We start from the raw sequence: 72,089 nt of genomic DNA, 5'->3' as shown, positions 1-72,089 counted from the left end.
CCATGGCCCGAAAGAACTCGGTCACGGAGTCAAGATGGGGGTTGTGCTTCTCCATCAGACGGTGAGCCCAATCCTGGGGCTCATCCTGAAGGAGGGAGACTATAAACCCCACCTTGACGGTCTCAGTGGTGAACGTGTGGGGTTGTAAGTCAAAGTATAGGGTGCAGGCGTTCCGGAAGGCTCGGAAGCGGCTCCGATCACCACGGAATCGTTCCGGCAGAGGAACGCGGGGTTCAGGAGCTAGGGATGTGGCAACCGCTCCAGATACCGGGTTAGCGGGAGGTCCTGCAGGTGGAGGACTCTGAGCAGGGGGAGTCAGGGGGGCTATTGACTCCATGCGGTCCTCCAGTCGGGCGAAGCGACTGTGGAAGTTCTGAAAAGCCTGGGTCAAGGTGGCCAGGTGCTGACAAATATCCTCTAGGGACGCCGGTCCACTTCCTGGCTCTGTCATGGCCGCAAGGTACTGTTATGATCCGCCAGGTGGTGCCTCAGGCTGCCAACTGACAGACCTACTCAGAGCGTGGGGTCTAAGCCCGGGCTGTGCTTTCACCAGAGCCCCTGATGGTGGGGATGGACTTGAAACAGTCCCGGGCCAGGTCACGACCTCCGAGCAGGCCCGCCAGTGGCTGAGGAGACCCTTGGGGACAGGTACCGGGAGAGCCAGATATGAAGAGGATGGCGGCCCCAGCAGGGTAGTAACGGATCGTGGGCCCGTGAGGGTAAGCGGGGTACAGAATCGGTAGGCGAGAGTAGTCGGGTCACACGCAGGGTCAGCAGGGAAGTCAATCCGTAGAATGGTCAGGGCAATCCGGGTCAAACGCAGGAGCAGGCAGAGTAGTCAGGACAATCCGGGTCAAACGCAGGAGCAGGCAGAATAGTCAGGACAATCCGGGTCAAACGCAGGAGCAGGCAGAATAGTCAGGGTCAATCAGGGTCACAAGATAGGTGCAGGAACTCAGGATCACAGGAAGACCTTGCGGCAATCTGTGACAGTGCAGGGCATCTTTAAATAGTGCGCCCTGCACTGTCATTGGCCGGCTAGGACGCGCCCCCGGCTGTCATTGGACGCCTGAGGCGCGCCCGCGGCGCCTACTGCGCATGCGCGGCGTCCTGTCAGCCGCGGCTCGCCGGGACCTAGTGCCTGTGTCCCGGCGCGATCCGCCGCCACTGCGCATGCGCGAGGGACGGAGCCGCGATCGCGGACCAAGGAGCCGTGGTCCCTGACACATATAATAAAGCTTACCTATAGGTACAAGTGACCAAACGGTGTTTACTAACCCTTCAGTATATAGTATTTTTAGAATAATTCACACTATTTCTTACTCCTTTTTTTTCCTTTTTTTAAATTCACTTTATGTTTCTTTTTAGAAGGTCTGAATCTGATCATCTCGATCAGTGGTCTCCAAACTGTGGCTTGTGGGCCAGATGCGGCCCTTTGCTTGCTTTTATCCGTCCCTTGGGGAATTATTCCTCCCACTGATACAGGCACTATTCCTTCCAAATACAATGATAAGGCACCATTCCTTCCACTAACATTGACTGAAGCACTATTTCTTCCAAAGACAACAATGATGAGACACCATTCCTTCCACTAACATTACCAATGAGGCACTATTCCTTCCAAAGACAACAATGATGAGGCACCATTCCTTCCACTAACATTACCAATGAGGCACTATTCCTTCCAAAGACAACAATGATGAGGCACCATTCCTTCCACTAACATTAACAATGAGGCACTATTCCTTCCAAAGACAACAATGATGAGGCACCATTCCTTCCACTAACATTAACAATGAGGCACTATTCCTTCCAAAGACAACAATGACGAGGCACCATTCCTTCCGCTAACATTAACAATGAGGCACTATTCCTTCCAAAGACAACAATGATGAGGCACCATTCCTTCCACTAACATCGATAATGGGTCACTATTCCTTTCACTGACATCAACGATGGGGCACCATTCCTTCCACTAACATCGATAATGGGTCACTATTCCTTTCACTGACATCAACGATGGGGCACTATTCCTTCCACTAACACCAATGATGATGCATTATTCCTCCCATTGACTCCAACGATCAGGCCCCATTCCTTCCACTGACACAAACCATGGGGCACTATTCCCAATGACACCAGTGATAGAGCACTATTCCCACCACTGATACCAATGATGGGGCACTATTCTTCCAACCAATATTAATAATGCGGTACTATTTCTCCCCCAACTGACCACAGGCACTATGTAATTTTCTTACTTCCACTGACAACCAAGCATGAAACATTGTTTAACTCCAGTGACACAGGACATTTTCTACTCCCACTGGCCACTGTCCGGCCCACCTAAAGTCTGAATGACAGTATTCTGGCCCTTTGCTAAGAAAGTTTGGAGACCCCTGATCTAGATCATCTATTTGTCATCTCTTGTTTGCTGCAGTCAGTCAGCAATCAGCCTAGGCAAAGTCTGATGTCATCGCACTCCCGAGCTAAACACAACACAGACTTGCTGTGTTTATTTTTGCTTTCACAAAATGCGAAAGCATCAGAAGCCCAGTAGCTGATTGCTTCAGCTCCTGGGCTTAGTGCTAGATGTTGGCTGTCCCAAGCAGCCAGCAAATCCAACACTTAATCCCACTGGAACCCGCAGGAGCCACCGATCTCCACCACTATTTTAAAATGGTACAGGAATACTATAAATAATTGCTATTGCAGTACCATTTTAAACAGAGCCAGGTACAGGGACTCGAGTGGTTATATATACAGTGGGGCAAAAAAGTATTTAGTCAGCCACCAATTGTGCAAGTTCTCCCACTTAAAAAGATGAGAGAGGCCTGTAATTGGCATCATAGGTAGACCTCAACTATGAGAGACAAAATGAGAAAACAAATCCAGACAATCACATTGGCTGATTTGGAAAGAATTTATTTGCAAATTATGGTGGAAAATAAGTATTTGGTCAATATCAAAAGTTCATCTCAATACTTTGTTATATATCCTTTGTTGGCAATGACAGAGGTCAAACGTTTCCTGTAAGTCTTCACAAGGTTGGCACACACTGTTGCTGGTATGTTGGCCCATTCCTCCATGCAGATCTCCTCTAGAGCAGTGATGTTTTGGGGCTGTCGCTGGGCAACACGGACTTTCAACTCCCTCCAAAGGTTTTCTATGGGGTTGAGATCTGGAGACTGGCTAGGCCACTCCAGGACCTTGAAATGCTTCTTACGAAGCCACTCCTTCGTTGCCCGGGTGGTATGTTTGGGATCATTGTCATGTTGTAAGACCCAGCCATGTTTCATCTTCAATGCCCTTGCTGATGGAAGGAGGTTTGCACTCAAAATCTCACGATACATGGCCTCATTCATTCTGTCCTGTACATGGATCAGTCTTCCTGGTCGCTTTGTGGAGAAACAGCCCCAAAGCATGATGTTGCCACCCCCATGCTTCACAGTAGGTATGGTGTTCTTTGGATGCAACTCAGCATTCTCTCTCCTCCAAACATGACGAGTTGTATTTCTTCCAAACAGTTTTATTTTGGTTTCATCTGACCATATGACATTCTCCCAATCCTCTTCTGGATCATCCAAATGCTCTCTAGCAAACTTCAGACGGGCCCGGATATGTACTGGCTTAAGCAGGGGGACACGTCTGGCACTGCAGGATCTGAGTCCCTGGCGGCGTAGTGTGTTACTGATGGTAGCCTTTGTTACGTTGGTCCCAGCTCTCTGCAGGTCATTCACTAGGTAACCCTGTGTGGTCCTGGGATTTTTGCTCAACGTTCTTGTGATCATTTTGACCCCACAGGGTGAGATCTTGCGTGGAGCCCCAGATCGAGGGAGATTATCAGTGGTTTTGTATGTCTTCCATTTTCTAATTATTGCTCCCACAGTTGATTTGTTCACACCAAGCTGCTTGCCTATTGCAGATTCAGTCTTCCCAGCCTGGTGCAGGTCTACAATTTTGTTTCTGGTGTCCTTCGACAGCTCTTTGGTCTTCACCATAGTGGAGTTTGGAGTGTGACTGTTTGAGGTTGTGGACAGGTGTCTTTTATACTGATAACAAGTTCAAACAGGTGCCATTGATACAGGTAATGAGTGCAGGACAGAGGAGCCTCTTAAAGAAAAAGATACAGGTATGTGAGAGCCAGAAATCTTGCTTGTTTGTAGGTGACCAAATACTTATTTTCCACCATAATTTGCAAATAAATTCTTTCCAAATCAACCAATGTGATTGTCTGGATTTTTTTTCTCATTTTGTCTCTCATAGTTGAGGTCTACCTATTATGCCAATTACAGGCCTCTCTCATCTTTTTAAGTGGGAGAACTTGCACAATTGGTGGCTGACTAAATACTTTTCTGCCCCGCTGTATTTTCTGTGTCAACAGGCTGTGGGCTTGTTTCAATGGCATCAGTTCAACATTAGTTTAAGATGTTTCTCAGATCATTCAGAATGCATAGATAAGTGCTTTTGACCTGCAATTTACCTCCTCCTGACCTGCATTTTAACTGCTTCCAACATATTTTGCATTTTTTTAGAATTATATAGGAATGCAAAACCCTTTAGAAGTGAGAAAAATGCCATCAGCACAGGCCCCTAAGTTTTAATTTGTGAAATTAAATTCAGAAAGCTACAAAACAGTTAAAAGATTACAAACACAGTAATCAGATAATTTGTAAAAATGTGTCTATTGGCAATATGACCACCAGTTAACATTTTTAATTGGTGTTACAGAAAGCTTAAATAAAACTGCAGATTATTTTTGTTTAATTACTATGGTATATGACCTTCTGTAACGATTAATTAATGACTAATTATTTTTCATAGAAATGTAGAATTTATATTTAGCCCAAGCTTTCAGTAGGTTAAAGGCAGTAGTTAATGAAACCCCCTTAAACTCATGATCAGAGTTAGCATCCTGTTGGGAGTCTGCAAGCAGTTTTAATTAAATCTGCCTTACATAGATTTTTCTTGACCTAAACAATGTCTTACAATCACCTATTATGTTATTCATAGTTCTGAAAGTAATAGAAGATAAAAGAATTTCACTTCCAAAATTTTTGATCAAAATGAAACATTCATAAAAGAAATGATTCCTAATTATAATTTTTTCATTATCATTTAGACACTGAATAAAAAGTTATTTTGCAGAAGAAATACACATACTTCCACAAAAGTGCTCCATCAGCCAGTTTTATTGAACTTTTCCATCAAGTTAATCTTGAATAATTTGTTTATAATTTAGTAACATATAATAATAACTCTATGTTAATATTAGTGTGAAAAAGGCTGTGTTTTGTTTCCTGAAATAATTTATAGTGTGTATCCAATAAAAAGCTGTTAAGTTTAACAGACCCTCCCTCCTGAGCCCAAAGCACTCACAGATCAACTAGTGCTGATCAAATGGCTGGCATCAATACTTTCAATATTTGCTTGCAGGTTTCATTGGCTCAGTGTCCAGGAGAAAATGTATAGGGTTTACAGGATACCCAAGCAGCAACAGAATCCCTCCACTGAAATAACAGTAACCTCAGCTCCTCTCACAAACCAACAGTGTGCCCTTAAGATGAGGTCAGCGATGCTTCAATCTGTGTTTTCAGGCTCAGAATGGTAATGAACTAAGAAAGCTATCTGAAGGTGCTTCGATTTTCTGGCCACCTTTCCATCTTCCAGGATGTAGCATAGGCTCATATACAATTACCTGGGACTGGATTCTGAAGTTGAAGGGACCTTCCCAGGCAGCAGGCCTGAGAGGCAAAAAGACTCCTCACCATGGACTTTACAGTTTGGGTATGTGGACTCACATTCTCTTCAAGCAAAGTGGGGGCTAGGAGAGGGCAAAAACCCTTCTAGAAGGGTTATCCATATATTTATCTGCTTCCCGTGCTTGGTAATAACCCTCCTAGAGATTGCCCAGGGTGAAGTAAATTTTCAGAATCCATAGCATTGCATCTTCATGTTCTATCTACTGGAGAACACTCCCCAATAACGGGCAGAAGAAAACAATCCCCTGGGTTAAAGGGAAATGAACACCAAAAAATATAACAAATCAGAGCTCAGGTCAGCTACAAACCAGGTGCACATTAAATTTAATTACATGACACAACCATTGCAGGATAAAAGTAATAGTTCATAATATGCATATTGCAGTTATACAGGTACATCTGTGTGTTTCTTGTATTTGACCTACCATTTCAGGACTGGGTAACCTCTGACATTTACCTCATTTTTAGCAGCTTTATGTTATCTGAATGTAGTTGTGCCTGCCTGGGGGCATTGGGCGTGGTCCATTTATGTACTTTCTGATTCAGCCATGGAATTTTATTATGCTGCAGCAGCCTCATTTGCTCTTGGCAGAAACCATATACCAAGAACCATAGCTATAGTCTGGGTAGCCATGTCATCAAAATGGGAAATAATTGTGGTAAGAGCAAATAGCCCAATGCTTGGTATAATAATTGTGTGACCCAAAAGCAAACCCATCTCTGAAAGCAAATCACAAACTGTTCCACTGGTTTACTTACGCTTTGTAATGAAATTTGTATGATGCATGAAATTTTGATTTGCTTGTGAGGTAAGTTGCAGCATACGCCATCACTATATTAAAGTACAGTAGATGTAATGCTTCATTCACACTAGTGCAATTTCAGATGCAACTTGAGTTGCACAAAATCACATGACAATGGAAAACACGTTTTTCATAGTGACTGTTCACATCAATGCTACTCAGCATGATGCAATTCTGGAAATGATTCCTTTACTACTTTGGTGCTATTCCAGCACAATTTTAGCCTCATAGAATATGCAAACTACATCAAAATAGCATACAAGTTGAGTCCAAGTCGCACTACGTAATAGCACTGAAAGTTAGAACAAAGTTGGATTGCAACAGTGTAAACCTGAGTTTAAACATGTTACACCGATATTTAGGATTTAACGAGTGAAAAGTAACTGCGTTGAGTGCCGAAAAAATCCAAACAATTTGTGAACCATAAAACAAACAGTGAAACAATAGCTGCACTCAAAAAATACCAATATAAATACCCAATAAGTGATATCCTGTTGTTGTTGTGTTATTTGTAAAAAATATACTAATAGTGAGTCACTTATAGTTTAACCAGTTGCCGTCCGCAGATAGCTGAATGATGGCTACACTGCGGCCGGCTAGTTCTGGGAGGGCGTCATATGATGTCCTCCAAGAACACACTCTGGGGCACGCAACTGGCAATCTCCGTGATCGCTGTGTCCTATGGACACAGCTGATCATGTGATGTGGTAAAAGGCCAATCACAGCGGCTTTTTACCACGTGATCAGCCATGTCCAATGACATGCTGCTCACAGGGAAATGCAATTGCCGGTTCTCGGCTGCACTTTCCTCACGCTGTCAGAACATGGGGAAAGTACTGCCGAGGACCGTCAGTTGTCAGAGCAGGGATTGGCACCGATCATCAGGGCACTGATGATCAGTGCCCTGATGATCGGTGCCCAGCAGTGCCACCCACCAGTTCCACTCACCTGTGCCCAGCAGTGCCGCCCACCAGTGCCCAGCGGTGCCACCCACCAGTGCCCAGCAGTGTCACCCACCTGTGCCCATCAGTGCCACCCACCTGTGTCACCCACCTGTTCCCATCAGTGCCACCCACCTGTGTCACCCAAGTCTGATCATCAGTGCCACCCACCTGTGCCCATCAGTGCCACCCACCTCTGACCATCAGTGCCACCCACCTGTGCCACCCACCAATGCCCATCAGTGCAGACCCGCAGTGCTGCCAGTCAGTGTCCGGCATTTGCGCCAGTCAGTGCCCAGCAGTTGCGCCAGTCAGTGCCCAGTAGTGCCGCCAGTCAGTGCCCAGTAGTGCCACCAGTCAGTGCCCAGCAGTGCCGCAAGTCAGTGCTGACTATCAGTACCCATCATCAGTGCCACCTATCAGTTCCACCTATCAGTGCCGCCTATCTGTGCCACCTCATTAGTGCTGACTATCAGTGCCGACTATCAGTGCCGACTATCAGTGCCCTTCAGTGCTGCCTATCAGTGCCCATCAGTGCTGCCTATCAGTGCAGCCTCATCAATACACATCAGTAAAAGAGAAAAATTACCTGTTTGCAAAATTTTATAATAGAAACAAAGAAACCTTTTTTTTTCAAATTTTTTGCTCTTTTTTGTTTTTAGCGCAAAAAATAAAACCCCCAGCGGCAAGTAAATATCACCAAAAGAAAGCTCTATTTGTGAGAAAAAATGATAAAAAGTTCATATGGGTACAATGTTGCATGACCTCACAATTGTCATTCAAAGTGCGACAGCGCTGAAAGCTGAAAATCGGCCTGGTAAGGAGGGGGGTATAAGTGCCCGGTAGGCAAGTGGTTCAATGTGCTACTACCAAAAATATTATTAAATCAAAATACATGAAACACCAAACAATGAAAAAGTCTTTTGATGACAAAATCCCGATTATGATGAACCTCTGTGTCCACAATAATCCTCCACGTGTGTAGTGAAATAGAAACTCTCGTGTCCACCACCACAAAAAACACACTGATCCTTACCGAATAGTTAGACCCCACATTATAGGTGGTCTAACAGAGCATGATGCTGAACATATCTTGCTTGTAACATCTTAGATGGAAAAGAGGTGTCACAGATTTCTCTCCTCCTCTCTTCCTCCCTTATTATGACCTGCTGTGTGCTCGGTCAAAAAAGATAATACTCCAGATAGTGTGATAATGTACAAATGATTTATTAAAATGAATAAAAAACCACTTACAAATTTCATTGACAAATGAACATGTATTAATGTATTTTTTTACAAATAGCACAACAAGAACTGAGTAGGATTTAACATCGTTGCAAGAGAACCCTTCACCCTCAAACCACCCCCTCCAAACAGGGTTCGGGGGTCCTTCAACCAATAGAAAAAAATAAACAAAGAGAAAATATTTATTTGCACAATCCTAAACACACAGTTGATCCAGAGGGAGGCAAAAACTCAAAAAAGCATGATCCAATTTGCATTACTGGGGGGAAAAAATATTTATTTGTGATAAAGATATTCCATGGATCAACAATCCCTGGTTTTATTACTTATAAATGGTAATATCCAGTTTTCGAGCATTTAGGAATCCATTTAGCTTTTTTAAACAATCTACTAAGCTAGCCAGAACTAATTCTTGAGCCTATTCCACATTTTCACAGCTCTTACTGGTAAGAAGCCTTCCCATACAGTATGTGAAGGTTAAATCTGTATTCTTCCAGATATAAGAGTGCCCCCTTGTCCTCTGTATTGACCTGAAAGTGAATACCTCTACACCAAGTTCGCTATTTGAACCGCCTAAGTATTTAAGCGAGTACATGGTGAACATATTCACCCTTAATCTCCTCTTCTCAAGAGAGAATAAATTCAGTTCCTCTAATCTTTCCTCATAGCTGAGCTCCTCCATGCCTCTTATCAGTTTGGTTGCCCTTCTCTGCACTTTCCCTAGCTCTTCAATATCCATTTTGTGAACTGTTGCCCAAAGTTGAATGCTTATTCCAGATGAGATGTTACTAATGATTTGTACTAGGGCAAAATTTGTCTCCCTCTCTCTGAAGTCTATACCTCTTTTAATAAAAGAACATATTTTGCAATCTTTAGAAACTGCAGCTTGGCATTGCATACTATTATTAAAGTGTTGCTAAACCCACAACAGTAAAATCAGTCTGTATATGCAGTAAAGCATGCTTGTTATACCCACTATGGAACCTAAGGGAGTAATCCTCTGCATTGTGTAAAAAGGATGTTTGATCCTGTCTTCTCTGATCCTCTCCTTCTTCTACTGTCCCCAATCCATCTCCTGATAGAACAGAGCCTTGGGGGCAAGCTTCACATGCTCAGTTTGATGTATATTGCTAAAAAAAATGTATTTTCCTGGTAGAGTGCATGTGATCAGCACAGGGCCAATCAGCACTGTCCAGAGGGTCAGGGGTCCTGCATCCTCATAGGACAATCAGGGGAGAATGAAAACTACTGATACAAGCTTTAACCAGTGCTTGGCCAGACACTGATAGAAGTAACAATACTGCTCTAACTGCAGATGAGAAAAGGTATTTAGCAGTTTATATTTACAAAAATAATTTCATTTCCATGTTCTGTGTACTGTGGGAGACCAGATATAGTGAATGCAGGGTCCTGGGTTTAGTAACCCTTACATTTATGCTCTACCAGAACTCCCAGATCCTTCTCATCCATTGACTTCCCCAGCTGTTCTCATCCTAGTATGTATGGTGTGTGCATGTTTTTAGCCAACCAGTGCATAGCTTTACATTTACCAACAATAAACTTCATTGGCCACATAGTTTCCTAATTAAATAGTGCATTGAGGTTGGTTTGCAAGTTGGAGACAACCTGTAAAAACATTTTTCCACTACATAGCTTTGCGTCATCTGCTAACACTGAAAATATATTTTTAACACCAAACACTATAACATTTATAAATATGTTAAAAAGTATGGTTCCCATCACTGAACCTTGGGGTACACAAGTAATAACCTTACACCATCCAGAGTATGAATCTTTAATCACTTCTCTGTGAATACAGTCTTTTAACTACTTCCCGTCCGGCCCATGTATATAAACAGCCGAACGGGAGCAGTGCAAGGGCGTGTGGCCGTTTATAAATGGCCTCCCCGCTCCCTGCTTGTGCACGCTCCCTGGGAGTGCGCAGCACCGCGATCTGGTGCCTTCTGTGTGCTCCGGACCCAGTGGCACACCGATCATTGTACGGGACCTCTGTGTAAGGTCCTGATCATGTGATCACTGATTGGCCAATCAGTGATCACATGAAGAGTAGTAAGCAAGATGTCACTTCTGACATCATTGATTACTACGTGTGAAATCTATTCACAACAGCCTTGTACCATGTGACAAGCTGTGACCAATCACAGCTCACACAGTAGTTCTCAATGGCTACAAGAATGCAGCCAGAGAGGAGAAATGATTGCTTTTCCAGCCTTTATGGGTGTAAAAGCAATCAGTGTAAAAAAAAAAAAATCTTCATAACCCCCACAAGTAGTACAGTGTCACTATGGTGACACTGTACTGCTAGGGTGACAGTATGTAAATAAAAAAACAAATAATAATATAAAAAAATAAAATAAAAATGTAAAAAAGAATTTTAAAAAATTATAAATTTTGTTATGAACTCATTTGGGTTATTTTTTTTTACTAAAAGATAACTGAATACATTTTGGCTAAGATTTATGAAGGAAGATTATTTGCTAATTTTTATAGGAAAAACACTTTTTTTTCAAAATTTTTGGACTTTTTCATTTATATAGCAAAAAAATAAAATCCCAGTGGTGAATAAATACCACCAAAATAAAGTTTTATCTGTCTCAAAAAAATGCAAAAAAAACTAATATGGGTACAGTGTTGCATGACCGTGCAATTGTCATTCAAAGTGTGATAGCGCTGAAAGCTGAAAATTGGCCTGGACAGGAAGGGGGTGAAAGTGTGTGGACTTGAAGTGGTTAATCAGTTTGCTATCCATTTACAAACTAAATTACATTTTTTAGCCTGTAGACGTGTGTGGGGACCTAGCCTGTAGCCGTGTGTGGTCATGTCCATATTTGGTCAGTGATATCACATGGGATGCCCTGCCCCTTAGTTTACATTCAGCTTTCAGCTAGGTAAATGTCATTTATAGCAAGCAGTGATCAGAGGCAGACGTGTTGGTGGGACAATGTTTTTTTTTCTCAGTTGGTCGACATTGTTCATCGTGATTGGCATGAAGCAACATAGAGTTACATTGGATATACATTGTTGAACATTCTTTTCTTTGTTTTTTTTTTAATTAAGAACGTTATCATTGTGTGTGTTTTTCCCAATAAGGGCCACTTATTTGTATAATTCCTGATACGTCTTCCCCTGAAGACCCCACAATCACCAGGCTATGGTTGTGAGGAAGAGGCAAGAGAGGGATTCATACCAGAACCTCATTAACCGCTTACTGTCTGCCCTATACAGATATACTGCTATAGGATGGCATGGGTGTGCAAAATCACGTTTATATATGTGATTTTGCATTTCAGGGTAGGGGCACGCGATGTGCGCATGCACCCTATCCATGCCGCCATTCGCGGCCATGGTTGTCAATCACCGGGTCCCAATCGGTGATTGCCAAACATCTACGACGAGGGGAAGAACTATTAGTAAACAAAACAGTTCTCCTCCCTGTCAGTTAGTGCACACTGCTTTGCATACAAAGCAGTGTGCTTACAGTGAAGCACAACACACAGCCCCTAGTAAAACAGCACACAGTTAACCCTTTGATCACCCCATATGTTAACTCCTTCCTGCCCAATTCCATTAGTACAGTGTCAGTGCTTTTTATTAGCACTGATCACTGTATTGGTGTCACTGGGGATGTCAGTGACACCAAGTCAGTTCCCCCCCAGTGTCAGAATGCCCACTGCAGTCCGGCTATAAGTCGCTCATCACCGCCATTACTAGTAAACATTAAGAAAAAAAATCCCAGTATATATACCACCATTTGTAAACACTGTAACTTTCATGTAAACCAATTAATTTACACAAATTGGGATTTTTGTTAGCAAAGACATGTCACAGAATGCATTTTGGCCTAAATTTATGATGAAATTCGATTTTTACATTTTTTTTTTACTGGATATGTTTAATAGCAAAAAGTCAAAAATATTGTGTTTTTCTCAAAATTGTAGGTAATTTTTTTATAGCGCAAAAAATTAAAAATGCACAGGCGATCAAATACCACCAAAAGAAAGCTCAATTTGTGGGGAAAACAAGGACGTAAATTTAATTTGGGTGCAGCGTTGCATGACCGCACAATTGTTAGTTAAACTAAATCAGTGCCGTAATGCAAAAAATGGCCTAATCAGGAAGGGGGGTAAGTCCTCTGGAGGGCAAGTGGTTAAGGATAAGTATTTGCTATGGATGAACTGAATCCTCCACCACTTTGTTTACAAACAAAATAAATTAGTGACAAATGGACAATTAACAGCTATTTTTTTTTTCTTTGTAAGTGTTGCTTTTGCTGTAGTGCATTGTGTAGAGGGAAAACGCCACATGCAGGTTCATAGATCCCCAAGCATGTAATTTAACCTGTTCACACCGACAGCACACACATATGTGGCCTCTTGGCAGCTGGGCCTTGACACAGAGGGGTTTATTTACTAAAGCTGGAGAGTCCAAAATCAGACTCCCTTCTGCATAGAAACCAGTCAGCTTCCAGGTTTCATTGCCAAAGCTTCATTGAATAAGCTGAGGTTAAAAGCTGATTGGTTTCTATGCAGAAGGGAGTCTGATTTTGGACTCTCCAGCTTTAGTAAATAAACCCCAGAGTGACCAAAAGTAAACATGTGCTGAGATCGCGGAGCCTGCATGCTCCCGACACATTTACTGGCACATTTACTGGCACCTCACAGAAAGGTCCCAATCACTAATTGCAATCTGGACCTTTCCGATCATGTGACATCAAATCATGGTGGTCACATGACCCTAAACCCCGCCCTGCCTTCTGGCATTACAAACCCCCTAAAGGGCAGGGAGGTGCCAGCACCAAGGGGTTAAAGAAAATGTGCAGTTTTTAATTTTGCCCTTGAAGCCTTATTAACCATCTTCCGTCCGGCCGTTGTATATAAACAGCCGAACGGTGGCAGTGCAGGGTCGGGTGGACACAGTGGAACACCAATCGTCGGACGGGACCTGTCAGGGTTCACCACGGCCCATAGGTCTGCGCATGCACAAATTGCCAAGACACACTAACACGCGGGCAGTTGCGGCCGCGCATGCGCACTCGCGCACACGGGCGCGCGCTTGTCACCAATGACAGCTCAGGGCGCTCTATTTAAAACTGGCTCTTGCAATGCTCAAGTGCCGTATGGTCTTACTCCTGTTATCCTGTTGTATCCTGAGAGATTGCTTGTTGCCGACCCTGCCTGACCCTGATCCGTTGACCATCTCCTGCTCTGATTCCTGGCTTGTCTGACCATTTTTCTGTTTGCTCCTGAACATATTGACCGCATGTTACTGAACCTGGCCTGTGACCATTTTATCCCTCTGCCTGCCACTCTGTACCGTTCTGCCTCCACCGTTACCGGCCCGGCCTGTCTGACTACGCTTAATTCACCTCTTCACATCAGGCTCTCACCCACTACGTGCCACTGGCAAGTACCTCTACCACAGCTGCTTGTACCCAAGGGCCGCGACCTGGTGTCGACCTGCTCCAAGTCCATCCCCACCATCAGGGGCTCCGGTGAACAAGCAGGTCGGAGCTTAGATTCCGCGCCTTGGGGAATTCCAGCCTGTGGGGCGCTAGAGGCTTCTGTCAGTTGGTCCCTGACAGGACCTCTGTACAAGGTCCCAATCATGTGATCACTGATTGGCCAATCAGCGATCACATGCAAAGTAGTAAGCAAGATGTCACTTGTGACATCATTGCTTACTACGTGTGAAATCTGTGAATGATCACAGAGGTCACATGGTACAAGGCTATTCACAACAGCCTTGTGCCATGTGACAAGCTGTGACCAATCACAGCTCACTCAGTAGTTCTCAATGGCTGCAATAATGCAGCTAGAGAGAAGGAGAAATGATTTCTTTTACATCCTTTATGGGTGTAAAAGCAATCAGTGTAAAAAAAAAAAATCTTCATCACCCCCCACAAGTAGTACAGTGTCACCATGGTGACACTGTACTGCTAGGGTGACAATATGTAAAAAAAAAAAATAATATTAAAAAAATTTAAAAAAATGTTTAAAAATTATAATTTTGGTTATAAACTAATTTGGGTTATTTTTTTTTACTAAAAATATAACGGAATAAATTTTGGCCAAGATTTATGATGAAATACTATTTTAATTTACATAGCAAAAAAAATAAAAATCCCAGTGGTGAATAAATACCACCAAAATAAAGCTTTATCTGTCTCAAAAAAATGCTACAAAAAATTAATATGGGTAGTGTTGCATGACTGCGCAATTGTCATTCAAAGTTTGATAGCACTGAAAGCTGAAAAGTGGCCTGGACAGGAAGGGGGTAAAAGTGTCTGGACTAGAAGTGGTTAAAGGAGCTGCTCCCCGCTGAACTGTATTTTTTTTTTTTTATTGGTCCCCCCCTGCCTGTGCCCAGCACCCCCAATGCCCTTTTATTGACAATTACTGGACTATTGACCTTGAAAATGAAGAACATTGATTTTTAACATTCAGAGCCGGTTGATTTCAATGAGTTTCACATTAATGTTTGCAATTCCTGAACCTTTGAATTTCATTGAACCTCCAGAGAATCAAACCCAGGCACATTCATGACATCGCTACTCCTGCAATGTCAGGAACCTTCTCATACATGCCTCTGATGTAGACTTCCAGCATCTGTGCTGACGCATATTATGCAGGCAAGGCCCACTGTGGTAAAAAGATGCCATGCCTGATTAATGATATGCATCCAACACATGTATATGTATAAAGAAGACAACTAAAGAGGCTGAAGGAGATCAACAGCACTGAGGTACACAATAAGGAGGAAAAAAGGAGGAAGTTGTGAAAACAATGTAAAAAAACAAAAATGCTCAGAAATTGTTTATGGTACACAATGCTTTAGCAAACACAAAGTTGTAAAGTTAGGATCTGATCTACTTTAAAGTGGTAGTAAACTCTCATTTCTATTTTTACTTATAATAAAGCTTACCTGTAGGAAAAGTGAATATCTCCTAAACGTGCACCATTTAGGAGATATTCTATAAAGCTGCAGCCAGTGACATCACCGGCACATGCGCTCTAAAGAAACTACATACCCGTGCTGTTCCTTCAGAGCTGTGTGCCATGGCCGAAATTCACGTGCGCATATGCGGGAGTGACGTCCTTGGGGGTTCAGCCATTCAAGCAGGTGCAGTCTGGGAACCTGGAAAGAAGAATGGGTGAAGATGGAAGCCCTGTCAGCGGTAACAGCATGCCATTGGAGGGGTTTGTTTTAAGGTAAGTTTCATATAATGTGCTAGTATACAATGCATACTAGCACATTATGATATTAACTTGCAGGGGGAAACTTTTTTTTTTCTTTTATGAACAAGTTTACTATCGCTTTAAGGGCCAGTTCACATTTTCTACACTGGAAGAAGGCCAGTCACCACCAGGACACACGGAAAACAATTGCATTCTATGTGTCCTATTTACACTGCAACGCAGTACAGAGATGCACTGCAGTCAGTTGCAATAAAATGCAGACATGCTACATTTTATTGCTGCATGCAGGATGGGATTGTATGTGCTGTACAGCAGCATAATGCATTGTGCTGCTGTACAGTGACATGCATGAAGTGTCACTTTGTACAAAATTGAGTAAAAAAAATAGAACTGTGTGATGCACTGAAGCACAGATCACACGACAACCTACCGCCAGCTCACTGCAGCCAGAGCAAACAGCTGCTGCACGCTAAAAAGCTGCACGTGTGCATCAGCTGTCTTGGCCCTTAAACCAAACTCCAGGGTTTTAAAAAAAACTAAAGTTGATCCCAGACACTGCAAGGGTTAAATGCTTATTTACTCCAGGAAAAAAAAATATGTAATACTTGTTCCTCACTCTGGCACTCTCCTCTGCACCCCTTCCCATTCTAATGTAGAATATAGAGCTATAGGTCCTGCATTGTACCTAATGCACTGTACATTGTACAACTGCTGACCAGACTGGATTAGAAAAGAGGCTGTCAGGGATCAAATACACAGATAGAGGACGTCTACCTACCAGAGCAATGAATAAGTTAACTGTTAGGCTAGGTTCACATATGTGCAGGTGGTGCCGCTGCGGATCCACCCAAAAATCCATGCAGCAGCACTACCTGCACTGAAGAATGCGGACCCGCTGGCGGGCGACATTTATTCTAATGGCACACCGCCCACACTGGAAGTCACAACTGTACTGGGAACCGAGGTTCACGTGTGGGCTGCGTTTTCAGAAGAAGTGCAGGGACTTCTTCCCCACATGTCCCGGGGCACGGGAGTCCATTCAAATGAATGGGCTCTTGTGCCCGCAGGAACGCACATATGTGAACCAGGGCTTACACCTTATTCATCTTCCCCTAGAGTTAACCACTGCAGTGCTGGGAAGGAGCACCGCAAGGGTAGTTTTTTTTTTGTAATTCTGGGAGCTGGACTTCAAGGGTTCGTGGAAGAAGAAATGTCTCACCACCCATCATTCATAGCTGTCCATCTATAATTGGTTTTACGATGACATTTTTCAGTGGTACTAACTAACGGGATTGAAATTCTTTATAAACCTCATTAACAGAATTAGAAAACAATTGTGCATATCTGATATATAATTCTTGCCAAAGTGGAAGCTATAAAAGTAAAATGAAATAATATATTTTCCCAGACACAAACTATTATTGTACATCTATTGATCTTCAGTGAATCTTAGCACATAAAATTGAAACTGAGTGAATTCTGCACTAAAGAGAGCTAGAGTCTGATTGTTAATGTAATGTAGGACTTTTAATGAGTACCACTTTAGTGTTATTGTATTGTAGATTGGAGTATTTTATTCAAAACATTAAGAGAATAAATACATAAAAGGTCCATCTACGGATAAGATTTTTTTAGTACTGATTGTTCCTTTATACCAGCAAATTAGAGAACCTGCTAATATTACACACAAAGTACTTCTAGTATTTGATGAAAACCTTGTTTTATTTTTTGGTACTGTTTATAATTATGGATTTTTACTGGACACAAATGTTTCATGATCTTTTAATACAATTCTGAAAAACCTCAATGATTCTTGAAGACATACTATAGCATATTTTCCGTGGGCACAAAGTTTAACATTTTATGCATTTGGCAGCATCACTGTGGGCTTTAAACACAGCTTATGAACTGTCATGTGTTCTACTTCAATAAAGTCAGGGAGATTTACTGATCTGTGCTTGATGTGTGTTCCAAACTCATGTCAAATTCCACAAAACAATGCCCATAGACATAAGCTCTTAAATGATCAGACAAATTTAAAGTGATGTGGTTTGTGGTTTCTTATTTCTCAAAGAGACTCAAGTGGCTGTAATAGTTATTGGCCTATCTCGGAGTTTGGGGTATTTTTGACCACCTTGGATGCTACTTCTTAAAGTGTTACTAAGCCCACAATAGTAAAATCAGTCTGTATATGCAGTAAACCATGCTTGTTATACTTACTGCGGAACCTGAGGGGTTAATCCTCTGCATTGTGTAAAAGTGTTGTTTGATCCTGACTTCTCTGATCCTTCCCTTGTTCCAGTGTTCCCCTCTTATCTCCTGATGAGACATATCTTGTGGAGATACACTGTACATGCTCAATTTGGTGTTTATTGCTAGGGAGGTTTTTTTCTTGGGAAAATGCATGTTATTAGCACAGGGCCAATCAGTACTGTCCAGGCAGAGGTCAGGGGTTCTGCATCCTCCTAGAGAAGAAAGAAAACTCCTCCTACAAGCTTATAACCAGTGCTCAGCTGGACACTGATAGAAGTCACAAGACTGCTCTACCTGCTGATGGGAAAAGGTATTCAGCAGTTTATATTTAGTAAAATAATTGTATTTCCATGTTCTGTGTACTGTGGGAGACCAGATAGAGTGAGCACTTTACATTATAAATCAACCACTTCAATACTTTCACCCTCAGCCCCAACCCCTCCCCCCTGCCCAAGCCAATTTTCAGATTTCAGTGCTGTCACACGTTAATTGACAATTATTCAATCTATTCAACTTAAAGTATTTTCACAAAATTATCCGTTTAAGTTATTTTACACACACTGCATAGGCATATTTGCAATTACACCTCCTGAGTAAGGGAATACCACATGTGTGAGACTTTTTCACACCCTAGCCGCATAGAGGGGCCCATAATCTAAGAAGCACCTTTGGCTTTCAAGGAGCATAAATTGCGCATAAATTACACATCTAATTTCCTGACTGCCTATCACATTTTGTAAGACCCTGGAGCACCAGGACAATAGAAATACCCACAAAAAGTACCACATTTTGGAAAGCAAACACCCCAACATGTATTCTGTGAGGCATAATGAGTCTTTTGAACTTGTCATTTTTTACCACAAGCTTTTGGAAAATGTGAAAAGAAAATCAAAACTTTTTTTAACGCAAAGTTATCAATTTATAAGAGATTTCTAACATACAGCATGGACCTACTATGAATTACGTCCCAAAATACATCCTACTACTCCTCCTAAGTATGGCAATGCCACATGTGTGGGGCTTTTTCATAGCCTACCCACATACAGAGGCCCAACATCCAAGGAGCAAGTTCAGGAGTTCTAGGGGCATACATTACACATCTAATTTTCTAACTGCCTATCACATTTTTGAAAGACCTAGCACACCAGGACAATGTAGTCATCCACAAATGGCCACATTTTGGAGAGCAAACACCCCTACATACAGTATATTCTATGAGGCATAATGTGTCTTTTGAACATGCCATTTTTTGCCACAAATATATGGAAATGTGAAAACATAGTTTTCTCTACTCAGAAAAACTACTATGGAGCCCCTCACATATGCGAGACCTTTGTGTTTTCTTGAATCCCAGAACTAAAGTGGCAGGGTAATAGATCAGTTCAGGTGGCAGGCAAAAAACATAGTCGATTAAGAAGCCAAGTTCAGTTCAGGCAGAATTGTGGTCAATAAGCAGGCCAGGGTCAGTTTAGGTGTCAAGCAGAGGCATCGTCATTAAACAATCCAGGGTCAGTTTAGGCGGCAGAGGCATTGTCGATAAACTAGCCAGGGTTAGTTCAGGTGGCAGGCAAAGGCATGGTCGATAAACAGGCCAGGGTCAGTTCAGGCGGCAGGCGGAAGCATGATCATGAAAACAACCTTATAACCTGCGCTTAGGTATAAACTTATTTTGTGACTGTGTGCACAAAGTTATATTAGTGTACCTCAATAAGTGACTCAAAATTAAACCAAGTGAATATCGAAAAAATTGAATAAATAAATAAATCAAAATAAGGCTGCTGCTACTACATAGGGTACTGACCCTCAGGGTACTGACCCTCATAAAATTAAACAATGATGGCATAAATTCCCAAACATATATATAGTATCTTATTATGCAATGACTCTTCTCAAAGTCCATACACTGTAGATAACCGTGCAATCTTTTAAACCGTGTCTGTGCTGTATTTTTCTTAAACATGCTAAGAAACACACTGTGCTCCCCTCCGTTGACCCCCCTCACTCGCCAACTTGAGTGGACTCTTAGGTTTAGATAAGAGTCTGACACACTTAGTGGGAAGATCCTGGTATAACTGGTACTTGTAGTCCCCCTCGATGTAGATACTGTATACTTGCTATTCGGTGGTTTCCGGTCGATGAAGTGCACGCTGGTACATCTCTTCTGATTTGACAGCTTTTTATGCTTGGTATTTCTTTTAATCATGTGAGTGCAATGCATTTTATTTGATAATTTTAATTAAATGGAATCACGCTATGTGGCCACTTTCTTTATTTCCTATCAGTGCCTAAATCATATGACCGCTGAATTTGATCATCTCCGTGAATAAGGAGTATATCTACATCGAGGAGGACTACAAGTACCAGCTATACCGGGATCTTCTTAATAAGCATATCAGACTCCTATCTAAACCTAAGAGTCCACTCAAGTCGGTGAGAGAAGGGGATCACCGGTGGGAAGCACAGTGTGTTTCTTAGCACGTTTAAGAAGAATACAGCACAGATATGGTTTAAAAGATTGCACTGTTATGCACAGTGTATGGACTTTGAGAAGAGTTATTGCATAATAAGACACTATTTATATGTTTGTGAATTTATGCTTAGGCAGTGCTTCACTACCATCATTGTTTAATTTTATAGAGGCATGGTCATACTGGAGAAATGTGTTCACCATACTTCACTAATATTGTAGTGATGTATGGTAGATATGGAAGCACTCTCATAAATAGAGCCCATGCTGGAAAGGACATTGAGAACAATAGTATTGGGTGGCACCTTTAATTCTGTTACTGGTGCATACACAACATTTTGGGGGCTTTGCGACCTGTTTGGGTAGGAGAGATAATATCAGGAAAGTATCTTTCATGTAGCCTGCTCACTGATTTAGTGCGAATTTGTTCAGGGGCATTGCCATCCAGATATATAAGGGATGTAACAATGTCCTCTTGGTACTTCAGGTAGGATAGGGGTTTTTGTGTTCACCTAGAATACATTACATAGGAATTGTACAGGGCTAACTGAAACAGGTATATGGATACTTTTTTGTACCAATGGATTTATCTACTGGTGGCTAGGTAGGTCTGTAACATTTGATCATTAAAATCCACATCCCCCATGAACTGTTTGTAGTCATGTAAGCACCTTGGATGAGATCATGTCTTGCTGGAAATTTGACCTAGGTGTCATCGTGGAAGGAGGAAAAGACATAGTCATCTCATTTATCTCTCCACTTTAGGGCTAAAATCTCTTCATTCTACAAACTGGCTGACTCGCCCCTTTTAGGTTTTGTGGTAACCAATCTTGTGGGAAGCCCATTTCCCACAGGCCATAGTTTGCTTAAGATAAAGATCGAATAGTGGGAGGCTAGTGTAAAAATTACCCACGCACAGATGGTACTCCTTTTGGAATAATGATGTTACAAGGTCCCACACAGTTCTCCACTAATCGCCATATAGGTAGAGCATCTAGGGGGATCTAGCTGACTGCCCTTTTCTTCATAAAACTGAACGTTATACGTGTATCCTGTGGCCTTGTCTCAAAGCTCAAATAACCTCACCCCAAATTTGGATTGTTGACAGAGAATGTACTGTTTAATGGCCAGCCTTCCAGTGAAATGAATAAGAGACTCGTCAACACAAATTTGACTCCTCAGATTGTCCTCAGAGGGTTGCCTGTGGAACGGAATGCATTAGGGTGGGGCCTAGAAGTAACGTCATCATCCCGCCTTGGGCGAATGTCATTAGCTGTGTACTGTGTTTTTCTGTCTCTGCTCCTGTGAATAAGTAATTGTCTTTTAATAAAGTGTTTTAGAATTTACTACACTGTGTGGGACCCCTCCTCTCCTTTCCTAAGCTTGAGATCGATCTACATACTATTTATGCTCTGCCGTAGGCCCATTATCCATCCTGCTGGAAGAGACTTTGAACAATCCAGTCTGATGATAAATTGCAAGCTCTATTTGACCACTTCTAATGTGGGGTCTTAGGCTCTGGTAAGCCTGTTGTTATGGTGGTGACATTGTGGTTCGTGAAGGAGATTTAAACGGTGGATTTTACAAACAGATCACTGTGGGTTTTTTTTCAAGTGTACTTGTTTTTCACAAAGATTAGTTGCTTTGTTTGATTTATATAGGCACAACAGTGCAACACATTGTTAATATATATGAATTAGAGGAAAGCCATGCAAGATTTAAAAGCACCTTTGGGACACTAGCATGGGCCTAATTTCTTTGTGGAGGACATGATACCCTGCTACCAGTACCTGGCCTACCATTTGAGTGTACTGTGCTGTTGGTGCTCACCACTTCACCAGGATGTACAGCGCTGCTGGTGGTTGCTTGCTCCTCCTCAGATTGACTAATTCTCTTTGTTTGGACCCTCCCAGTTACTGACCCACTGCTCTCAACGAGTTCATATTCAGAATCTGAGTTTGACAGTCATAGTTTCCCTCTACTCTCATCTGTCATGCTCAGAATCTGGAATGCCTCCTGGCTGGTGCACAATATTTTAGACATGGCTTTCAAGTCTTATTGCTGCACTGATGACACTATGACAGATGTTGCACTGCTGACACTGTGACAGATGTTGATTGGGCCCTGGTGACACTATGAAAGATGTTGGTGTACTGGGAAACTGTGGCACATGTTGATGTGCACTGGGACACTATGACAGATGTTGATAATGCACTGGGACACTATGACAGATGTTGATGGTGCGCTGAGACACTATGACAGACGTTGATGTGCACTGGGACACTGGGACTGAAGTTGATTGTACACTGAGGACACTGTAACAGATGTTGACTGTGCACTGGGGCACTATGACAGTTTTTAATCATGCACTACTGACACTATAATAGATATTGTTCCACTGGAACATCAACAGATGTTGTTGGTGCACTGGGACACCAACAGATGTTGGTGCACTGGGACAATGGCAGATGTTGTTGGTACACTGAGACATCGACAGATGTTGATCGTGCACTGGGGACACAACAGATGTTTTTGATTCACTGGGACACTGTGGTAGATGTTGGTGTACTAGGACACCAACAGATGTTGATAGTTCACTGGGACACAGTGACAGATGTTGATGGTCTACTGGGACACTGAAAGATGCTGATGGCCCACTGGGACATAGTGACAGATGTTGATGGTGCACTAGGACATTGTCAGATGTTGATGTTCCACTGGGACCCTGACAGATGTTGATGTTGCACTGGGACACTATGGCAGGTGTTATTGGTGCACTAGGATAATGACAGATATTGATGGTCCACTGGGATACTGTGACGGTCTGACGGATGTTGATGGGACCTTGTAATAGATGTTGATGTGCACTTGAATGCTGTGACAGATGTTGATGTGCACTGGTACACTGTGGCAGATATGGATGGGACACTGTGACAGATGTTGATGTGCACTGGGGACAGATGGCTGCTCTGTGGGTGATCAGAGTGTAAATCAACTGTAAAATGTAGGTAAATTTACTGATCCTGACTTGGCTCTCCTTCTCCTCACTCGCTCTCTCTGTATGTGAAGGAGGAGAGCTGATTAACTGACATGTGTTGTTTACATTTTGTGATGGCAGTGATTGGACACAGCCATCACGTGGGCACAAGGACTTTTGGAGAACCCTATACTGTTCAGTTAGATTAGGCTGCTATGTGTCCCCAAAAGTGGGAGGATGTACAGGCACATCCTCCCATATCAGCGCTTTCCCTGCCCTGTCATTTATATCGAGTGGCCTGGCAGGAGGTGGTTAAACTAAAACCACAATAAGTTGAATGAAAGCTTCTTATAATGCCAGCAACAGGGGTGCCACCCTGGAAACTTAAGAAAAGAGATCCTAAGAGAGAGTCCCAGAGAGTTTAAAGAAACTGCTGTGGAATCTTAAAGAAACTGAATATTTACGGTGGTCTGACTCCTAAAGTGCACTTGTGCCCAAATATCAGTGCAAACTAACTTCATCCCTGCACAGAAGGTAAACTCTGCTTACCAGTAATGTTTATAATGTTTTAAAATAGCTTTGCTTTTCATCAAATCACTTCTTGTATTTTCAGCTGGCAGCTAAATGGAAGCCTTTTCAGTCAGTTGCCTTGCTATAACTGGTGTTGCTGACTTTTTCTACTTGCTATTATGTCAGAAAACTACCTCTCACTCCTCTCTGTCTGTCAGTGCTCAGAAGTGGCTAGGCATAATAAAATGGGATCTACATCCAAATTATCATATATTATATCCTATACTACCTAACAACTGTTAAATGTATACAAACTACTTTACTTCTAAGATCAATTAAAGTGTAATTAATTGAACTATTAAATGTAGAAGTATAATTTACATACTTGCCCCATTGCATTTAAATAATATGTAAATCCAACATGTCATATTCTTGATTTGTGACTGTACAATGGACTTGTGTTAAAAAAGTATCCAGTTCTCTTTGTATTGCTTTCTTTGTGTGAAATGTCTGGTGTTCCTGCCAGTCCCTCTGATATCCTATTACAAACTGACCACACTAGGCATGAGACCATAATGTGGTCAGTTTTCTGGCTGTGCTGGAAGCTAATCCAATGATCAGGCTTGTGCTGACACCCCCTCCCCCTGCACAGCCATTCACTGGAAAGGTTAGATGGCTGCTGTCTCTCCTCCCCCAACACTCTAAAATCCTTATGCAGTTGAGAACAGAGGGTATGTGATATTGCCTTTCATTTCTTTTTTGAATATATTAGTTTGTTTTACAAGGTGAGGGTTCACATATACTTTAATCCTCAATGTGTTTGTTTCAGAAAAAATGAAAAGTAGAAAGTCTTCCTAAAAACAATTAGGGCTACATGGTGGCTCCTTTCCTTCAAGGGTCTCCCTGGAGCCATCCTAATGTGCATGCTCCTAGGACTACAGCTCTACGCAAAGAGACAGTACAGACAGAGCATAGTCTATAAACTAGACTAACATATATAAACATATATAAACTAGTCCAACAGCATTTAGATTGACAGCTGTCAGCTGTAATCTGCCCTTGCATGTGTGATGCAAACAGTGCACGCTCCCTAATGGAAAGTTCATGGAAGTGGCATCAATTCAGGGATCAATACAGCAGCAGTCTTCTCTAAAAAAAAAGCTTTTAAAATGCACGTATTAACCAAGATATAGATGGAAACATTTATCAATAGTTTAAAAATAAGGATTTAATACTACTTTAACAGTGTTATTTCTGGCAGCAAATAAATATGACATGAAATGTAAATATATGTCTTTTTAATTGCAGTTAAAATCGAAATTAACTTTTCTGGAAATGTTTGTATTATAGGACAGTGAACTGTCAACCTTGCAAATAATATAAAATAAGGTAGATATTTTATTTTCTTATCTCATACTTATCCATGGTAACTGTACCAGACCTTGAAAACCTCTCATAGGGACAAAACCATATCTCCCAATCAGTTTATATGGACAAAATGGAGCAAGCCATTTCATGATTTATTTCCATGACATTTTTGCAAAAAGTGAGGGATTTCAACTCAATTTTGCTCTTTTGGTGAAATGCATTGGAGCCAATTGAAAATTTAAGTAAAAGTTGCAAACAAAAAAAGGAAAAAAATACAGAAACAAGAAACATAAAATTAAGCAAATACAACTACCCTGAATACACCCAAAACACCTTCTAATAAATCTTAAAAAGTTGTTTTTTAAAGAGCATTTTACCTACAGTAAGTAGCTCAATGTACAAAACCTAGAGTCTCCAAAACTGGTAATTCTGCAGTAAACTCACTAGAATCGCAATTCATGATTATTTTTGATTACCATCACAGTATTTTTCATTGCAATACTTTGGTTTAGGACATCAAGTAAAATGCCTAAGAATAGGCCTTGTCCTTTTACTATTTTGTGACTGTTCACTTTTTCATTACTGTTTTTCTATATTGTTATTTGGTTTTGGATTGGAATGTTTCCTTTGAGTGCTCTGTGGATTGGATTACTTTGCAGAAAACTCCACTTTTGATGGCAAATGTATATACAATATATAATTGCTATACCAGCCATTTTGTAATTTAATGTTACCTTTCCATTTCAATTCAGAGAAGAGGAAGTGACTGGAATGCATATCAGTATCCACAGAGCAAAGGATGTAAGATTCTGCTTGAAGCTTCGCTAAAAACCTTGCAGGATATATATTTCATCTAGAAAAGATTGTTTTTTTTCTTTAACAAATGTGAAGTCTACTTGTGGTTGAATTGTGTATGCTACAGGCACTGTTACAGCACATAGCCTGCTATTAGATATAACATTTTTATGCATTATTTTATATATCATTATGCTACTTTAATAAGTTTCATTATTCAGCACATCTTGAGCTACACGACATTAACATTGAACTTACATTATAATAAGACATGACAATTATTATGATTACTAAATTTAAAAAGGTTTCTAATTCTGTCAGTTTAATACACAGCACTAGATTCATCTTATGTGTTAATTTCAGAATCACAGGGGGACATTTGCCGTGAGCGTTACCACTGAGATAAAGCTTACCAAACCTGAAGCACTTGTAAGCCTATTCACCTGACTGTCTGACTACTCATGTTATGCCAGGTGCTGGAATATTCATCTTGATGCTTCTTACCATTATCTTACTCCCTTGTCAAATTGCATCTGGGGTTGTAAGTTCAAATGTTCATACAAATTGCGGTAAACTCCAACAAAGCCTTAGAGAAAATATGCCAACAATGTTAGAACAGAATCTGAAGTCAATGTATTCCCCGTACATTAGAAACTAAATACAGTTTTGGAAACCAACTTAGTTAAAATTTAATAATATTTATGGAGGATTAGAAATGTAAACTGTACCTCTGAAGCTGATCCCATTTCCTTCATCACCAACATGGCATGGGTACCTGAATGATCAATTCCTAATAAAATGTTAGTTTAATGTTTTGTAGCTGTGTAGGCATAGCTTGCTAATAGTAATATACATACAAGTATCATCAAGCTGGTACAGCTTTATTTTTAAAGTGCAACATTTTTTAAATCAGTAATGATTCTTATAAACAAGATCATGCACCAGGACTCAGAAAAGATACTTGTAAATGTGAGGATCTAGAAAAGAAAATGGACAAAAGAAGCATGATGGCAGATTCTGAAGTGGAATCAGAGGTTATGGATAAAATTCCAAACCTAGGGTGAGTAGACACACAAGAGTAGGATACAGGACAGGGAGTCAAAAAAGTCAGAGGTCAAACCAAACATTAGAGAAAGTACAAACCTAGACAGTAAATATACAAAGGTAAATGGTTGACCTCATACAAATAGTCTAGGGTTTTAAGGTGCTGCTCTACCTACATTGTCTTCTTTCCTTGTAAAGAAACTCTAAACAGTTAAAACCATCAGGTCTCTGCAGTAGAAGACTATACTCACCACTGAAAAACCTCAACTTTTTTAGAATTGAATTGTCAAATAAAAATCCTTTTATTTTATTGAATTGTGTTGCCTCACTTTCAGTATGCAGCCCTTAAACTCCCTATTTTGGAAATGGCTTTTTTCCTCTGCTGTATTAAAGTGGTTGTAAAGACTCAAGGTGTTTTACCTTTATGCATTCTATGCATGAAGGTAAAAAAACATCTGTGTGCAGCAGTTCCCCCAGACCCCTCAATAGTTACCTGAGCCTCATCCCGATCCAGCGATGTGAACGACAGCCTCAGCTGTCATGGGTATCTGCCGTCTCATTGGCTGAGGCAGCAAGCAGGAGCCATTGGCTCCCACTACTGTCAGTCACAGCTAGTCAGCCAATGAAGAGAGAGAGGGGGGCCAAGCCATGGATGGAGAGGCCAGGAGAGCCTTTGGGGGACCCGAGAAGAGCAGGATCCAGGCTGCTCTGTGCAGAACCACTGCACACAGTAAGTACATGGCATCATATATTTGTTCTCCAAGATGTGTTAAAATTCTTTTTGTACTACCACTCTGGTGGCCTGCTTCACTTACCGGTCTTCCCTTTTAGAGCTACAACTTCTGGAGACCTCCTCAGCATTTGACACTTCTGGAAATGTTGGATGCCTTTGTCTCCCACTGTCGATCATTTTTTCTTCTTCAGAATCCTACATTACTTCTGAGTCCCAAAGTAAACAGGGAGTTGGAAACCAGTGTACAGTGGGGAACACAGTCATTGGACAATGCAGACCACTGCCTGGAGCTTGTTTTGTCCTTTAAAAACTGCCCTGAGGTGTTTTTTTCTGTCACACTGAAGGTTAACAGTAGTGGCTGCTTGAGAGAAAAAATGTGCCATTTTCCACACCCTTCTGCCCTCTCCACCATTCACTGAATTCTAATTAATACATTCACAAAATGCATAGCATTCTTTCAATAAAGGAGGTGATGTTGAATGGCAGTATCTACTCCACTCCATCCACAAAATGTAAAGGATTGCCATTAAGCACAGACTGACATGGGGGAGGGGGGAGCAGACGGACCATTGTGTCCTATGTAGAGAGGCAGGGGGTGGTTTATAGCTGTGAGCCTGCAGAAAATTAGCCAACAGAAATTACTTCACACTCACTCTTTGGACCAACCTGTCAAAGGTCCCCACCCGCCCTTCTGTTTTTTCTCTTCATTTGTTTTGCTTGCTTTGTCATTCACTTTTGTATAGCCTTTGTACATGTACATTTTTTCTGCTTGAATGTAATGTGTTTTGATGAAAACATAGCCCCAAAAAAAAGTTTTGTCTTCTAATTTTCACATTTATTTGTCTGCTCTTGTTTTTTTCTTTGTATGTGCACTGTAGTTTTATTTTTCACCTATAATAGGCATTATTGCCACAGCAAGCAGTGTCCATTGGCTGACTGAGATGGCAGTAAAAAGTATGGTGGAGTGGCCTAGCTTGAAAGTAATTGATGAGGGCTAGAATCAGTGCAAAAAAATGGTGAGCTTATCAGTCCCAATAAAAACAGGGGAATGAAAAACCAGTGGAAAGTCTTTTTAGATATATCAGTTATATTGTAACATTTATTGCAGGTTTTGGCTGCAATAAAATGTTAAGTTCCCAAACCAGAATTAGCGTTTGGGGCAGTATTGGTTCAGGCACAATGTGTTTTTTGTAGAATCGAGCGCTTTTTGGTAAAATCTCAGATTAGCCAAAAAGGGATTGTTTCTTTTTGGTAGTTGTATGTTTTTTTAAAGCTGCGGTTGATATATATATTTGTATAAAATATATATCAGTCCAGTGAAAACTATGGAAGTGTCATTTGTTACCAGGGTGTAAGGTAATTGGGAGGAATTTGTGGTATGGGGGAAAAAAAGACGACCACTACACCAGTCATGCACTGCAGAAGTGGAAAATAGTTCTATGAATGGCAGATAAGGCAGAACAGGGTGGGTGTATGGCACAAGTTTTGTCTGTAGCATTCTCTGCTGTTAACCTCCACACAGCTCCTGCAGACAGCCTCTCAGGACAGTATGTGGAGTCCGTGGAGAAGATACCGTAGGGATGATTTTTAGCAGAAGCAGCTTCTTACAGGACTGGATTCTTATCATTACACAAACTTTATGTATATGGTGTTCAGGGGCGGACTGACAACTCATGGGGCCCCCGGGCAATAGGGGATCATGGGGCCCCTGTGTCCTTGCCCAAACTCAAAAAAGCCTATGAAAAAGAGGGGCATCTCATGGGGCCCCCTACTGACCCCAGGCCCTCGGGCAGTGCCCAAGTTTCCAAATGGTCAGTCTGCCCCTGATGGTGTTGCATCCTCAAAAAATATACTAAACCCTTCACTAAACTTTACACTAGCTAGCTTACCTATGTAATATTAACTCCTTGGTGCAGAGCGTATGCAAATATGTGGCCTCCTGGTGGCTGGGCCTTGGTGCTGAGGGGCCACATATTTGTGTACCCAATGCAAATAAAACATGTGCCGAGAGTGCACATCCTGCGTGCTCCTGGCACATTTACTGGCGTCTCACAGAAAGCTCCCAGTCGCTACCTATGGTCGGGAGCTTTCTGATCATGTGGCTGCCATGACAGCCAATCACGGTGGTCACATGACCCTAAACCCCGCCCTGCCTCTTGGTGTCACAAACCCTTTAAAGGGCCAGGAGACGCCAGCACCAATGGGTTAAGGAAGGAGCTGAAAAATTAATCTTTACCATAATTAACATTGGCCATTCTTCATAGGATTGTTTCTTCTGTGTTCTTTGCCTCCTTGCAACAACTTTGTGAGCTATCAAACCTTTCCTTTTCTCTTTCACTTCTGCTTGTATGGGAGAAGAAGTGCACATTAGTTGCAATCATGTGCATGGTGCTAAGCACATTACACATCCCATATTCTCTAGTCCCTAGTCCATCTTTGGAGTGAAAAAAAGAGAGTGGCTACATTCCTACATAAAGTGGGACTGTGGGGAACAACCATTGCCACTCTCTAACAGGAAGTCAGATCACAGCAACAAAACAGAAGAAATCTGAGGATTTTGAGGAGGCTTAGAGCAACATAAGGTTACTTTTTTTGAGTTAAGAAAGCATACCTGAATTGCTTTTTTTTAAACCAGAGTCACTTCAAGCTGCGTTCAATCATATGCAAAGAAAATAACCAAAAACATTTTTATGCATGTACATACTGTCAGTGCTCGTTCACATATATGCGGATTGGATGCAGTTTGAACCACATCTAATCCACATGACATGTGAAAAACATTGCTTCCTATGGTGCCTGTTCACATATGTTCGGTGCACTGGTGGTGCGGATTCAGTGCGGATTCAGTGCAGTTTTAAAAAGAGTCATTTCGGATTTCTGAGCAGTGCATTCAGGTGCAGATTACAGGCTATTGATTTCTATAAGAACCGTTTCTAAATCGCATATGTGTGAACAAGATAAGATCCTGAGCTAATCCTGTCCTGAACCTGATGTAAACCTGACATGAACCTATGAACAGCTGCTGTATTCAATTAGCTGTGACACCTGAGCTTCAATTCGCACCGCGTATATGTGAATCAGCTCTAAATGAACAATATGCTAAGTGAAAACTTTTTACTTCTTTAGTAAATCAACCCAGAAACCTGAATTTTAAGAAGGAGCAGTAAAGCACAACCAATATGTAGTACTGCAAAGCAAAAAGCACAGCAAGAGTATGAAATATATAAATAAGACTGCCTTAATGTACATATAAAAATTGCAAATTCTACATGGAAATGAGGTCAATAAGGATATTTACATGAAGAATATACAGTACATTTCTTTTGTATGAGAAAACTGGACAGAAATGCTTGCGGAGATTTCTGTAGGCCGTTTAAGCATGCGTCAACAATATAGAGAATACGTTGCCTTTCCAATTTAATTGCTAATAATACCTTCCAAATTAGCATGTAACAATAAATCAAACCACCAGTACCTGACATCAGTCTAATAAACAGGAAATGCTGCATGATCAGATTTTCTTTTCATCCTATTTCAGTGGTGAAAGCCAAATGTATGAGCTGAGCAGTAATGTGCTGTTTACCTTCCCGTTATTTCCAAGTCTTCATTACTATCATGTCTTGCTGTTCAATAATTCAGCTTAGCAATATTGTTTCCAATGCAAAAAAGTACAGTGTCATCATTTTACTTTCTTCCCTAAAATGTATTTTTTTCATACCAGAAGCTATTCTTTACTCTAATTAAAGCAGTAACTCTAACTGGAGGAAGTTTGTCCTTATAATGAGTTCCCTGGTGACACAAAACATTTTTTAAGACTGAAATCAGCAACTGTTCTCTTCAGTCACATGGCGAGATGATTGGAAAGAGTCCATAACAAGATAAATGTAAATCACCCTAAAAATGCAAGTGCTAAACAATAAGTGGGACTGATTAGATTGCAGGGGCTCTGAAGTGTGATTGATCAATACATAATAAAACTAGTAACATGTTCACAGCGGAATACCTAAATGACATTGCTGGAACTGAATCAATGTACTGATCTATGAACATAGTTCTGTTTATGTGTGACTGAGGGAAAAATACACTTCAGAGAAAGAAATGTATTCTGCATGTATGTGTAGAAATTAGTCACCGGTTGTTTAGTAGGACTGGAGCAATCATTCAAAAACACGTTCTTTTATTGTGAGTGTGTGTATTGTTGTGTTGGTAGAAAACCGAACTGCTATTTGGGGGTTTGATTGCTGCATAATTGTATATTATACAGCAAACAATCACATGCTATTTTTTTATTGGTACATTGAGGGTGTTGTCTTAAAAAGGTTCCAAATGATTTAAAAATAAGCTAACCAGAATTACAAAGAAGCAACACAATAAGACAAAACAACAGGGTTTATTTACGAAAGCTGGAGAGTACAAATTTAGGCTCACTTCTGCCTAGAAACCAATTAACTTCTAACCTCAGCTTGTTCAATTAAACTTTGGCAATAAAACCTGGACGGGGAAGTGAGCCTTATTTTACACTCTCCAGGTTTAGTAAATAAACCCCAGCAAGTGGTAGAAAAATCTTGTTCAAATATTTTATTAATTTTATAGGGGATGGAAACATAGGCAAGGGACAATCCATAGACATATGAATAGGACAATTAGTGAAAACAGGTATGATGTCCATATAAAGGTGGGGAGAAAAGCACAAAAATATAAAATGCAACAGCTTGGATGGTAGAAGGAAGACAAAACTGGATGTAGAGATATATACTCATATATAGGCATAGTACATTGTGGTTACAGGGGGGCTCTCTCCAAAATCACGTGGGGGTGTCAGGAAAAGAGAAGAGAAAAACAAGTGTGAAGGGGTCAGGGTGGAAGGGGGAGTAAAGTAGAAGTGGGGAGTAGGAAAGGGAAGAGTTGGAGAGGGAATAAAGGAATGGGAGAAGAACGTGTGACTCCTAGGATGTCGTAGAAGAGTTTGAGACATATTATAATGAAGAACAGTTTAATAAAGACACAGGGCAATGAGGTTGGATAAATCAAGGAAGAAGGGAATCATCAAAGTTTGGCAGGAGGAAATGGTCGAAAAATCTTGTCATGATCTTTGAGTAAAGCCAGCAATACATGGATCAAAATTAGGCCAGTTCAGCAAGGACCAGCTGAATTTTGATCCATGTATGGGCAGGTTGGTTATACAGAAATTGATCTAGATCAACTTCTGTACAACCAGCCTGTTGGATTTTCCCTGTTTGATCAGTGCCACAGTGTATTCTGATGGTGGAGAAGTCACCCTGCTGGCAGAATCAAGTCATTTTTTTTCTTTTTATCATTCAAACCGCTGGCTAAACAAAAACAACTCTGTGTGCTGCTAATTTTTTGAAAAAGATAAAGGGTTCTTTTTATCCCAGTGACATCACAAATGTCAAAATATTTCTGTCTCATAATCAAAATTCTATATTTTGCTACAGATTACTACATTGCATTACCTAGTCTATAAACAAAATCTTATAACTGAACTCTGGGTGGATATAAAAGGAGCAATTAATTTAGCTCTGTAATTATTAACCTCCCTGGAGGTATTCCCGAGTGTAGCTCGGGGTAAAGTTTCAGAACCACAAGCGGTAACCCCGAACTACACTCGGGAATACCTTGCAGCATTGCTCCAGGATCTCTTCTTTACTTACCTTGTCCTGCGCTCCCGCGATGTCCCTCCTGCAGTGTCCCCGGAAATGTCCTCCGGCTGATGCCGGCATCTGTCTTCTGGGTTCCGTCCCCTGCGATGTCAGGACATACAGGAATGGAACTGGCGGGAAATTTGAAAATTTTAAAAGTGATATTCACTAAATTCACTAAAATCACATAGTAAAACATTACTGTATAAAGCCATTTCACATACATTTTGTCCCTAGTGCTATGTCCTGTGCTCTGCCTGCATTTTTACTGTTCTTTCTGCCTGGAAACTGAGAAACGTCCATGGCGTCCAAAAAGCATCCCTTTAGGTCAAAAGCAGTTTTAAACCAGCTAGAATACAGCGATAGTAAATTAGAACCACTTGCAGAACTGAGTGATAACGATTCGTGGGGAAATTCGTCATCAGACACGGAAAACGATTTTGCGACTTTGCTGAGTGATGTGCGAACTTGGCGCTCTATTTCAAATTTCAGTGTTTTTTGGTTTGATTATATTATTGAATTACATTTATTATTATTATATTATTATTTTTAATGATTATGTATTAAATTATAATTTATGATTTCGTGTTTCACATTTTAACATACCCGGGATGTTTACTAGACCCTTGTTCGGACAGATTTCAGTGAGTTATTCCTAAAAATTACAGGCCTACAATAAAAAAACTACATATTTCCATGCAAAAAAAATTTACCACCTTGAGCACAGAAATATGGACATAATCAGACCACTAGGGAGGATAATACATCATTAAATGTAATTTTAAAACTAAGTATGTGAATTTGACCAGGTATCAGCCTCTTGCAGTCCTCAATATTGACCTGGAGTGTGAAAGGAACCAGCAGTACAAGAAGCCAAACAGTTCTTATGCTTTCAAGAAGTATGCTGGTAGGAAAAAAAAAGCAGTGACAGAGAGATGAGCTCATCATTGTGTTACTTCTTTTTTCACTGTCCAGGTGTAGGCAGAGGTGGCATCAGGAGAACCTGGCCTCAGAGAAAGTAGATTAGATGATTCTGGCCACTAGGTATGAGTTTAAGGTTTGATCCAAACATGCGCCTTTATGTCTTGTATGGATTTGTTGAGGGAACACAGAAAGAAATGTCAGGTCCCCCCAAAAAATCCACACCAGATCCTTATCAGATCATGCACCTTTACTGGTCAAGAAAGGGGGCAACAGGCATCTGTGTTCCCTCCTGAACAATATCAGGCTGCAAGCTCACAAAAAGAGGGGTTCTTTGCCAAGGAGCAACACATATTGATGAGGACAAGAGCCTCTTCCCCACAACCCTGGCTCATTGATTGTGGAGGTCTGGAGGTGGGGGGCTTATTGGAATTTGGAAGCCCCCTTTAAAAGTAAGGGGGCACCCAGATAGCATCCTCTTCCCTATTTGAATGAGTAAGGGGTACATAGGAGCCTTAATCATTCACAAAAATCGAAAGTATAAATAAAACACACAGTTTTAGGCAAGTCCTTTTACAAAAAAATGTCATATGATGTACATCCATCTTCCATCACATCATCCAGCCATACATATCCATAGAAATCATGATGCCCAACACCCGCCGATCCACTGTATGAAAAACACTTACAGCTCTAGCAGATGACAGCTATGTTTGTGTGTGTATTTGCACTTCAAATTTTTAATGATTAGGGGTACCAAATACTACTCAAATTGGGAGTATCTGAGTGCCTTTTTATTGCCAGCCAACAGCTGACCCCCTTAACAATTTTTCGCTTACAGACCAGAGTTCCCCTCGCTCTTAACTACAGATGGGAAATGCATTCATTTTTAAAAGTAACCTGATGATAGGTATTTAATGTGCTACCAACCTTATTACTTCCCACTTGTGCGAGTATATACAGGTGAAACTCGAAAAATTAGAATATCGTGCAAAAGTTCATTTATTTCAGTAATGCAACTTAAAAGGTGAAACTAATATATGAGATAGACTCATTACATGCAAAGCAAGATAGTTCAAGCCGTGATTTGTCATAATTGTGATGATTATGACTTACAACTCATGAAAACCCCAAATACACAATCTCAGAAAATTAGAATATTACATGCAATGAATAAAACAAGGATTGTACATAGAACAATATCAGACCTTGGAAAAGTATAAGCATGCATATGTACTCAGTACTTGGTTTGGGCCCCTTTTGCAGCAATTACTGCCTCAATGCTCGTGTCATGGAAGCTATCAGCCTGTGGCACTGCTGAGGTGTTATGGAAGACCAGGATGCTTCAATAGCGGCCTTCAGCTCTTCTGCATTGTTCGGTCTCATGTCTCTCATCTTTCTCTTGGCAATGCCCCATAGATTCTCTATGGGGTTCAGGTCAGGCGAGTTTGCTGGCCAATCAAGCACAGTAATCCTACAGTCATTGAACCAAGTTTTGGTGCTTTTGGCAGTGTGGGCAGGTGCCAAGTCCTGCTGGAAAATGAAGTCAGCATCCCCATAAAGCTCGTCTGCAGAAGGAAGCATGAAGTGCTCCAAAATCTCCTGGTAGACGGCTGCATTGACCCTGGACTTAATGAAGCACAGTGGACCAACACCAGCAGATGACCTGGCCCCCCAAATCAACACAGACTGTGGAAACTTCACACTGGACTTCAAGCATCTTGCAGTGTGTGCCTCTCCATTCTTCCTCCATACTCTGGGTCCTTGGTTTCCAAATGAGATGCAAAAGTTGCTCTCATCAGAAAAGAGGACTTTGGACCACTGAGCAACAGACCAGGTCTGTTTTTCTTTAGCCCAGGTAAGATGCTTCTGACGTTGTTTGTTGTACAGGAGCGGCTTGACAAGAGGAATACGACATTTGAAGCCCATGTCCAGGATCCATCTGTGTGTGGTGGCTCTTGATGCACTGACTCCAGCCTCAGTCCACTCCTTGTGAAAGTCCTGAACACTTTTGAATGGCCTTTTCCTGACAATCCTCTCCAGGCTGCGGTCCTCCCTGCTGCTTGTGCACCTTTTTCTTCCACACTTTTCCCTTCCACATAACTTCCTATTAATGTGCTTTGATACAACACTTTGGGAACATCCAACTTCTTTTGCAATTACCTTTTGAGGCTTTTCCACCTTATGGAGGGTGTCAATGATAGTTTTCTGAACAACTGTCAGGTCAGCAGTCTTTCCCATGATTGTGATTCCTCTGAACCAGACTGAGAGACCATTTAAAGGCTCAGGAACCCTTTGCAGGTGTTATGGCTTAATTAGCTGATTAGAGTAGGACATTTTGAGCCTAGAATATTGCACCTTTTCACAATATTCTAATTTTCTGAGATTGTGGATTTGGGGCTTTCGTGAGCTGTAATCCATAATCATCACAATTATGACAAATCATGGCTTGAACTATCTTGCTTTGCCAGTAATGAGTCTATCTCATATATTAGTTTCACCTTTTAAGTTGCATTACTGAAATAAATGAACTTTTGCATGATATTCTAATTTTTCGAGTTTCACCTGTATTTTACTGTGTTTGATTATCTGGTTTTATTTTGCTTTTGACATTTACCTGATGTTTGTGAGCAGTTAAGCTTTGTGTCTGTCTAGAGTTTGCAATGCTTTTAACAATGTAGTCATGATAAGGAACTTTGGGGTGTTAATGCGTTAGCCTATAGTTTTGCTTTGTTTTAGTACTGTTTAAATAAAATAAATATTTTAAGATTTAAGTCTTTTACTTTTCCGTAATATTTGTATGTGCATAGGAAAAATGCAGATAGTTACATATCCATGTGTGAAGGCTGAGCTGTACATTCCTCTTTTTGAATCAGCTGGGAGCTGTCATTTTGCCAGCAATTTAAACACATTTTTTTCTTGTAAATGTCAGTTTTGCTGTAGTAAGTTGCATACATCACAGAAATATTGCACTGCACAGGCAGTGTAGGTCATCCCCCAGACATGTTAGTTACAGGAATTTAGCATTTTTTATGTTTCATTTCAAATATTACTAAATCCACTGCTCCATGGCAAATGGGATTTTTAAAAACTTTTTTTGATTTCCTACATGTTCCCCAGGACAGTGCTCAGCCCCCCATGCCAGTTGTTTGACAATCCCTTTCCCATTACTATAGATTAGAAAATGGACATTGGTGTTTTTTTAACATTCAGCTTCCATTCACTTCAATAGGGTTTGGATTTAGCATCCCAACTTTAGTAAGGTTTGCGGAACTAACCTCCAACCAATCCTTGGTGCATTTGGCTGGAGAAATCTCTGAACTGAAGCTGAATTTTGCAGTTGGGGTTTGTATTTTATTTTTTAACTGGCTATTCATTTTTATTTTGTTTATTCTGTTCTGTTAGTCTAAAATAAAATCATAGGAAGATTCAAAGGATGAAACCACATTGCATGGCAGGCACACAGACACCTGGCATTCCGTAAAATGTGAAGGAGACTGTACGCCTGGAAAATATGCAGGATCTCTCTGACAACAAGATCCAGTATATACAGTATGTGGATATATTTTGGACATGTCCATGTGAATAAGCACTTACTGAATGATATTTAGGGGTTGTTTTACTAAAATAGACTACTACTTTGAAAAGTGCAGTTGCACACTGTAAGGCCCCATTCACACCTGAGCTGGTTTGTAGCTGACAGCTCCACAAACGCTTGAGGAGAAAAAAATCTATTATTCTCAATGGAGATGATTCACAAGTCGCCTGAAGCTAAAACAAGTTCTGGAGCTTTTTTGAAGCTCAAATCTGGCAGATTTGCTCATTTTTGAGCATTTTTAATTCCATAGAAATAAATGGAAACACACGATGCGCATTTTGTTGCTCGTTTCTGCTCAAGTGAAAAAATGTTTTAAAAAAATAATAATACTAATAATAATAATAAACTCCCTAACACTCAATAAATAAATAAATAATATTAATAGAAACACCATAATGCAAAGTAAATAAATTATCAGTAATAATAATAATTATTATTTTTACTATGATAAATTATTATTGTTGTTATTAATATTATTATTACTAATAATTTATTTATTTTGTGTTATCATTAGGATATTTATTATTTTTATTATTATTATTTTATTTTATTTTTTTATTGTTAGGGTGTTAAGGTTAGGGGGTAAATATTTATTTATTTATTATGGCATATTATTCATTTATTGTATCTATTATTTATTTTTGGTTGTTTTTATTTGTGTATTAATTTATTAGTAATAGTAGTAACTACTACTACGTAACCCCAACCCCTAATTCTATCCCTAACCTAACCGTAACTCTAACCCCTTATCCTAACAAAAAAAAAATAATAATAAATGAATAATAATTAAAAAAAAGAAATAAAAGCTGATAGAAAAGCTAAAAAACACCTAGCAACAAATGATGCAACACATGATATTTTTCTCTATTTGCTTTCTCTATTGCGTGCAACTGCACTTTGCAGAGTAAATTAACCTCTGGGCATCTTATTTTTTCATCTTTCAATGCATTTTAGTGCTGCTTATCTCCTGCAGCCTTTTTTTAGCCACTGCCTATCAACATGTACTCATTTCAGCAACGACTGCATGCCATTTCTCAAGGGAAATTTCCTGATAGTGATAATAGTGGATCACGTCTGCCTCAGGGACAGAGAGTTTTCACCCTACAACAGGCGCCTGAGCAAAGATCTTCATGGAATAATCAACAGGTGTTATTTTAATGAAAGCAGTTGTTTGGCACCTTTCCTTTCAGTTTCAATCTCTAAAGCTTGGCATACATTATACAATTTTTTTGTTCAGTTTCCTTTAGATTTACCTTCAACTATTCTGCAAGGGCTTGCCTGATTGCATACAAGTTGAAAGTGTTTAGGTTTGACCCCATATTATATGCTTTTGGCAAATCTAAAGGAAAATTGTGCAACAAAATTGTATACTGTATGGCCAGCCAAAGGGCTTGTTCATGCTAGCAGTTCGGCTAGGTTCACGTATGTGCGGGTGGTGCGACTGCGGATCTGCACGAAAATCCGTGCAGCGGCACCACCCGCACAGAGGAATGCGGACCTGCGGGCGGCTGCCATTAGTTCTAATGGCACGCCGCCCAAACTGGAAAACGCAGCCATACTGAGAACTGAGGTTCCCGCGTGGGCTGCATTTTCACAAGAAGTACAGGGACTTCTTCCCTGCGTGTCACGGGGCACAGGAGTCCATTCAAATGAATGGGCTCTCGTGCCTGTGCAAAACGCAGACAGCACAGCCCCATATATGTGAACCTGGGGTTGGAGGACAGTAAGTTATCCCTACACTTGAGAGCAGTTTAAATCTATTTAAAGATATATTGCATGTCCAAGTGATCTTTTCTTAAAGACATATTTCCTTGAAAGCAGAACTTCTAAAAAGGGAAGTTCCACTTTTCCTCCTCCACCACCATTCTCTCCCACATTTGTATTTTTTTTTATGGGAGGGGGGTACCTAATTCTGGCAGATATCCACTCCCACTTTTGTTCTGCTTGCCCAGGCAAGCCGAGCAGAAATTTGGCCCCCCTTCCTGCCTGCAACCTTCTGGGACATGTCAGACTGCCCAGGAGGCTGCTGGTTCATTCAGAAGGTGTAGTGTAACGCAAGCATGGGTAGTGGAGAGCCACCTGTGAAGCTTCCCACAAGCAAGATGGCAGAGCATGGGACCCAAAGACTAGTGAAGCACTGACCCAGCTGATGACAGTGCTGGATCCCTGGGCTGGTAAGTGTATTTTTTATTATAAGTCAGCGGCTGCAGTATTTGTAGTTGCTGACTTTTATTTTTTTTTACTGACTGGAGCTCCTCTGAAAGCAAATATGTAAATACTATCATAACCATTAGCCTTTATATACAATTACAGCAAGCAAGAATAATTCATGTGGGTGCCAAGCTTCGCTATGTGACTAATGCTAGTCAGAGGGCAATGTCATAATCATGTCAAATATTACGCCTATTGCAAAAGAAATATCAGGCAAGAAAATGTATAAGATGGCTGATAATTGTACGCCCCTGTTCTTATCTTCTTATTAAAATGGTTGTCATGGGGCACTAAAAACATCACGTTGATGTAAATCTGAAGGAAACCGTGCTAGTTTTACTGCCAATTTACTCCTCACATTTTGACAGAAAATGTATGAGACAGGTCTCCTTCAACAACTTTTTTACATGCAAATTTAATCTTCTTCTACAGTAAATATTTAAATATCAGCAATGTCAAATTATACTGCAATTACTCTGACAGCCCAATGCTATGTGCAACCTTCTAAGTGACATTGTGAATGCACTGAACCATAACTTTTACCTAATGTAAATCTTTCTTTTTTATTAGGGCCCCATTTTAATAACACCTGCCTTTTTTTAGCAAATGAATCCTTTCCAACCTTGCCCAAAATTTCTGCTTTTCAATAAGGTCTTCAGTGTATATTCCTTGAGAACATGGAGCAAGCTTGCTAATCCTATCTCTTGTAATGACAGCTAAGAGCCAGCAAAGAGGTATGCATCACATCTGACAAGCAAAACACTTAATGTGCTACATAGAATATTATATAAATGTCAAGCAATTTATTGTAAAATGAATGTCAGACATCTTCTGCAAGCTGTACTGATGCAGCTGGGTTTCCAGCTTCGTTTGGCATGATCAGGTTTGTACAGTTGTGTTCAAAATAATAGCAGTGTTTTGAAAAAAGTAAATAAAGCTCAAAATCCTTCTAATAGCTTTTATTTCCATACACACAAATGCATTGGGAACACTACACATTCTATTCCAAATCAAAACATAAAAAAAAATATATCAAATTGGTGTTGTTCCTCTAAAAAAATTGAAGAAAATTGAATATTAGACTGTTCAAAAAAATAGCTGTGTTTTTATTCTTCTTTTCAAACTCAAACATTCACTATATAAACTGAAAAATGTTTGAAGATTTTGCTTTCCTTTGAATCACTTAATTAATATTTAGTTGTATAAGCACTGTTTCTGAGAACTGCTATTCATCTGTGTTGCATGGAGTCAACCAACTTCTGGCACCTGTGAACAGGTATTCCAGCCCAGGATGATTGGACTACATTCTACAGTTCTTCTCTATTTCTTGGTTTTGCCTCAGAAACTGCATTTTTGATGTCACCCCACACGTTTTCTATTGGATTAAGATCCGGGGATTGGGCTGGCCACTCCATAACGTCAATCTTGTTGGTCTGGAACCAAGATGTTGCAGATTTACTGGTGTGTTTGGGGCCGTTGTCTTGTTGGGACACCCATTTCAAGGGCATTTCCTCTTCAGCATAAGGCAGCATGACCTCTTCAAGTATTCTGATGTATTCAAACTGATCCATGATCCCTGGTATGCGATAAATAGGCCCAACACCGTAGTATGAGAAACATCCCCATATCATGATGCTTGCACCACCATGCTTCACTGGCTTCACAGTGTACTGTGGCTTGAATTCAGTGTTTGGGGGTCGTCTGACAAACTGTCTCCGGCCACTAGACCCAAAAAGAACAATCTTACTTTCATCAGTCCACAAAATGTTGTCCATTTCTCTTTAGGCCAGTCAATCTGCTCTTTGGCAAATTGTAACCTCTTCAGCACATGTCTTTTTTTCAACAGTGGGACTTTGCGGGGGCTTCTTGCAGATAGCTTGGCTTCACATAGGCGTCTTCTAATTGTAACAGTACTCACAGGTAACTTTAGCCCTTCTTTCATCTTCCTGGAGCTGATTGTTGGCTAAGTCCTTGCCATTTTGGCTATTCTTCTATCCATTCGAATGGTAGTTTTTCGCTTTCTTCTACATCTTTCAGGTTTTGGTTGCCATTTTAAAGCATTTGCGATCATTTTAGCTGAGCAGCCTATTATTTTGTGCACTTCTTTATATGTTTTCCCCTCTCCAATCAACTTTTTAATCAAGGTACGCTGTTCTTTTGAACAATGTCTGGAACCACACATTTTCCTCAGAATTTCAGAAAGAAATGCACTGTAACCAGTATGTACAACATTTGCTGCCTTCCTTCCTTAAATAAGGGCAATAATTGCCACCTGTTTTTCAAAGAATGAATGACCTCACTAATAAAACTCCACACTGCTAATATTTTGAACATGCCCCTTTCAATTAGTGATTCAATTACACAGAATCAGCAGCATGCATGTCATGACTGTTGGGTCTGTTGGATTTCTATTACTCTACTACACCTGCTAGTAAATTATTTGCCATGTAGAAATATCATTTCTACCAAAAACAGTGATTGATCAGGTTAGTGATGTCTGACTGCTATTATTTTGAACACAACTGTACCTATTGAAAAATACAAAACATTGGCCAGTTTGGGGAAGTATTTTCATAAACAAATGTAAATGTTATCAATTTATATGCAAATAAAAGTGAAATATAAATTATTTGGAACATGTACTATATACTGCTTTTTTGCTCCAGATATGCACATTGTTTAGTGTGTCCTGTTTCAATAGCTGCTTTATGCATTGACAAACCTCCTTAGACCCAGTCTGTTTAAACAGTATAGTCGGTTGCTGACTTGGCACTAGCCAGAGTCAGCTTTACTCTCAATAGGACACTAAAGTTGAATCCAACACAATTTTGCTTCAGATAATTGCAGTACAGAGGATGTTTTCCATCTGTTTAAAGTATAAGAAAACAATGACTTTTTTAAGCCCTGTCTCTGATAAAAACCAACAGAGAGGGTCTAGCTAGGACTGAACTCAGTTTCAACAAAACGGGGGGGGGGGGGGGGGGACAGAAGGAGGTATTAATGTGGAGTTCCACTCAATCTGTCAAAAAATAAAAGTCAACAGCTACAAAAACTGTAGTTGCTGACATTTGAAAAACACACAATCACCTGTCCCACGGTCCCGCGGTGTGTCCCCTGCATCTACCTGCCATCTTCTCTCCCTGGGCACCAGCATCTTCAGTGTGGGCACCCGGGTGTGACAGCTTGCAGCTTCACAGTCGGTTACCCACTGCGCATGCGCGAGTAGCGCTGCACTTCCTGAATGGTCCTGTAGTCTTCTTAGACCTGTCACATGTCCCAAAAGACTACAGGGAGGGAGGAAGGGAGGACACCTTCCACTTCCGATTGCCTAGGTGATCAGAGCAGAAGTGGGAGCGGGTTCCTGTCAAATTCAGGTACCCGCTCCCCCCTGCCCCCCAAAGGTGCCAATCATATACACTATATTGCCAAACGTATTGGTACACCCCTCCAAATCATTGGATTCAGGTGTTCCAATCACCTCCATGGCCACAGGTGTATAAAATCAAGGACCTAGGCATGCAGACTGCTTCTGCAAACATTTGTGAAAGAATGGGTCGCTCTCAGGAGCTCAGTGAATTCAAGCGTGGGACCATGATAGGTTGCCAATTGTGCAATAAGTCCATCCGTGATATTTCCTTGCTACTAAATATTCCACAGTCAACTGTTAGTGGGATTATAACAAAATGGAAGCAACTGGGAATAACAACAACCCTGCCACGAAGTGGACTCTAGAGCAGTGGAGACGTGTTTTCTGGGGTGACCAATCATGCTTCTTTGTCTGAAAATCCGATGGATGTGTCTGGGTTTGGTGGTTGCCAGGAGAACAGTACTTGCCTAACTGCATTGTGCCAAGCGTAAAGTTTCGTGGAGGGAGGGATTATGGTGTGGAATTGTTTTTCAGGGATTGTTAAGGTGTCAGCATACCAAGACATTTTGGACAATTTCATGCTCCCAATTTTGTGGGAACAGTTTGGGGATGGCCCATTCCTGTTCCAACATGACCGCACCAGTGCACAAAGCAAGGTCCATAAAGACATGGATGAGCAAGTTTGGGGTGGAGGAACTTGACTGGCCTGCACAGAGTCCTGACCTCAACCTCATAGAACACCTTTGGGATGAATTAGAGCGGAGACTGCGAGCCAGGCCTTTCTTATCCGACATCAGTACCTGACCTCACAAATGTACTTCTGGAAGAATGGTCAAATATTCCCATAGACACACTCCTAAACCTTGTGGACAGCCTTCCCAGAAGAGTTAAAGCTGTTATAGCTGCAAAGGGTGGGCCAACTCAATATTGAACCCAAAAGACAAAGACTGGGATGCTATTAAAGTTCATGTGCATGTGAAGGCAGGCATCCCAATACTTTTACAATATAGTATATAAATATACAGTATATATACAGTCAGGTCCATAAATATTGGGACATCGACACAATTCTAACATGTTTGGCTCTATACACCACCACATTGGATTTGAAATTAAACAAACAAGATGTGCTTTAACTGCAGACTGTCAGCTTTAATGTGAGGGTATTTACATCCAAATCAGGTAAACGGTGTAGGAATTACAACAGTTTGCATATGTGCCTCCCACTTGTTAAGAGACCAAAAGTAAGGGGACAGAATAATAATCATAAATAAAATTTTCACTTTTTAATACTTGGTTGCAAATCCTTTGCAGTCAATTACAGCCTGAAGTCTGGAACGCATAGACATCACCAGACACTGGGTTTCATCCCTGGTGATGCTCTGCCAGGCCTCTACTGCAACTCTCTTCAGTTCCTGCTTGTTCTTGGGGCATTTTCCTTTCAGTTTTGTCTTCAGCAAGTGAAATGCATGCTCAATCGGATTCAGGTCAGGTGATTGACTTGGCCATTGCATAACATTCCACTTCTTTCCCTCTTTGGTTGCTTTTGCAGTATGCTTTGGGTCATTGTCCATCTGCACTGTGAAGCGGCGTCCAATGAGTTCTGAAGCATTTGGCTGAATATGAGCAGATAATATTGCCTGAAACACTTCAGAATTCATCCTGCTGCTTTTGTCAGCAGTCACATCATCAATAAATACAAGAGAATCAGTTCCATTGGCAGCCATACATGCCCACGCCATAACACTACCACCACCATGCTTCACTGATGAGGTGGTATGCTTAGGATCATGAGCAGTTCCTTTCCTTCTCCATACTCTTCTCTTCCCATCACTCTGATACCAGTTGATCTTGGTCTCACCTGTCCATAGGATGTTGTTCCAGAACTGTGAAGGCTTTTTTAGATGTCATTTGGCAAACTCTAATCTGGCCTTCCTGTTTTTGAGGCTCACCAATGGTTTACATCTTGTGGTGAACCCTCTGTATTCACTCTGGTGAAGTCTTCTTTTGATTGTTGACTTTGACACACATACACCTACCTCCTGGAGAGTGTTCTTGATCTGGCCAACTGTTGTGAAGGGTGTTTTCTTCACCAGGGAAATAATTCTTCAGTCATTCACCACAGTTGTTTTCCGTGGTCTTCCGGGTCTTTTGGTGTTGCTGAGCTCACCGGTGCGTTCCTTCTTTTTAAGAATGTTCCAAACAGTTGTTTTGGCCACGCTTAATGTTTTTGCTATCTCTCTGATGGGTTTGTTTTGGGGTTTTTTTTCAGCCTAATGATGGCTTGCTTCACTGATAGTGACAGCTCTTTGGATCTCATCTTGAGAGTTGACAGCAACAGATTCCAAATGCAAATAGCACACTTGAAATGAACTCTGGACCTTTTATCTGCTCGTTGTAATTGGGATAATGAGGGAATAACACACACCTGGCCATGGAACAGCTGAGAAGCCAATTGTCCCATTACTTTTGGTCCCTTAAGAAGTGGGAGGCACCTATGCAAACTGTTGTAATTCCTACACAGTTCACCTGATTTGGATGTAAATACCCTCAAATTAAAGCTGACAGTCTGCAGTTAAAGCACAAAAGCACATCTTGTTTGTTTCATTTCAAATCCATTGTGGTGGTGTATAGAGCCAAAAATGTTAGAATTGTGTCGATGTCCCAATATTTATGGACCTGACTGTATATATATACAGTATAAATATATGTCCAAAAACATTCCATGAAATCTAAAATGATCTTGATACTTGAAACAGACCTTGAAGGCATCAAGTGAATTCTTCATAGATGGAAATATATACATAATCCCATAGAGGTAGAAGTGGAAAGGTCTCATCATTCTGAAGACATTCCGGGGGATTCTGACCTTAGAAAGCTATGCTTTCAACCTGTAAAGTGGAGCTCTTGTTAGCAGACTAGGGTAGAAGACATGGATGAATTTCTTAGGCCTCTGATGGCCAGCAAAATTCCTGGTGCTTTGCATGAGCTGTCAGCCAAATCAGCTTAGTACTTGGTGGATAGATCTGCTAAATTGCATTTTAAAGAATTAGTCAACCACAAAAAAAAAAGAAAAATTGGGCCCCTGCAGGATAATATCATATCAAAATATCTGCTCCTACTTAAATGAATAACAGTTGTTAATCAGAAATACAATTAAATAAAGTGCTGCACACCCCACACATGCATTATTATTGTGCTCATATGAAAAAAATATTAATAATCAAGAACCATAGAATGCAATAAATGAAAAGTCCACCTATAACCTCTCTTCTCCAGAACCTCTCCCATCCTCTGGAACTCCCTATTTCAGTCTGTCCAGCTATCTTCTACTCGGTCCACATTTAGGCGATCCCTGGAAGCTAACAACTGAATCATTGATTTCTCCCATCACTTCATCCCCCCACAGTTATTACCTTTTATGATACTTGCCCACCCTTATTAGATTGTAAGCTCCCAGGAGTAGGGCTCTCCTAACCAATTGCATTGCTGATGTGTTGTCTCCCTTTATATTGTGAAGTGCTGTGCAAACTGTTGACGCTATGTAAATACTGTATTATAATGATGATAATAATAACAACCAACTGATCATTCAGTGTAACAAACATATTGTGAATACAAAGTCCTTAAATTTTGTCCTTTTTCATTTTTTTTTTTTTTGTGACCAAATATGTCTCAAATAATCCGGTGCTTTTACCTCCAAAACTCTTTCAATTCTACAACAAATAGCACTTGGTAAACTAAAATACACCTCCTCCCAGGACAATCCTGTGCTCTCACTCAAGCTGTGCACTTAGCAGACTCCAGTGACCCTTTTAGCATAATAAGTGGGTCCTCAATTACTCAGGTTTTATGCTTTCCTCCCAGGAAACCTTCCAGATTGCCTCTTTCCAATATACTGGATCTCTTGCAAGCCATTAATCCCCCAGGTTCATATTAGCCACCCTGAATGAATGAAAGAATAAGGTGCCATAGTGCAGTCATTTTTATTTAAAAAATAAATTAAGAACATCCCCAAAGTGCATTCACATTAAAACTCCACTTATATGCAGCATTTAAGATGATTACTATACCACATCAATCCAAGATGGCCACCGGTGACTCAACTCCCTGTTTACTTCTGGTGTGCATTCCACAGACTGGAAGTGGTATAGGTGGATATGATGACACAGTGATTCCCGATGAGTTTAATCCAAATGACATTTACCTTTCCTTTAAAAATCCCAATACACAGAACTTAACAAATACACAATATTCCCCTTTCCCCCTATTACACTTCAAAACCTGTGCGCACTGAACAACTCCATTGAGTTCCACTCTCCAGTTCATGAGAGTGGGAGTTGTCCAGGCTTCAAGATATTTTTGGCTGTGTGGTAGGGTGAGATGCATCATCCCAGTTAAGTCAATTAGGATTGGTTTCCTGAGAGAGCAAAGGATCTTGAACAGGTACAAACCTGCTCACATGCCAAGCTGATCCATCCTCTGGCCTATACATTACTGGTTCTAATTGGCTGTGGATTTGCACAAGATTGGATAGGCTGGGGTTAAACTTTGACTTGGTTGGTGGATTTGACCTGGTACCTCTCTACTCTAGCTTGTAGGGTTTGGGGTTCTGCTACTTTTTTGGTGGCTTCAAACTTGTTAGTGGTGTTCATAGATCACAACCTATCATCAGTTCAGCAGGTGATCCCCTAGTGGCCCCATGCGGAGCTAATTAGTATTTCTTTAATCACTGGATCATGAGGAGATGTGGTGACCAGGTCCTGTGGTGTGACCATAAAGACTGGTGAATTGGATATCTTAAATGGCTGCTCTTCTTCTTGGCCTTATTGGCCCTCTTCTGGATTGAGTACAACACTGGACAAATCTCCTACTTGTCTTAAACCCAAAACCAAAGATTCTTGTATATTGCAGCTTACCAACCCTTAGATGTAGTGGCTGCATTAGTTTTCTTTTTTAGGCTTTTTTTTTCCAGTTTTCACCTGATGACCTGACCAGTAACACATTGCCTGTATTAGCATGCCTGAATTCTGGATGAAGGAGCAAAGAGGCACTTTTGGACAGCAGCATTGTCAGTCTGGGGAGAGGGGAGCATTAGATGTACTAGCAGATTTAAATATGCTAACAAATTGAAGCAAAGCTCCAGCTCACACTGCAGTTACAGCAACAGTTTTTTGGGTTTTTTTGGGGGGTGAGATGAAGGTTTTACATGAATAAATAAAAGCTGATCATTTTAAACACCTTGTCAGTGGTAAATGGTTTGTCTCAACACTCATAACTGATAGTATTTCAGGAGAGCTTCTACTGTTGAAAAACAACAAATTCCTGGCCAGATCACCAGGTTATATGTTTTTGGAATTAATACCACTTTCATTTTCCTGGCCTATAGTGAATGTCAAAGTTGTACTGAAGCAGCTTATCTGACCATGAATGTATACAAAGAAGATGGTGACCAAAACCTGACCCTGACAGCAAGAAAGGCCTTGGTGACCAGTTCTCAGTGTAAACTTTCTACCATAGAGAAAGTGATGCCATCATTCACAAGCCTATATACAGCGACAGGAGCTGCAGCAAGAGGGTGTTGCTCTCCCTGTTGAATTTGTGATAAATTGCACCTAAAGTAACAGTGGAAGCATCATATGAGACAAACGTTGGTGCATTTGGTGAAAAACGGTTGACGCAGGTGCTATATGGTGTTTCAAGGCATGTAAAGGCATGCAAAGGTGTTGTGATTTCAGCAGAGTCAGCTACAAACGTTAAACAATAGTTTGTGAATCCCAGATGCAAATTCAAGTTCTGCTTTAACTTTTGGCTCAGATAATTCATGTATAGCATCACTGTTGGATTGTAAGGATTGTATACCCAGTGATGAGAGTCTGTGGACTACAAAATCAACCTCAGTTTGTGCAAAAACACATTTATGTTTGTACTGGTGGGGCAGGAAATGGGGTGGTGGGGTCTGTACTGAGGCCTATCTAGTGGTGTTGTATGTACTGAAGGGTCTCTACCGGGAGTGTTCTGTACTAAAAGGCCTGTACGGGGGGGGTTCTGTGCTGAAGGAAAGTGTGTCTATACTGAGGGGCTAGGCTGGGAGGGTGGGGACTTAGGAGATGGGCCTGTGCTGGGGTAGGGGGGAGGTCAGTCTGTGCTGGGGGGACAGTTTATACTGAAGGAGTAGGTTGGAAGGGGTATTTAGTGAAGATCTGTACATTCACAGAGTCCTGTGAATGAATAAACTACTGTTTATTGAGCGCTCTATGTAGTTCATTGATTCCTCCTGGCATTGTGTAACAGCCCGCCTGTACAAGATATGGGCAGACAGCTTACACTGACAGTCTACAGGAGCCCTGCATTGCAACCACAATCTTCTGATCGCAGATTAAATGCTTTCCAGGCTCCTACAAAAAAAAATGTAAATGCACATTTTTTTCCAGCAAAAAAATGTGCATTTATTATTTTTTTTGCAAGGTGAACTTATTCTTTAAAACAGAAATGCCTTAACATTTTCTTAAAACAGCAATACACAGAACCTAACATACACACAACAATAATGAAGTAGCAGAATGAAGTAGCTATAGGAGGAATGAATTAAGTAAGGGTTCAGTGCAGGTGAAGGTTTGGAATCTGGAGGTCTTGTAGTGTGAGCTCCAAGAACCATAAGACCAGATTGTTGAGATTTCAAGATGATTAATGAACTAGTCTCAGGATGGTCTGAGATGGCACATGAATTGTTGCACAGGATGTTTGTAACTTGGGAGATAGAGAAGTGTTGGTTACACAAGGGTGGCCTACGTGGTCGACTGCTGCAGGTTTTTCTGTTGTCAAATGCACCGTGGGCTGGTGTACAGGATTTAAGGTGTCTTTGTTCTGGCTTAGGATGAATTGCAGAGTCTATTTTACAGGATCATCAGAGGCTGTCAGAATAGTACAGTAAGGGACCATTTGTTCCAAAAGTCTGAGCTAAGCCACAGCTGCCACTTTCTTTCTTTTTTTGGAGCACCTTCTGCTGAGATTCTGCCTTCACATGTATTTGTGCAGCTTGTGCTTCTGCATGAGCAACCTGTGCTTTAACAGCAAATTCCTTCTCAATGCAATAGACTTCAGTTTTTGCTGCTTTTACTTCAGAGCAAGCTGTTATGAGATGACTACTTAGTGATGATCGATGATCGATGATTGCCATGAGGGACATCTTAGTGATCTAGAGGAACTCTTAGAATGTTTGGAGGATGTAACATAGCATGATACAGTGGAACTAAAAGCTGCAATACTTTCCTTTTTTATCTGACAACTATGAGCTCCCTCACTGGTGTTGGCATCTTCACCCCTGCTTCTTCTGGATGCCAGTCTTGATTGGCCAGTGCAGGATGACATTACTCCCGTGTGCAGGATTGCAGTTATTGCAGGATCTGTCCTGGAACATAAACTGAGCTGTGCATGCGCAGCTCTGTGTAGATGCCAATGAAGACTTTGAGCAGTCAAGTAGGTTTATTTTATTGGAAAAGAGACATTGCATGTCAGTTCTTTAGACACTATACTTTAGTTATGTTTTAAGCTATTTAGTTCTTGAAAAAACACCTCTGTATTAATACCCTGTAATTAAAATACAAACAAATTTAAATAAAAAGTACTATAAAATAAAACTATATTTGTCAGACAGTCTCTTATAGATTTTATAAGCTCTTTTTAGCTTTGCAAGTGCATCCTTTGACTACTATACATCATTGCATGTTTCATGGGCAACAGGAAGCAGGTACAATACCTAGGACTTTCATACACTTCAAGCAGAGATGGAAGTGAGATGTTGAGAATTTAGCTAGTGTTTTCAGAGTTAGGTACATTCTGTGCAATATATACAGTGGGGATCGAAAGTTTGGGCACCCCAGCTAAAAATTTGTATTAATCTGCATAAAGAAGCCAAGGAAAGATGATAAAATCTCCAAAAGGCATCAAATTACAGATTAGACATTCTTATAATATGTCAACAAAAGTTAGATTTTATTTCCATCATTTACACTTTCAAAATAACAGAAAACAAAAAAATGTCATCTGCAAAAGTTTGGGCACCCTGCAGAGTTAATATCTTGTACTGCCCCCTTTGGCAAGTATCACAGCTTGTAAACGCTTTTTGTAGCCAGCCTAGAGTCTTTCAATTTTTGTTTGAGGTATCTTTGCCCATTCTTCCTTACAAAAGTCTTCCAGTTCTTTGAGATTTCTGGGCTGTCTGTCACGCACTGCTCTTTTAAGGTCTATCCATAGATTTTCAATTATGTTGAGGTCAGGAGATTGTGAAAGCCATGGCAAAACCTTCAGTTTACGCCTCTTGATGTAATCCCCTGTGGATTTCGAGGTGTGTTTAGGATCATTATCTATTTGTAGAAGCCATCCTCTCTTTAACTTCAGCTTTTTCACAGATGGCATCGAGTTACCATCCAAAATTTGCTGAAATTTTATTGAATCCATTTTTCCTTCTACTCGTGAGATGTTCCCTGTGCCACTGGCTGCAACACAATCCCAAAGCATGATTGATCCAACCCCATGCTTAACAGTTGGACAGAGGTTCTTTTCATTAAATTCTGTGCCCCTTCTACTCCAAACGTACCTTTGCTCATTCCGGCCAAAAAGTTCAATTTTAACCTCATCGGTCCACAGAACTTGTTTCCAAAATGCATCAGGCTTGTCTATATGTTCATTTGCAAAGTTCAAACGATAATTTTTGTGGTGAGGACATAGAAGAGGTTTTCTTCTGATGACTCTTTCATGAAGACCATATTTGTACAAGTATCTCTTTATAGTGGAATAGTGTACCACAACTCCAGTGTCTGCCAGATCTTTCTGGAGGGATCGTGTAGTCAAACGTGGGTTTTGAATTGTTTTTCTCACAATCCTGCGAGCTGTTCTGTCTGATATTTTTCTTGGTATTCCAGATCTTACTTTAACTTCCACTGTTCCTGATGGCTGCCATTTCTTAATTACATTCCGAACAGAGGATATTGACATCTGAAAAAGCTTTGCTATCTTCTTATAGCCTTCTCCAGCTTTGTGAGCGTCAACTATTTTCAGTTTCAGTTTTCTAGACAACTGCTTAGAAGAACCCATGGTGCTGATTGTTGGGGCAAGGTCAGATGAGTCTGGGCATTTAAAACCTTTGAGATTGACATCACCTGGTCTTCCCAGATGATGATTGAGATCAATCCATGACACTGGCAGGTCTCAGCTTTGCAAAGGGGGCAGTGCATGCTATAAATTCTGCAGGGTGCCCAAACCTTTGCAGATGCCATTTTTTTGTTTTCTGTTATTTTGAAAGTGTAAATGATGGAAATAAAATCTAACTTTTGTTGACATATTATAAGAATGTCTAATCTGTAATTTGATGCCTTTTGGAGATTTTTCCATCTTTCCTTGGCTTCTTTATGCACATTAATACAAATTTTTAGCTGGGGTGCCCAAACTTTCGATCCCCACTGTAAAGGTTACAGAGTTAATTTATCAAAATTTTTAAAGCTCAACTCCAGTATAAAAAAAACAAAAACAGTTCCCAGAAAAAGTTAAAATAAAAATATGCTCTTGCTGCAATGCTCACCCTATCTGCAACACTGTCCTGTCTAGATGGTGCTGCTCTTCTGGCCAGTATCATTCAACCCACTTCCTATGAGCCCAAGGTATCAAGGGCCTGCCCCTTTTGGGAGGCATGTCATCAAGCCATCCTGAACTCAGAGGAGAATACTGCAGCAGAGAGAGGGGGAGCTGAATTCAGGAAGAGGGGAGCTCAAGTTGGTAGACTGGAGGGAACTGCAGTTGAAGGGGTGGTGGTGGAAGAGTTGAAGCTGGGCTTCAAATTAAAAATGGCTTGTGTCATTACAGTATCTACTTTTGATGGGCCCCAGTTCCTTCTGCCATATGTGCTTTTAGTACAAGCTAGTTTAGTGGCTGGCAGAAGAGGGTGGTATAAACGTGTCAAAAAGAAAGTTCACCAAAGAGGAATCCTGCCAGCTGTGGAATTGTGTCATGTCTGTATGAATTAAAAACAGCTGAAGAAACCAAAATCCTATGATATTTGAAAGGCTAAACTCCCCTTTACACAGTTGAAATTATATGAACACTATACCGTTAGCAAATTGTCCCACTAGATCATACTATGTAAGTATAACATTTCATAAATAGGCATTGTAATAAAGTCTGATACCTGGGCATTTTTACAGAGGGGGATATTTAGTCCAAAAGGATAGTAACAAAAGCGATAACTTGGTCATAGGAGTCAAACACTGTAGGTCCTACATACTGTGGGATTGACTCTCATAGCTCCTGTACAACCCTTATGTGTTTCAGCACCAACTGTGGCATTCTCCACACATAAAAGATGAAGAAATATAACAGAGACAGAAATTGGAAACCCTTCATAATGGTCACAGTAGGTGTTGGAACCCAGGAATCTCCCAAGTTCTCAAGAGAGATAGGAAACTGTAATGTGCTTTAACATGCCAAACTGTATTCAGTGGACAGGAACCTGGAGAAGTTTTTTCTTGTGTTTTTTTTAAACAATCATATTTTTGTTATAATTACAGTACAATACCTCATAATAAATGTAGCCACTTTGTATTAAGGTTGTGCTAAATCCATATGAATGAGCGTGCTTAGTTTGTACTGCATGGTAGATACCAATTGCTTGATTTATTTTTAATGCAGAATTCTACTGTATCCTGTATGTCCACAAGTAACAGAGATGGCTTTTCATCTAATTCCAGATCCCTGGGAGAAACAACGAGTAATTAAGTATGAGTGTGTGAGTAGCTGTGTTACAAGCAGAATGAATGAACGTGAACAGTGAGGAGGAATAATTATACAGAAAGGGAGGGGTCCTATGGGATCTTGCTTTTCAGATACCTGGCATGGAAATTTGTCAAGATTACATTCAGCCGTGTGCTTACCCATTTATTAGTGAGCCAATTAACAGCACCAGTAACAATCCAGAAAGTGGCCTTTACATAATACATTGAAATACTACTGCAACGGTTAATTCTGCTGGGGAATCAACTCAATATTAAAGGCAAAATGTGAGCAATTCATTACTTGGAAGAAATTGAAGCTATGGCATTTACAAAAATTTCTTGAAATGGTTTGTCATGGTGGGAAATAAAATGTCCAGTTTTAACTGTTCATTAAAGTATCTCTTATAAAAGCATGCTGATGATTGACCTGTTATGGTTTATACAATACTGCCTCCAGTTAGAGCTTTTAGAAAGCCCTAAACTGAGCTTGAAACCATGCAAAAAAACTTCTAAGAATGGCACTGCAATATTATAAACATTAATAATATTTTAAAGCAGATCTAAACCCACATATTCTTTACAGCCAAGAACAGTGTCATCCTACCCTCTGTTTGATCTGTATTTGCCATGATGCTGCCATGATGCAAAGCTATGACATCAGCTATTTGATAGCATGACTGTTTGGTTGAGAGAACAAGGAACTGTAACAGTTATTATTCACAGCATGCCTTGAATGTATATGTTTTGGTAAACCACTTAATTAATAGGTTTAGTTTCACTTTAAATTTGGCTCTTTAAATCTTTAGGTAACACACAATGGGTTAGTTCCTCTTTGCTCTAATTCTTGTTAGAGTGTAACCTGTGTAAGGATCTGCTGCCTTCTACTGTTAGCTGTTAATATCGCAATGTGATATAAATTATGTATTAGCGCTTTCTGTCTCTAGGTGGCTGGTTTTGAAAAACCCCAGAAGGAGTAAGTGGAGAGAAAGAGATATGCAAAAAACTTGGTCTCATTCCAGCATCCTAGTTTTGATTGTAATGTATTCTCCCTGTCTGTTTTAGGGTAAGGGACTACAGCATCCTGACATCCTGCCGCCATTGGCGGCCATCTTTACACACATGGTCAGTTTTTTTTATTTATTAATTTCTTGTATGATTTGCACCTTTGTTGGAATATAATTACCCCATTGAATGCAGTATCACGCTATGTGGCAATATTCTTTGTTTTTTTGCTAGTCTCACCACTCACAGAGGCCAGTTTAGAGGTGTCCTGAGATCGTGATACCACTGGAGGGGTCCTCAAAGACACAGGCGCAGGAACCTGACCATACCTGGAAGTGATTGTCCTGGCTGACCTGATGAGACGATTATGATCTCAAATACATATTCATAGAGCACTTCTGGTGAGTGCGCAATTCATTTATCTCTGATGATTCTATCACACTATCGATTAGAAGGAGCTGCTTTCCTTGAATTTAGATCTGATAGGACTTAAGAGTCTACATTTTTAATTTATTGACTTTAACCACTCACACGTGGTAACATATCATTGTCTGCACCCATTTTGTGCTTATATTACTATTTTTCTTATACACAGCACTGCACTATTCTCTGTATATTATTCTCCCTGTCTGTCCACCTGCAAGGTGATTTATGTAGCCAGACTCAGGACGGAGGCCAAACCTGATTTAAGCCAGCCAAACCTGCATTCTCATGTTTCTTATATTGCACTTGTAACACGTGCTCCAAGCTCTTGGTTTGTCTGCACTGCCTGCTGGTTTGGATTCCCTCTTTGATGACCTTGGATTGGATATCAACTACTATCTGAACTCTGCCTGTCTTTTGACTATGGATTTGACCCTGACAATTTTAAACCTTGCATGCCTTGTACCTGGACTGTCAATGAACCACTGTGCCTGTCTGCCAACCATAAGTACCTGTTTGCTGTGCTCAGTTTATGGCTGCTCCAGTGTGGTAGCCATGCACCATAGCATTGTGTATAAGTCCTGGGGGCAACCAAGTACCGGTACACCTCTTTTCCTTATGGGAAAGGGGGCTGTGTTAGGTGAAGAACAAAGAAGCAAGCTATAGTGTCTGACCACTTGCGCTAGGGGACAAATGACAGTGTCAGTCTTTTTCTTCATGGGGATTTACTGGTGCCACATCCTGTATTGTGAAGACACTGAAAAAATAAATCCCTAACAAAAGAAAAATGATTGTATATAGGACTTTTAAGGTCCTACGCCATAATTATAAAAATTCACATTTTATGTATAAAAAATAATTTAAAATATATTAAAATCACCAAAACTTGACACAAAAGTTAATTATTATAAAGCTGACGTTTCATATCTTGCCTGTAATTGATAATAATAACCCCAGTTGTCTATGGGAGATGATTTATATAGGCATTTACAAAGCAAATGCCCCCCCCCCCCCCGCTTCCCGTTCATGCATCTTAACTACTAGGTAAGAAATGAAGAGGGAGAGATCCCCATTAGAAGATCATCGGACTTTGAGAAAGTGCCACCCTTCAATTCTATGTGACACCAACCATTGCTTGAACACCATTTTTGGTGTTAGATCAAAAATGGGTCAAAGTGTTCTCACACCTACTGAAAGGCAGGTGCACTTGTGTTTTCGAGGTAGGGGATGCATGCTGACAGCTACCTTGCCTAGGGTTTACCAGGCTAGAGAGAATGCAAACAAAAAGTAACCATCTAATGCTGAACTTGTTAAATACACAGTTTCAGCACTATGGAGAGCTCCAGCCAACACTTTAGTGCTCACAAAAGCTGATGGGTGCTGTTCACAAATTGCATATTTGCTGCATTATAATTAGACTGAACGCGATTACTGATTGTGCTGTGAAAGTTGGTGACAGACTGGTTTATAAATGCACCATCATTGTTTATAAATACACCCTTATGTATTTTGCAGTATTTACAAGGGTGCAAAATCTTGAACTGACAATGAACTGAAAAAAAAATGTGCATTTTAAATAACAGGTACAGGATACAGTTTCCTAAGAAAGTCAATCTAGAATTAGAAAAGGAACAGAAAAGCAATAAGGGATAATAGAAAAACTAGAAAATTAGGTGTCTATATATAAAAAATTGTTTTGTGAATGTCTTAGCATTCGTGTAAAAGTCACTAATAATAACTGTAATGTGTAAAATAAATGTGAAATGTCAGTTACTATGTGTTGCCTTTCCCAGGGTGACTGTAACATTCTCTAACATTCAATCTTAAAAGAAAAAGACTTAAGAACATTGAACAAGAAGAATTAAAGGACATTTGATCAACAGAGAAAAAAGCCTAACACTATAGGCCAAAATCATTTGACCAAAATAAGAAATTATATGAGCAATTCTTCTGCACCAAGTACAAGGTTTATGGAGATTCCTGTGTTCACCACTGACTGTGTAATTAATCTGAGCTTCTATACAGAATTGATAGAGACGGAACTTTGTTGTTTATCTTAGGTAATCTGTTGCCCATCTATGAAAGTTTAATAAACGTATCGTATCAATTCTGTATTGGCAATATTACATCCTTTCAATGATGGTGTTCCTGCTGGGGCGATTCAACACTCTGTTTGTCCTGGAGACCATTGTCAGAAAATCTAAAATTTGTGTTCAGAGCAAAACATGAGAGCTAATCTTCCAACTAGGACAATTACAGTATTCTGATGACAGCTGTCTTAAGATGGGAATTTTCCTAACAGAGGGGAAATTTGTTTTCATTTCCTATAGTGTCTTCAGGGCATGAAGTAAAGGAAAATCTCCGCAGCAGAACACAGACGGCAAGAAATAACTTGGTAGGGGAATCAACCCTTCCTTACTCTATCTAAAAACTAAAGAAAAAATGTTTGGGGTTTAAACATAATTTATAGTGACACTACATGATTTCCTTACTTTCCAAAAATAATCTATACACATTTATTACTTAATTCAGAGGAGGCTGATAGCAATAGAGGATGCTTTTTGGAGATACATACTGTACTTGAAAAGAATTTGACTCACAGATAATGAAAATGTGTCACAGAATTCTAGGAAGTAAATATGTGGGTATCACCACATCATCACAGTAAGTTTACAAATGTCATGATCATTTAGATTACTAGAAATAGGCTAGAAATAACTGAAATACCATGTGGAAATTAATATATGATTTTACATTTTTACCATAGATACACTTTAAAGTGGAGTTCCAGCTGAAAAAAAATAAATAAATGTCAGCAGCTACAAAATCTGTATTTCAGATTTCAACAGCAGTCTTCTCTCCCTGGTGCCAGCATCTTTAGTGTGGGCCCACTGTGCATGCACAAGAAGCACTGTACTTTGTGAATGGCCCCATAGTCTTCTGGGACACGTGACTCAGAAGACTATGGGGAGGGAGGGGGGAGGATAACTTATGCTTCAGATCGCCTAGCTACCTGTCAAATTTGGGTACTCGCTCCCCAAAGGTGCCAATCCTTAATGGGTAGAGGGGGACAAAGCATTAAAGGGGAACTTCTCGCTTTAAAGATTGCCGAGAAATGTAAAAAAAATGAAAGCGCATTGAAGATTGTAAAGCATTTATCATGTTATGAATGCATTGTTGTCTTTTTGCTTTGAATAATTTTCTCCCCTCATCACTATGTAGATGGCAGATGATCTGTATAGTTAGTCCCAACCGCCTTCAATGTTTCTGTTCAGAGCACATGTAATTGCCGGCACTATTAAAGCTTTCTATGATCTGCAAGATATAATTTACATTAAGTCATTATTTGCTAATTCCAATGAGATTGTAAGTCTATCTCACCACAACTATAGATGTTATAGAGATCACACTTTCAGTGCTTAGATTGGACAGGCAAAGCAACATTCATGAAAAACACAAAACACAAGTTTCAAGCCAAGTATTTGCTGCAATAGGAGGTCATTTAAACAGTAACAGCTGGGTCCCACAGTTTGTCTAAAAGCAAGTCAGATCATGATCAGAACTTCAATCTCTATGTAAAATAAAGGAAAAAAGACTAAACACATCATTTTTGATTGTTTTGTCAAAGTTGGAATGGGTGCACTAGCTTCCAGGTCCCGTGCCAAGCTGCTGCCTGCTGCATTAAAAATACAGGACATCAATTGCTGCACATGGGTGCCATTCAGGAACTGCTTTACATTTTCTCAGTGAATGCACAGCATTCTCTGATTGGACAAGGAGGATAGGTGGGACACTGATGTTGCAATCTTCTCCTCATTCACATCATCCAATCAAATAACACTTTGCATTTATTAAGAAAATGGAAAGTGTTCTGCAAATGGCACCTATACCTGTACAATGTAGTAGCATTGCTTACAGCAGTGATTTCCAGCTTCCAGTAGGACTCCACATATATGGCATTGTGATGGAATGCTTGTCACCCCAACTGGGTGATTCCATCAAAGAACCTCTTCCTTACCACTGGGACACAGGACCAAGGTATTATAGCTGGGCATTGCTCCCAAGACTGGATGAGACTAGCTTAGATGCCAAACTGGAACTTCTTTATTTAACAGAAAACACAGGTTTTTATACACTTTAGAAATAGGGGCAGTGCCCATAAGAACAATAACCACAAATAGCATGCATTGTGATAAACATCCCACATCAATTAGGTAAGAGCTTGATCACATTATCCTGAACAATGAAAGTGGTAAACAGTACAACCAACAGCTAACAGTGATCCAATTAACAATAAGCTAATAAACAGCCAAGCACCAAGACAATGTTTTCATTAATCCGGGAGCCCAGACTGACTGGAAATAAGCCCACACACTAAATACACAAACTCCATTAAACATGCTGTCTTTCACGTGTTTGCTTTAACTTGTATAATCTGCCCATCCTAAGACAAAACTCATACAATATTCCCAGTTTGAAAAATTGGAATTATTTTATCTTCTTAGATTTATTGAGGGAGATTGTTGATAAATATTTCTGTCCTAAATGGAGGAGCTTCTCTGACCCAGTCCACATGAGGGCCACCAGATTTCCTCTGACCATTAACCTGTACAAGATTAATATTACATCTTTCCATCCACTCCAGAAGCCTCACTCTCAGCGTTCATCACGTTGTTGTCCATCATTAGAAAATGATCTGCTCTCTCCATGGGCCTTAATCAGTGGGTAGAAGGCTACCCTCTAGTCCCCTCCAAAAGCCCCTGTCCTGGTTTGGTCTGTCACAGGCATATACATAGTTATGTTGGCCCAAGCTGGACCAATAAAAATTGCCATAGCTGGAATTCCACTTTTAGGTGAAAGGGGTGATCCAGGAGGGAAAGGAATAAAAAGGACTGAAGTAGGAAAAGGCCAGGAGGGGAGAGTGGGGTGAGGCGGGTCAGAGCTAGAAGAATGAGTATAGAGGAAAAGTAGTGACGAGGATGAGAGGTTTGGGTGATAAAAGGCAAAAGGGGAAGAGAGAGTTATCCTCCTACCCTGGGGGTTTGCAAAAAGGAACAACTCAGGAAAAAGCACTCACTGAAGAGTTCGAGGAAGAGGAGATAATCCAGTAGAACCATATTTTCCAATATGCCTCGTGGTTGTCTGGGGGTCTGTATTTTTAGAACTAATTTTCAGTGGAGGAAAAGAGCAGTCTGCTCTGAGTGCACATCAAAAAATGGAAAATGTATTCCATTATCCTACTATAATGCTTTAGTGCAGCATATGATAATTTAACCATACCATTTGTGTTTTGGAAGTAAAAGACTAACGAAACAAAATGGTTATGACTGTAGGTTCCTTTAAATGTATAATTTTCACAAAACTGAAGTGCTTAGACATAATGAAAAGAAGTGCAATTCCGGTTTCAACCACTAGAAAATAATTTACAAAATGATCTGCAAGTCATCAGCAATGTCTGCTTCTTCAATCCTTTGCATACTGAAAATACATTGAAATTTTCTTGCACAAAATTTAAATAGACACAATACCCACAAAATACATTTTTAATGTGTCCTTATTTGAGAAGATGTCTGATGGGTCATTCTGCTTATCTCTAATACACAATGAAGTAAATACATTGTTTTCATGTTCAAAATCCTTTCTGTAAGGATGTTGAACAGTGGCATTATTAAATTCTAAGCAAAATCAGTTTTTAAACCATAGGCATTACACTGTAATAACAATTTGATGAATACCAACATTTTGCTGTGTATGCTAACAGTATGATGCATCCATTCATTATCATAAGCCACATACAGTAATGAGTACATTGATCACCTTAGTTGCATATGCCATACGGGCTCTTGATGCTCCTTAAACACCATCAACATGAAATAGTACACCATTTATGTTTCAGTGCTGGCTGATAAACATAAAACACACAAAATCAAGGCCAATACTACTTACAATCCTCCATAAACCTATTCTTCTACTGTATATTTATTGAACCTGATCTCAATGCATGTATAATGTAACTATGTTCTCTCACTCTTATTTTCAAAAGATCAAACAAAGCAAAATTCTAAGTCATTACAGATGTTAGGAGCTAATTAACCTTATTACATTTTTTCTCCCTGTGGCTGAAAGAAAAATTCACAGTCTAGTTCAGAGAAAAATATTCAGTGATTTTTAATGTAAAACATCACAGGAACAGTGCAGGTGATAGCAGTTAACATTGCATTAAATAGAACAATAGTATAGCAAGGAGAGATCAAATTATAGCATTAGATTTAGCAAATGTGTCCCAGATTCATCATTGTTATGGAAAGTAATAATAAAAGATCTTCTGTCTCCAGGAGAAAAATTATTTGAGGATTAACAAAGGTATGTGTGGGCAGCATAAGGACAAGGTTACGTGCTATACAAACAAAGATGCACAAAGCTTCCCAGCATTCAGGACATGAAAACTATATACCGTATTTTCCGGCGTATAAGACGACTTTTTGACCCTTGAAAATCTTCTCAAAAGTCGGGGGTGCCGGTATACGTCAGGGCGGCACTTTTTAGGGGGGCGGCACGGTGCCGCCGCCGTCCCCCCCTTCCGACGGAAGGGACACTAAGTACAGGGGTGGGCAGAGGGCTGCTGTCTCTTACCTGGCTCCCACGATGATCCAGTCCAGGAAGCGCTGCACCTTCAGTCACTCCGGCCACTCCCTCACTCCTGCCGCTCGGCTCCGCCTTCTCACCGGTGATTGGCCACCAGAACTGTAGCTCAGGAAAGGAACACAGTGTCATTGGTGTCAGTGGGAGGAATAGTGCCTCATCATTGGTGTCAGTGGGAGGAATAGTGCCCCATCATTGGTATCAGGGGGAGGAATAGTGCCCCATCATTGGTGTCAGTGGGAAGAATAGTGCCCCATCATTGGTGTCAGAGCGAGGAATCGTGCCCCATCATTGGTGTCAGAGCGAGGAATCGTGCCCCATCATTGGAATACCATATTGAAATCAAATCTGATGTTTTTTAATTTTTATTTGGTGTGCGTTGGAAGAGGGGTAGTCTTATACGGCGAGTATAGCCCAAACCCTATATTTTAACAGGAAAAGTAGGGGGTCGTCTTATACGCCGGAAAATACAGTATATATTTGTATTGTATACAGTGGGCACCAGATTTTGATAGTAGAGCATCAAAGGAGAACTTCACTCTTTCAATCAACATTAACTATCCTTATGCTGCTAGTATCACACTGTTCAACAAATTTTTATTTTTGCCAGTTTTGGAAACAAAAGGATCCATTTCTTAATGAATTTCACAATCTGAGTTCAAATATAACAATGAAATTTGTCAATTGGCTCTAGTTTTTCTGTAAACGGAAAGTTTTCTACTATAGGCGTAATGACTACATAATGCACAATAATTATATAGATAGATGTCTTTCCACAAATATAAAGCAAGTGATATTGACTACATAACAAAGCCTAAATGGCATAATATATTGCATAGGATTACCAAGAAAAATTATAGCCATAAGCTAAGTTGAATCATTTTAATACTTAGGATTGTCACTAGTTTTGTCTTCAGTTTGTGTCGGTTTTGCTTCTCTTGGCTTTTCTCTTGTATTCGAGGAAAGGGCTATCTCTTACAACTGCACATGACTACACGCTTCAGGTTCTTCCTCACTTGACTCAACCACGAAGGATTCTGGTGCTTTAGGAATTGGTAGCCCCTCTCCATGAGGAACTGGACGTATTGCCGATGGAATATTTGGATAGTGCACAGATAACTTTTTCTTCTTAATTAGCCTTTACAATTGGAGGCACCATACAAAAGTAACAATTACTAACATGATCTGTTGGCTCTCTCCAAATCATTGGCACAGCGAAAGGCATAGATGCCTTTTTTCCATTCAACCATTGCTCCAGTGCCGTCCCACAAGAATTGCAACATATATGTGGTGCCCAGCTCTTGTCCTGGTCTCCTATCTTGCAGCCAAAATACAAGTTGTAGGCTTTCTTAATCATTCCTGTTATCCTCCTTTTTTGTGAGATAAAAGTTATTTCACCGCAGATATAGCAGAAATTATCTGCTTTATTCACACAAGTTTGAGGCATTACTGAGTAGCCTATATAAGCATAAAACGAAATGTAAAGAAGCTGTCGAACTACAATCAGCTACAGATACTGCAGCTTTTATGCAGTGAAGTGATGCAATTAAAGGCTAATATTGCATCATCTCAGTATACATGCAATTTTCTATTGGTCACCAGTATCAATTGCGCAATATGCAGCTGAAGTTGCATCATAATTTTGAATGGCTTACGTCATTAGATGGGTGAATATATCATGGAAACTAGAGCCAATCAACATTTTTTAGGGTCATTTTCGTTTTCAGCACCCCAAAATTATGTAAGATTAGCTAATTTTATGCCCAAAACTTTTTACCTGTTGAACAGTGTCATTAACAGGGGCGGACTGACAACTCATGGGGCCCCCAGGCAATAGGGGATGATGGGGCCCCTATGTCCTTGCCCAAACTCAAAAAAGCCTATGAAAAAGGTACCAGGGGCATCTCATGGGGCCCCCTACTGACCCCAGGCCCTCGGGCAGTGCCCGAATTTCCAAATGGTCAGTCCGCCCCTGATCATTAAATAGGTAGGAAAGTATGTAATATTAATTTGTCCTAAACTTTATATATATATTTTATGTTATATATTTTAATATTATATATTTCTCCTACAATTTGTGCTATTCCTGGGTTCTTAGTTTTCTCAGCTAAGCACACCCTCCTGTCTGCATGCCTCAGCTAAGGACAGATGGATTCCAGGAAATAAATGCTACATGAATTCTCTGTCCTTACTCAAAATGGTCACTGCCAGAAAGGCTAGGGTTGTTTCTCAAAGTGATTGGCGATGGGCGAGTTGGGTTTAAATATTAAAAATTGATTTAAATCGATTTAAATCGTGTTTTTTGTTTGTGGTGCTCAGATATGGTGTAGTTCGGCTTTAAGGACTCATCTCCTTATTTAAAGGGCTTTTGTTGCCCATTTTTATTAGAATAAAGCCCATAAAGCACACCAGGGTTTCCCTTGCAAGAGTTCTTCAGCATTTCTCTGTCAAAAAATGTACCTCAATCTCCTGGCTTCTACTTGCAGCACCATTGCTCTGGCCTCACACTTCAGGCCCATTTGTCTGTATGCTCCATACAGTTTTTCCACATAAGCTCTGTGGATACACCTAGCAGCTCCTTGCTGCACTGGCTCCCACTTGTCTCATTGGTGGAGCCCTCCTGATTCCTGGGAAGAGTCCTCCTCTTCCTGCCATGGTGGAGCCTTGAACACCAGTCACCTCTCTAAGCAGAGGTGTGCACAGTCTATTGTATTAGGGTGTCTCAAACACGCATGCACATGTGTGTCTGTATATATTGTGAGAAATTAGCTCAGGTTGTGCGTGACTCCCTAGATGAGTTCACAGCATGGTTAAAAGTCACAGAAGAGAGCAGGATCTTGGTGAAACACAAACAGGGTTTATTTATAAAGTCTGAGTACACAAAATACAGACACTAAAACAGCAGAATAAAACAAAAACAGAAAATAAATCCTTGCCACATTGAGCAGCTAATTCCAAACACTGGATCCTAACTAACTGTCCTGGAGTAACCTACTGCTGCCCAGGCACTATAATGTCAGACAGACAGACAGACAGACTTAAGCTCGCCACACAGGCACATTGCTGCTCCCCTGTCTGATACTGGGAGATCTGGTTCCAGGGTGGAGCATCCTCCCTAAGCAGACTGGATGTTTTATAGAGCCCAGAGTACTGATCTGCTTCAACTGGAATCATTACCCCTCAGTAAACCAAGCAAGCTCACTACATAGCACAAAAAGAAAAACAGTCTGTAAACAGCTTTAACCTGGGAAAAATATATCTCCTATCCAGGACACAACCAGTAGTTTTTTTCTGGCTTCATGTCACAATATATGTAAGACTATATGAAACCTCCAGACTCCAGGACCCAATATGGGTGATACAAAACCCATTTCACATTTCATTGCATAGCATTGTCACTATCTATATATGTATGTGTATATATATATATATATATATATATATATATATATATACACATATATATACAGTACTTCAAGATGCTGATTTGTTTGTGAATTGGCGGTTATTCAATGGATCGGATAAACAAGAGCTGTGCACTAATGTCTTGAAAGAAATTAGCAAACTGGATCTAAACAGGATAGAAAATGAAAAGGAAATACTAGTGAGAAAATATGTAAAAACTCTCCAGAAAAGTGGAGAAAATGAGAAAAAGAGAGATAACATGCCAATGCAAGAAATCCATCTAGTGTAGTAGATTGTGCACAAATGATTACAAGTATGAGACTTCTAAACTGAATACTCACTTCTATGATGTTGCAACCTGCACCTGTGAGGTGATTAGTAAACTTGGGTTTGAAGTTTGAATATGTCTCTGCACAAAATACAGTCACTGTCGATTCTCAGTGGTTTGGTCTGGAGAATCCTAAACTGTGTGACAATCCTGGTGTGAAGTATGGTTTGACCTGAAAAAAGAAACAGAGGGTTAAGTACACAGAGGTGCCTTTTTGGTAAAGTACAGTAACACAATAAAAGTACATATATATTATGATATAATGTTGCATAACATTGTGCATTATCAAAAGTGCTGTGAATCGTATATTAAACTCCAAAATGTATCAATGTAAAACAAAAATGATGATCGTCATAATAGAAATCTACATAATAAAAAATCATTGTGAAAAAAGGTAGACTAGTGTTCGTGTGGCAATAAGATTTTTTTTTTTAATCAGGGAAATTGTAGTGTAGAGACCATTATATGATATTTGTCATATAGGAGTCTGAGATCACCAGCAAGCCTCTCATAAAAGCAAATAGTCTTTATTTGAAAATGCAAACAGTCTAAAAACAAAATTATCCGCTTCAGGAAATTAACACAGTTAATACTCTGATTCAAAGGCACAAAACAAGATAATGTCACACCTCAACCATACCAGTCTCACACTTGGGTTTTGGGGTTTCTCATCTACTTTAGGGGTTCCAAATAGGAAGCTTTTTCAGTCAGTAACAATGGCTCAATCCCAAGCTTAGTTCACCCTGCTCATTCAGGAGTGATCATCTCGCTCTCTCACTGCCCGGTGTCGACTGATTCCTCTTCCTTTTTTGGACTCACATACAGATTGGTTAGACCCTTTAGGACCAAAGACTATGTAATAAGTAATTTTATGTAGTTTGCGCACCCCCATATATTTACCACAAGATATACAGTATAATCAACAAAGACTGCTGATTAAATAATATCACATTAGTGTGTCTTTTATGTAACTTAGAGGCATAGTAAAGTTCAAAGTCAATGTATTCACTTAACTTTAGAAGAGCTTTATTCCAATTTGACACTAAATTGGGACACACACAGCAGAAAATAAAAACAGTGTAACATTAGGATAAGATTAAGTCAGTCTGACAAAGGCACAGATTAGCAGAACTGCAACCTTATCAAAGACTAATCAAAATTTCACTAAAGCTGGACAAATTTTGATCCATCTGTGGGCAGGCTGGTTGTCTGAAGATAGGTAGAAGTCTATATATTGACATCAGTACAACAAGCCTGCTGGGGTTTTTTTTGCCCAATCATTGTGGTGTGCAGGTAGGGAGTGCAGGAATCCTTCCCCACTAGTAGACTGTGTTGATGGGGGAATCAAGCAATTTTAATATATGGTCTGCCTAAAAGTTCAGATTTCATTGCATTTTTGATGAGCTGAATGTACCTAGTTTCATTTTAGGGTGGTTTCACTGAACTTTATTAAAATTTCTTAGCTGAATCTGGCTTCTTTGTTTTGTTTGTAAACAAATAGGCAGGGAATCCCTTCATAGGACTTTTTTCATAAAGGATTGAGTAAGGGCGTGGTGTGTTTATTTACATATGGTTTTCTGTGAATAAACACAGAAAACCATATGTAAATAAACTGACCACTCATTTATGGGGGGAGGGGGAAGTCAGATATTTGGGAGCCCCTCCTATTCTAAAGGACTTTCCCGTATTGTGATAAGCCCCTCACTAACATACCTCCAAAACACTGGCAACATATCCACCCCATGTTGAGGGCATGTGGCCTGGTATGGTACTGTGAGTGGGGTGGGGGCACTTGTTTTCTTTTTGTGATGTGTCCCTCTTAACCAGTTCCCATCCTTAATTGGTATCAAAATTTTCATCCGGCAAAGGGGCTTTCATGTATGAGTGATCTGAGCTGCTCTGCAGTCACCTAATCACTTTTACAGGGAGAGGAAGGAGGCAAAAAGAAAAACAGATCACTACATAAAGAGTACCTGTCACTGTCCATGCTATCAGAAGGGATTTATTTAAATAAAATAATTAACAACATGTTTTAAAAATTTGATCTGCTCCCATCCCCTATGCTCCCGTGCAAATTCAAAAGGCATGCATAGGTCCCACACATATGAAAATGGTAATTGCACCCTACTGTAAAGTATAACCATGAACGTCAAATGAGAGCAATAATTATTGCACCAGAACTTTCATTTGACTCTAAGCAGGTAACCTGTAATGGCTTTTAAAGTGTCACCTGTGGACATATTTAGGTACTGAATATTTCCTTTAGTTTTGGATAGAGAAGAATTATAATCCCTCATGGGTTATTCTTTTGCTGTCTATGTACCATTGTAGAAACTTCACAGAAATTTAATGTCCCAGAGACACAACAGGAATTAATAGGAGGATTTCCCTCTTAAGCTTCCTTCAGACAGGCACTTGAGCCTCTACAAAGCAAATTCCAGTGTATTTATATTTTTCTATTTTTTTTTATACACTTTTACTCTATACTTGTGTTTATGCAAGTACTGGCATATACCTAAGTACAGTTGTGCACAGCAATTTATTTCTATTGGCAGCTGTACACAGTACCTGGGCTTCCTGGGTGGGAGAAACATGCCAGAATTTAGGTTGTACGGCTTAGGCACCCATGTGCAAGAAGCCTTAGGCAGTTGTTCCTAGAACAGGTGTCTTCTTTGGAATATTACCTTTATCTCCTGTTTAGGAACAACTCTAAATTTTTGGAATTTCCCTCACTTTCTTTTTCTATGATAGCAGTCACTAGTATTAATAGAGGGGTAGTTCTCCCCAATGGAGACACAGACAGCAAAATAAATTTGACAGGGTCTAACCCTTCCCTGTTCTATTCAAATTAAAAAAAGAAAAGGTTTTGCCTAGAGATGCACTTTAATATCCTGCAGGTCTTTTTAGCTATGCTTCCTGAAAACTAGGACTCCTAACTGTCTCATCAATGGTGGTCTGCATACACTCTGGTAGGTAGACCTATCTGCCTCATCAGTTGTAGCCAAAAATATACTTAAGTAGGTTTATGTGCAGAAAAGGAATATTGGCATGTTTTGCACGAGTAACCATAAACAAATCACATCACCTTTAACATTGTGATTGAAACATTAAGAATATGTTTATTGTTTAAAACTTTGTTTGGAAAAATTATAGGGGGTGTGGCTTACTGTGAGCTGGACATGTTGGGCTGAGCTCCAGACTGGTGTGGGGCACTATCCGCTTATCTGAGGGGATCTTACTGCTGCTATACCCCATGCCTAGGTGCCAAAAATTGGCCTAGGTCATGCAGGGATCCTTTGACCTCAGATATCTAGTCCTTCTTTTACTCACCAGCTGCCACAGTTCCCACCTGTACTGTGTCCAAGATGGTGCCTTCTCATTCTACACATAGGACTGGCTTTTATTCTGGTAAGGAGTGCAAGCTGCTCTCCAAGTGTGTCCCAAAGAGTGATCCTCACAGGGCTGATTCTGCCATTCCTACACCTGCTCTCTGCCACTGCAAGTACTCAGGGACATACAAAGTAGGCTGACCTGTCTGCCTACCAAGTCAGAGCTGGAACAGTGGACCATAGAGATTGAAGCTTCTCTGAAGGGAGAGGTGAAGCTATTAAGTTGCAATCTGCAGTCCATGAAGCTAAAATAATTGCTCTGGACTCTGCTTAGGCCACCCTGGATTCTCACATTTATACCCTGTAAACTGTTATTAAGCATATCTATGGGAGACTTCCTCATCTGCAGCTGTGCGTTGAGGATAGAGAGAATAGGAGCAGGAGAAATAACATCTGCCTTCAAGGCATACCACTGCTATGGATTTGAGGCAGACAGTAGTGGGTATCTTAAATAGGTACCTGGATGGAGACCCTGAGATGAATTTGTCCCCTGAAAGTGTCCACATAGACAAAATGCACTTTGGGTGGGGCAGTGGCCTGTAATGTAATTAAGCCCGCCAGTGACAATGGCGAGGAATTAAATGCTTTTATGTACTCTGTGATTTTTTTCTGAGTGGATCCATTGGTGGCAATAGTGGGATCAGTTCAAATGTTTTTAAAGTGTAATCTGCAGAAGCTGACAATTAGATGATGATGCAGTCTTCTCCCCATCTTTGATGATTCATGTATGGTCACATCAACAAGCACTATTTGACTAATGGTGTATTCCATTAGAGTCAATTCATTCCAGTGAGTGAAAAGTGTTTGCACATGAGCACGGTGGAGAGGAGCACTAGTATATGTATTTATTCTCTCACAAGGGTGAAATAAGGACACATACACAAGAATTTATTTATCATTTATTTTACTGGACAATTTATTTTTTTGGACAATTCTTTGTGGATTATTTATATAGTGCAAGTGCTGTTTTGTTTAGGTTTGTTTATTTTGATTCAACACTGCTTGGTATTTGAACACAGCAGCGCAATATTTTGAAAATTGTTTACACGGGTGCGGGTGTTTCACATGAGGAATGTTTTTAATTGGAATCCCCAATTACTGAGGAAGAAAAGTATCAGGCTATGACGGGGATGAAGCCCGATCGGCGTCCCAAGGCCTGACTGTTTTTCACTCTGGTATTACCGCACCTTCTTGAAATTGTTGGTACCACATGGTTGGCCTATGACTTTCTCCTTAATGATGCAATGCTACTCAAGAATGCCTTGCACGCTCATGTGTCTTTAATTCCCAAGGAAGTGGAGGATGCGTTAATTTGTGCAAAGTATCGCTCAATTTCCCTGTTAGAAATCGCCTTAAAAATCTTTACAAAAATACTGGCTTAAGCATAGGGAGGTGAAACAATGGGTGCACCTGGAACAGGATACGGCCTCAATTTTATTGTTGACCCTGCCGTGGCAATTTTGAACAGGTCTCAGGAGGCTAGGTACTAACTCTTGACCAGATGGTACAGAGTACCTACAATACTGAACAAAATTTTTCCAGTGGTGTCACCGCTGTTAGTGGTGCGGTGAAGAGCGTGGAATATTATATCATATTTTTTGGCAGTGCCAGTTTTCCTGCCCTTTTTGTTGGAGTGTCCAGAAGGTGATCTTTGAGCTCATGGATTTTAGGCTTGAAGGACACCCTGAGACCTTCTTACTACATCTGTCCTCGATGTCTAAGTGTCCGTAGAGAAAGTCTTAGTTGGTCCACCTGATTAGTGCAGCTAGGATTTGTATAGCTCAAAAGTGGCATGGGCCATTAGAAACAATCCTTCTATATCTGGAATCTATACGCCTTCTGCACACTTTAAACTTTCACTCTATGCCAATGATCTGCTTTTGTATGTACAACAACCACATATTACTATTCCCTCTGTTATGCAAGAATTTAGAAGATTTGGACATTTCAGTAACTTTAAAATAAACTTAGCTAAAACTGCAGCTTTAAACATTTCTCTCCCACTGGAGTCCTTAAACCACCTCCAACAGAATTATCCATTTCAGTGGCAGTCCAGGAACATATCTTATCTAGAGGTTACAATTCCCTCCAATCTGTTCACCCTCTATGAATTAAATTATAGTTGGCTACTATCTAAGATCTGTAAGGACTTAGCAGCCTGGGATACCAATTCTATTTTATAGTTTGGTCGAATTAACACATTCAAATTGGATATATTGCTCAAACTGCTATATGTATTCAAAACTGTTCCTATTATTCCAC

The sequence above is a fragment of the Staurois parvus genome, unplaced genomic scaffold (genome assembly GCF_062004578.1).
Source record: "Staurois parvus isolate SC_StPar_1 unplaced genomic scaffold, SC_StPar_1.0 ptg000334l, whole genome shotgun sequence".
Taxonomy (NCBI): Eukaryota; Metazoa; Chordata; class Amphibia; order Anura; family Ranidae; genus Staurois; species Staurois parvus.
This window is presented reverse-complemented; position numbering follows the sequence as displayed.